Raw genomic sequence first — 68,526 nt, 5'->3', positions numbered from 1 at the left:
TGTTCACTTTGGAGTAATGCAGATCGCCTTGCAAAGTTTTTCCCCGAGACTTTCGTTTATTGGACAGCAGCCCCTCTGCGTGTCAGCTCCTCTGCAAGAGCTCGCGGGCCCGGGCCTCTCAGCTGTCCTCACCCTGAGCGGACAAGAGGGCCTCTGAGACCCGCAGCACTGTCCAGTGGGAAATAAAACCGCTCGGGAGAAGAACCTGGCCCCTAGAATTTCACACTCCAACAGGTCGCATGCCCTGCGCCTGGAAGGCAGCGACGGCCCGCGCAGGCACCAGGCTGGGGCCCAAGGAGCCAGCGGCGGCCACCTCATCAAAGGCCGGCCCGGCAGCGCAGTCAGGGGCGCAGGCCACGCCCCCGCGCAGTCGGCGCACCGCCCCGCGAGCAGGCCTGGCCAGGCCGCCGCGCTTCCGCAGGCCGCCGGGCCGCGACCGCCGCCCCCGCCCCCGCCCCCGCCCGCCGGGCCCCGCCTCTCGCAGCCGGAGTTCCAAGCGAACGCCAGGGCCTCCCGACTCGCGCCCGCAGAATTCCGGGGCGCCGCCGCCAAGCCAGAGAGGCCGGGGAGGGACAGGCAGGGACTGCGGGGCCGAAGCGGCCCCTCGGCTCCAGCAGGCAGGGCCCGATCGGGCCTGGGCTACTGAGTGAGCAGGGCCGCCTTCAGCACCCGCCTGGCGGGTCCCACCGTCCCGGGCCTCGGAGGCCGATCCTTCCGTCCTCTCGCGAACCGCCTCCTCCCGGGGCCCTCTTTTCCCTGGGCGCTCACCTCCCGACTCCGCGCCCCGCAGCCTGCGCTTCAGCTCCAGCTCGGGTTCCGGGGCCCCGGATCACAGCGACTCCCTCACAGCTGCGCTCCGCAGCGCAACCGAACTGCGGGCCCCGCCCTCGCGGCGTCCCGACCAACAGATGGGCGGTGCCGCACCGCCGGCAGGTTTCCATTGGGCGACGTTCTCGATGGGCGGGGCCCGGCCGCCGGGAGCTCGCTGGGGTAGGCTTCCACCCGCTCTCCTCCCCTTGCGCCGGTCCGGCCGAGACCTCTCAGAGGGGTTGGTGTTTTCGGTCCCAGCTGGGGCTTGTCTCTCTGTCCACCCCACCGCCCGGTCCAGGTGCCCCAGATGGTTCCGCTGGACGCAGGGAAGGCCTCCTCCCTCTTCTTGAAGGCGCCATGACAGTTCTAATGCCCCGAAAAGACAAAAGGAGCGAAAGACGTAGCCTCGGTCCGAGAGGAGCTCTCCCACCCCAGTCCCCGCCTGCATTATTTTGGAACGAGACTGTTGTGCAGGACGCCAGTTCTCTGGAAAGCTTTTAAAAATTACCTAACACTGAAATTAGTAGTTAACTCTTTGTGATTGCATAGCACTATTTGCTTAAACTTTGTGAGAGGTTTTCACAGATGTTACTTCATTTGATCCTCATAAGAACGAACTCATTAAAATTGTCATTCAATGGTAGTTGACAAATGCAAAAACCTGAATCAGAGTTATTAAGCTATTGACCGAAAGTTAAGTTGGTAAGAGCCAAGTCTAGAAGCCGAAACAGTAAACTTCCTCAAAGGAGACTACGTTGAGAAGATGTTTGGAAAGAATTTAGATTGGTTTCGAGTTAGTGGAAAGAAAAGATGATAAATTCTGGACGAGCTATTGATCTGTGAAAACTAAGCGCGGAGCCTTCAGGATGGAAGTTCACTCTGCCCTTCGACGTGTATGATGGAGGGAAGACGATGAATCAATCAACAGAACTTGGGAATGTCACAATCACCAAATTTTACTGTCCTTAAAGGGAATCTCTAATCCTGTTTCACTGGGAGAAAGGACATCTGGCAGAAACCCTCTCGTTTTCTCATCACCTCAAAATATTCATTTTTAAAACCAATCTTTCGGTCGGGCGCGGTGGCTCACGCCCAGCACTTTGGGAGGCCTAGGTGGGCGGATCACTTGAGGTCAGGAGTTCGAGACCAGCTTGGTCAACGTAGTGAAACTCCGTCTCTACTAAAAATACAAAAATTAGCCGGGCGAGGTAGCACATGTCTGTTCTCTCAAGCTACTTGGGAGGCTGAAGTGGGAAGATCACTTGAGTCCAGGAGGCAAGAGGTTGCGGTAAGCCAAGATGGCACCACTACGCTCCAGCCTGGGCAACAGAGTGTGAGAATCCGTCTCTCAAAAAAAAAAAAAATATATATATATATATATATATATGTACGTATATATGTATATATGTGTGTATATGTGTGTATATGTGTATGTGTGTGTGTGTATATATATGTGTGTGTGTATATATATATTGCCCTTCTTTCCTTGATTCTTTTATATTTGGAAGAGGGGGGCTCAAACACCCTTTTTAAAATCTGATGTAACTTATGGGCCTTCTCTTGTATTTTAAAAAATGCATTCACCCAACAAATTTAGGATACAATTTCAGGAAATTGAGGTTAAGAATCTTTGCTCTGGGCTGGGCGCGATGGCTCACACCTGTAATCCCAGCACTTTGGGAGACTGAGGCGGGCCGATCATTTGAGGTCAGGAGTTCAAAACCAGCCTGGCCAGCATGGTGAAACCTCGTCTCTACTAAAAATACAAAAATTAGCCAGGCGTGCTGGTGGGCTCCTGTAATCCCAGCTGCTCAGTAGGCTGAGGCAGGAGAATCACTTGAACCCAGGAGGCAGAGGTTGCTGTGAGCTGAGATCAGGCCACTGCACTCCAGCCTGGGTGACAAGAGCAACACTCCATCTAAAAAAAAAAAAATCTTGGTTCTAATCTCAAAGGAAAAGATTAACCTTTCCTCCCTGTGGGCTCAAAAGCAATTGGAACACCTGGTCCAGGGTAAACATTCATTAAATATCAGTTCATGTTATCATTAGAGTTTCCCATTCTCTTCTGCCTAGGGCCTTATCATTATCAACTGTCCCCTTTCAACTAGGTCCTTTCAAGTATGCATAGAGGACCCTTTGGCATCCTCTAGCTCTCATTTTTAACCCTTCATTACATTTTAAATGATCAAATACTGCCTGCATTTTCACCACCTCATGTATTTATTTTTTCCTACTTATAAAAATAATACATGCTCATTGCCAAAAAACAACCTGAAAATATTCCCAAAACTATTTTAGTATAATGTAATATTTATATAGTAGTTTCTATGTATTAGGCACTTTTAATTGCTTTATGACAACAGTAATATGAATACTAACAATTTCTGTAGAAAGTGAAATCTCTTATAATCCTACTTCCCCCAATAATTAAGACTTTGGTGTATTTTATTTTTATTTATTTATTTATTTATTTATTTTTGAGACTGAGTCTCGCTCCGTTGCCCAGGCTAGAGTTCAGTGTTGCGATATTGGCTCACTGCAACCTCCACCTCCCAAGTTACAGATATTCTCCTAGCCTCAGCCTCCCAAGTAGCTGGGACTACAGGCGCGTGCCACCATGCCTGGCTAATTTTTTGTATATTTAGTAGAGACGAGGTTTCACCGTGTTAGCCAGGATGGTCTCGATCTTCTGACCTCGTGATCCACCCACCTCGGCCTCCCAAAGTGCTGGGATTACAGGCATGAGCCACTGTGCCCGGCCTTTTATTTTTATTTTTCTAAGTATATATATGTATATAATTTTAAATGAAAACAAGTTTATACTACATAACCTTTTTCACTTTTTTCTATAGGGGTGCACATGGCACTATTTTAATTTTTTAACCACTACTTTAATTTTTTACTTTACTAGGTTGTTTGTTTGTTTGTTTGTTTGTTTTTGTTTTTGTTTTTGAGACGGAGTCTCGCTTTGTCACCAGGCTGGAGTGCAATGGCATGGTCTTGGCTCACTGCAACCTCCACCTCCTGGGTTCAAGAGATTTTCCTGCCTCAGCCTCCCAAGTAGCTGGGATTACAGGCAAGCGCCACCATGCCCAGCTAATTTTTGTATTTTTAGTAGAGATGGGTTTTCACCATGTTGACCAGGCTGGTCTTGAACTCCTGACCTCATGATCCGCCCACCTCGCCCTCCCAAAGTGCTGGGATTACAGGTGTGAGCCTGAGCCACCACACCCGGCCTTTTTTTTTTTTTTGAAGACAGGAGTCTCACTCTGTCACCCAGGCTGGAGTGCAGTGACTCAATCTCAGCTAACTGCCACCTCCACCTCCCAGGTTCAAGCGATTCTCATGCCTCAGCCTCCCAAGTAGGTGGGACTATAGGTGTGTGCCACCATGCCCAACTAATTTTTATATTTTAGTAGAGAAAGAGTTTTACCGTGTTGCCCGGGCTCGTCTCAAACTTCTGAACTCAGGCAATCCACCCGCCTCGGCCTCCCAAAGTGCTAGGATTACAGGCGTGAACCACTGTGCCCGACCCTTTACTGGTTAATTTTTAACCAGCAGAATATTCCACTGTCCAAATGTGCCAGCATTTACTTAGTAACTACCTGTGGACATTGGGATAACATTCGTTATTTATTATCATAAATAAAGCAGCAATGAACATTTAACTACATATATCTTTTTTTTTTCTTTTTTTTTTTTTTTTGAGATGGAGTCTCGCTCTGTCACCCAGGCTAGAGTTCAGTGGCATGATCTTGGTTCACTGCAACCTCTGCCTCCCAGGTTCAGGCGATTCTCCTACCTCAGCCTTCTGAGTAGCTGGGATTACAGGCATGTGCCACCATCCCCAGCTAATTTTTTGTGTTTTTAGTAGAGATGGGGTTTCTCCATGTTGGTCAGGCTGGTTTCAAACTCCGGACCTCGGATGATCCGCCCACCTTGGCCTCCCAAAGTGCTGGGATTACAGGCGTGAGCCACCGCACCCGGCCGATTTTTATACATTCTTAAAACTGGAATTGCTGAGTCAAAAGCTAAGAACATGCATATTAGAATGGACAAATTCCAGAACACTGACCACACCATATGCTGGTGAGGATGTGGAGCAACAGGAACTCTCATTAATTGCTGATAGGAATGCAAATAGAACAGCCACTTTGGAAGACAGTTTGACGGTTTCTTACAAAACTAAACATAATCTTACCATATGATCCAGCAGTTGCACTCCTTGGTATTTTATTTACCCAGAGGAGCTGAAAACTTATGTCCACACAAAAATCTGCACATGAATGTTTATGGCAGCTTTATTCATAATTGCCAAAAGTTAGATGCAACCAAGATGTCCTTCAGCAGATGAATGGATAAATTGCGGTACATCCAGACAATGGCATATTATTCAATGCTAAAAAGAAATGGCTGGGAGCAGTGGCTCACGCCTGTAATCCCAGCACTTTGGGAGGCCGAGGCGGGTGGATCACGAGGTCAGGAGATCCAGGCCATCCTGGCTAACACGGTGAAACCCCATCTCTACTAAAAATACAAAAAATTAGCCGGGCATTGTGGCGGGCATCTGTAGTCCCAGCAACTCAGGAGGCTGAGGCAGGAGAATGGCGTGAACCCGCGATGCGGAGCTTGCAGTGAGCTGAGATTGCACCACTGCACTCCAGTCTGGGCGACAGAAAGACTCCCTCTCAAAAAATAAATAAATAAAATAAGTAGTGAAAAAAAAAAAGGTACCTGGCTATGGCGGTTCATGCCTGTAATCCCAGCATTTTGGGAGGCCAAGGTGGGATGATCAGTTGAACCCAGGAGTTTGAGATCAGCCTGGGCAACATAGTGAGACCCTGTCTCTATAAAAGAATGTTTTTGGCTGAGTGCGGTGGCTCACGCCTGCAATCCCAGCACTTTGGGAGGCCGAGGGGGGCAGATCACAAGGTCAGGAGATCGAGACCATCCTGGCTAATATGGTGAAACCCCGTCTCTACTAAAATTACCAAAAAATTAGCCGGGCGTGGTGGCAGGCGCCTGTAGTCCCAGCTATGTGGGAGGCTGAGGCAGGAGAATGGCGTAAGCCAGGGAGGCGGAGCTTGCAGTGAGCCGAGATCGCACCACTGCACTCCAGCCTGGGTGACAGAGCGAGACTCCATCTCAAAAAAAAAAAAAAAAAAAAAAACAAATTTTTTTTTTCATAATTAGCCAGGCATGGTGACATGCTCCTACAGTTCCAGCTACTTAGTAGGTTGAGGCAGGAGGATCGCTTTAGCCTAGGAGGTCAAGGTTGTGGTGAGCCGTGATCGTGCCACTACACTCCAGCCTCCATAACAGAGCAAGAAACTCTGGTATAGAGAGAACAATGAATATAACTTTGGGTACATTAATAGGAAGAGGAATAGAAAGTAAAGATAGAGGAGAGAAATTAAGAAACAGAGAGAAATGAAATAAATCAATATTATGAAAAGGAAGGCCGGGCGCGGTGGCTCAAGCCTGTAATCCCAGCACTTTGGGAGGCCGAGGCGGGCGGATCACAAGGTCAGGAGATCGAGACCACAGTGAAACCCCGTCTCTACTAAAAATACAAAAAATTAGCCGGGCGCGGTGGCGGGCGCCTGTAGTCCCAGCTACTCAGGAGGCTGAGGCAGGAGAATGGCGGGAACCCGGGAGGCGGAGCTTGCAGTGAGCCGAGATCGCGCCACTGCACTCCAGCCTGGGCAACCGCGTGAGACTCCGTCTCAAAAAAAAAAAAAAAAAAAAAAAAAAAAAAAAAAAAAAAGAAAAGGAAGTGAGTAAAAAGTTTTAAGAAAGAGCTGTTCAGTAATCCCGAATGCTGAAGTGATCATGGAGACTTCAGAATGAAAAAGAGCTAGGCCCGGCGCGGTGGCTCACGCCTGTAATCCCAGCACTTTGGGAGGCCGAGGCAGGCGGATCATGAGGTCAGGAGATTGAGACCAGCCTGGCTAACACGGTGAAACCCTGTCTTTACTAAACAAATACAAAAAATTAGCTGGGTGTGGTGGCAGGCGCCTGTAATCCCAGCTACTCAGGAGGCTGAGGCAGGAGAATGGCGTGAACCCGAGAGGCGGAGCTTGCAGTGAGTCGATATTGCGCCACTGCACTCTAGCCTGGACAACAGAGCCAGACTCCGTCTCAAATAAATAAAGAAATAATGAATGAATGAATGAATGAAAAAGAGCTTTGCAGTAGAAACTTGTAATAAATTGAGAGTAAAATTCCAGTAGCCAGAGGATGAAATTAACGTTGTAGGAGATTGGGAAGACAATAGAATTTTTCCGATGTACAAAGAGCCCTTACAAGCCAGAAAGAAAAAGAATGATCAACGCAGTAAAGAAATAAACAAAAAAACTTGAATAGGCAAGAAATTGAAGAGGAAATACAACTGGGCAATAAACATATGAAAAGATGTTTAGCTTCACTTATAATTAAATAAATGCAAATTAAAACAGGATATCTTTTTTTAATTAATGTATCATCAAAGTTAAAAAGATTGATGTTACTCGGGTGGGCACAGTGGCTCACGCCTGTAATCCCAGCACTTTGGGAGGCCGAGACAGGCAGATCACGAGGTCAGGAGATTGAGACCATCCTGGCTAACACAGTGAAACCCCGTCTCTACTAAAAATACAAAAATTAGCTGAGCGTGGTGAAACACGCCTGTAGTCCCAGCTACTCTCGGGAGGCTGAGGCAGGAGAATCACTTAAACCTGGCAAACCTGGGAGGCGGAGGTTGCAGCGAGCCAAGATCGCGCCATTGCCCTTCAGCCTGGGCGACAGAGTTAGAGTCTGTCTCAAAAAAAACAAAAAAAGATTGGTATCACTCAGTGTTGGTAAGGATGCAGGGGAATAGGAACTCTAACATTATCTGGATGGTATATTTTTGAAAAGCAACTTGGCAATTTCTATTCAAATTTAAGATGTTCTTAGCCTTTTAAGTTTTTTTTTAATTTATTTTTGAGAATTCTCCATACTGTTGTCCATAATGGTAGTACCAATTTACATTCCCACCAATAGTGTATGAGAAGAGTTCTCTTTTCTCTTTTCCCCACATCCTCACCAATACTTGTTATCTTTTGTCTTTTTTATAACAGCCATTATAACAGGTGTGAGGTGATATCTTACTGTGATTTTGATTTGCATTTCCCTGATTATTAGAGCACTTTTTTCATATATCTGTTAGCCATTTGTATATCTTCTTTTGAGAAATGTCTATTCAGGTACTTTGTCCTCTTTTTTTTTTTTTTTTTTTTTTTTTTTTGAGACGGAGTTTCACCATTGTTGCCCAGGCCAGAGTGCAATGGTGCAGTCTTGGCTCACTGCAACCTCCGCCTACCGGGTTCAAGCAGTTCTCTTGCCTCAGCCTCCCAAGTAGCGGATTACAGGCACCTGCCACCATGCCCGGCTAATTTTGTATTTTTAGTAGAGATGGTTTTTCACCTTGTTGGTCAGGCTGGTCTCAAACTCCTGACCTCAGGTGACCTGCCCGCCTTGGTCTCCCAAAGTGCTGGGATTACAGGCATGAGCCACCATGCCCAGCCCTTTGCCCATTTTAAAAATTGGATTGTTTTCTTTCCTTTCCTTTTTTTTTTTTTTTTTTTTGAGACGGAGTCTCGCTCTGTCGCCAAGGCTGGAGTGCAATGTAATGATCTCGGCTCACTGCAACCTCTGCCTCCTGGGTTCAAGCGATTCTCCTGCCTCAGCCTCCTAAGTAGCTGGGATTACAGGCATGCACTGCCACATTAGGCAAATTTTTTTTTTTTTTTTTTTTTTTTTTAGACAGTCTCACTCTGTCACCCTGGCTGGAGTGCAGTGGTGTGATCTCAGCTCACTGCAAGCTCCACTCCCAGGTTCACACCATTCTCCTGCCTCAGCCTCCCAAGTAGCTGGGACTACAGGCACCTGCCACAATGCCCGGCTAATTTTTTTGTGTTTTTAGTAGAGACGGGGTTTCACTGTGTTAGCCAGAATGGTCTCAATCTACTGACTTCGTGATCTGTCCTCCTCGGCCTCCCAAAGTGCTGGGATTACAGGCATGAGCCACTGCGCCCAGTCACACCAGGCTAATTTTTGTATTTGTAGTAGAGACGGGGTTTCTCCATGTTGGTCAGGCTGGTCTCAAACTCCCCACCTCAGGTGATCCTCCCGCCTAAGCCTCCCAAAGTGCTGTGACTACAGGCCTGAGCCACTGCGCCCAGCCATATTTTTTGTATTTTTAGTAGAAACAGAGTTTCACCATGTTGGCTAGGCTGGTCTCAAACTCTTGACCTCAGGTGATGCACCCGCCTTGGCCTCTCAAAGTGCTGGGATTAGAGGTGTGAGCCACCATGCCCAGCCTGTTTTTCTTGCTATTGAGTTGTTTGAGTTTCTTATATATTTTGGATATTAACATTAGCCTTTTATCAGATACATAGTTTGCAAATATATTCTCCCATTCCATAGTCTGTCTCTTCACTCTGTCAATAGTTTCCATTGTTGTTGTTGTTTGATGCAATCTCACTTGTCTATTTTTAAGACTACTCATTTCTATTTGTTCTGATTCTAAGCTTCCCTGGTGACCTGCTAACCTAATTTCCCATGTGGACTATAACTTGCATTGTGACATACCAGTTGCAGACCTCTGTTAATTTACTGAAAGTCATTAAATTCACAATAAGTAAGTTCTTTTTTTTTTTCTTTAGAGACAGGGTCTTGCTCTGTTGCCCAGGCTGAAGTGCAGTGGTGTGATCATAGCTCATTCCAGCCTCAAACTCCTGGGCTCAGGCAATCCTTCCACCTCAGCCTCCCAAAAGTGCTAGGATTACAGGTTTGAGTTGCCGCACCCATACTGCAATAAAACTGTCTAGAATCTTTCAAGGTCTTAGTTCCCACAATCAGGGCAACAAACCTACTGGGTTTCTGCTCTAAGTTTGTTTGTTTGTTTGTTTCTCAGTGTGAGACTTGCAAGCCATGCCTTCAATCTGATCATTTCTCTAGGGATGTGGTGTGGATCCTTTCTTCCAAAAGAGCCTCTTTTCAAACTGAAGGCCAAATAAAAATAGCATTTACATTTCTGTATGACTTCAAACTAAATAAGAGAAGCCTACATTTCTTGACAATTGTGAATTATCTGAGGTGTTTTAAAACACACATTCCCAGGACCCTCCCTGGATCAGCTGAATATGAATCTTGGGGTCAGGGAGACTTGAGTTTCTACGTGTCTAAGAATTTTTCCAGGTGATTCTCATAAAGCTAGCCTGTCATTAGGCTGAAGGGTAGTAACCATCACCCTAGCTCACACCTTATCCTTGTCTTAGAATGATGCCTTGGGGCATTGCCTCATACCTTAGGCCTCTAAGCTTCATTTTAAAAGTTATTAAATGGGAACATTATTTGGCTGTATACCTGTAAGTCATATCATAAGGAACTGAGTCAACTTCTAAGATAAATAAATAGGGCCACTAAGAAATAAAAAGACAAACATAGTCCATTTAAATCTTAATTCACCTGAGATTATTTGAACACATAATTGTGTTCAATTATGTTCAAATCAAATTCATGTATTATTTATTTTGCACTTTTTTTGTTTGTTTATTTTTGAGATATTCTCACCCTGTTGCCCAGGCTGAAGAGCAGTGGCCCAATCTTGGCTCACTGCAACCTCTGCCTCCTAGTTCAAGCTATTCTTGTGCCTCAGCCTCCTGAGTAGCTTCAACTACAGGTGCATGCCATAATGCCTGGCTAATTTTTGTATTTTCAGTGGAGACTGGGTTTCACCATGTCAGCCAGGCTGGCCTCGAACTTCTGGCCTCAAGGGATCCACCCCTGTCGGCTTCCCAAAGTGCTGGGATTAGAGGTGTTAGCCACCTCGCCTGGCCGTTTGTTGTTGTTGTTGTTGTTGTTGTTGTTGTTGTTGTTGAGATGCATTCTTGTTCTGTCACGCAGGTTGGAGTGCAGTGACGCAATCTTGGCTCACTGCAACCTCCGCCTCCCAGGTTCAAGCAATTCTTCTGCCTCAGCCTCCCGAGTAGCTGGGATTACAGGCACCCACCAGCATGCCCGGCTAATTTTTGTATTTTTACAAAATTACAGGCATGAGCTACTGCACCGGGACTTAAATTAAAATTTATTCTGGATTTTCCTGGATAAATTTTAAAAGATTATCCTGGATTATCAGGGTTGACTCTAAATGTAATCACAAGTATCCATGTAAGAGGAAGGCAGAGGGAGGGTATGAATACAGAAAAGGAAATATGACCACAGAAGCAGGGTGGAGTGATGGCAACAAATGCAGGCAGCCTCTAGAAGCTAGAAAAGGCAAGGAGCCAGACATGGTGGCTCATGCCTGCAATCCCAGCACTTTGGGAGGCTGAGGCGGGTGGATCACATGAAGTCGGGAGTTCGAGACCAGTCTGACCAATATGGTGAAACCCCGTCTCTACTAAAAATACGAAAATTAGCTGGGTATGGTGGCAGGCACCTGTAATCCCAGCTACTTGGATAGCTGAGGCAGGAGAATCACTTGAACCCGGGAGGCAGAGGTTGCAGTGAGCTGAGATCACACGCCACTGTACTCAGCCTGGGCGACAGAGTAAGACTCCGTCTCAAAAAAAGAAAAGGCAAGGAAACAGATTCCCCCCTAGATCCCCCAGAAGGCACTAGTGCTGCCAACACCTTAACTTTACACCAGTGAAACTAATTTCAGATACCTGTCCTCTGAAATTGTAAAATAATAAACGTGTGGTGCTTTATGTCACCAAGTTTATGGTAATGCATTACAACAGTCATAGGAAACTAATACATATGGTTTCCCAAAGAACAAAGTTGATCTGTCTGACCTGCGTTTTAAAGGATAAATAGGAATTCAACAAGTAGTTAAGGAAGTGAAGAAAAGTCCAGGGAAGACTCTCCAGTATTGGAAGTCAGGAACTTGGACCATAAAACCTATGGTTTTCCACTAAAAGTTTTGTGAAGATGTCTCACCTTTTAGCAGTAATAGTTGAAAATTTCCAACGTGGCTGTGGGTTTCCTTTCTTTTGCCTTACCTCCGGTTTTGCAGTCTGAAATTTAATCTTTTTTTAAAAATAAAATTTATTGTCTAGGCACGGTGGCTCATGCCTGTAATCCCAGCACTTTGGGAGGCCAAGGCAGGTGAATCACTTGAGGTCAGAAATTTGAGACCAGCCTGGCCAACATGGTAAAACTCCATCTCTACTAAACATACAAAAATTAGCCAGGTGTGATGGCATGCGTCTATACTCCCAGCTGCTTGGGAGGCTGAAGTAGTAGAATCACTTGAACCCAGCAGGTGGAGATTGTAGTGAGCTGAGATCGTGCCACTGCCCTCCAGCCTGGGCGACAGAGTGAGACTCTGTCTCAAATAAACAAATAAACAAATAAATAAAATTCATTATGTCTTGGAGGGAAGAGAGGAGACTTTCTAGAGAGAACATTCTTCTTTTTTTCTTTTTTTTCCTCAGACCTCTCAGGGATGAAAAGGAGAACATTCTTCAGAAAATAAATGAGAAAACTAGAGAGATAATCAGATCTCCGACACTTGTTTATTGTTGGAGCAGGTTTGGAGAGAGAGTGACAAAGTCCTCGCTTAAAACAAGTAAAGAAATTCCTTGCCTGATTTGTTTGGGATTAAGAGAAACAAAATAATAAAAAGAGCTCTAAGTTTGGTATAACTAACAAGAGAATAAGTTAATTCACACAGAATGCAGCACAAAAACTCGGGGTATTACAGTTAAAAGACGGGGAGGCCAGGCACGGTGGCTCACTCCTGTAAACCTAACACTTTGCGAGGCTCAGGCAGGCAATTGCCTGAGCTCAGGAGTTCGAGACCAGCCTGGGCAACACGGTAAAAACCCCATCTCTACTAAAAATACAAAAATTAGCTGGGCATGGTGGCACGCACCTGTAGTCCCAGCTGCTTGGGAGCTGAGACAGAAGAATCACTTGAATCTGGGAGGCGGCGGTTGCAGTGAGCCAAGATTGCGCCATTGCACTCCAGCCTGGGTGACAGAGTGAGACTCCATCTCAAAAAATAAATAAATAAAATCAAATTTAAAAAAAAAACATACATGGATCTCCTAAAAACAAATAAAGATTTTTTTTTTTTTTTTTTTTTTGAGAAGGGAGTCTTGTTCTGTCACCCAGGCTGGAGTGCAGTGGTGCAATCTCGGCTCACTGCAAGCTCCACCTCCCAGGTTCACACCATTATCCTGCCTCAGCCTCCCCAGCAGCTGGGACTACAGGCGCCTGCCACCACGCTGGCTAATTTTTGTGTTTTTAGTAGAGATGGGGTTTCACTGTATTAGCCAGGATGGTCTCGATCTCCTGACCCTGTGATCCACCCACCTCGGCCTCCCAAAGTGCTGGGATTACAGGCGTGAGCCACCGCACCTGGCAGAACAAATAAGGATTTTAAGAGACAGTTCACTCTATATCCTTATTTAAAAGAAAAAAATGATCTCTCCCTGCCCCCTACCCCCCACTAGAGGGACACAATCCTGCTAAAGACACAATTATGATTATTATTACTATTATTATTATTATTATTATTATTATTATTTTGAGACAGGGTCTTGCTCTGTCACCCCGGTTGAAGTGCACTGGTGCAACCATACCTCACTGCAGCCTCAACCTCCCAGGCTCAAGCAATCCTCCTACCTCAGCCTCCCACAGTGCTGGGATTACAAGCATGAGCCACCAAACCCAGTCACAATATATTTTATTTTATTTTTTGAGACAGAGTCTCACTCTGTCACACAGGCTGGAGTGTAGTGGCACGATCTTGGCTCACTGCAACCTCTGCCTTCCGGGTTCAAGAGATTCTCCTGCCTCGGCCTCCGAAGTAGCTGGGATTATATGTGCTCACCATCATGCCTAGCTAATTTTTGTGTATTTTTAGTAGAGATGGTTTTCGCCACGTTGCCCAGGCTGGTCTCAAGCTCCTAAGCTCAGGCAATCAGCCCGTCTCAGCCTCCCAAAGTGTTAAGATTATAGGAGTGAGCCACCATACCCAACCCACAATTTATATTATTAATAAAAAGATAAACCCCAGCATATCAGTCTGAAAGATCTGAATTTTGGTTGATGGTCCTTTTGTGATTTTCTTTAGGATAAAGATAGGTATTTCTTTTGTATGTGTCTAGAGGGCCCATTCTAGTGATTTCCATGAGTATGGGCAGATTGCTTCAAGATTAATTCATGTCTTGCCTTCTAGAAATAGAAAAGTACAACTGTAAAACATAACACTTTTCTGACTTAAAAAAATAGTTTCGGCCGGGCGCGGTGGCTCAAGCCTGTAATCCCAGCACTTTGGGAGGCCGAGGCGGGTGGATCACGAGGTCAGGAGATCGAGACTATCCTGGCTAACATGGTGAAACCCCGTCTCTACTAAAAATACAAAAAACTAGCCGGGCGTGGTGGCGGCGCCTGTAGTCCCAGCTACTTGGGAGGCTGAGGAGGGAGAATGGCGTGAACCCGGGAGGCGGAGCTTGCAGTGAGCCGAGATCACCACTGCACTCCAGCCTGGGAGACACAGCGAGACTCCGTCTCAAAAAAAAAAAAAAAAAAATAGTTTCATTTATTGGGCACTTGTTCTGTGTTCCTTTAGGTGACAGTCAGTCAGGTGTGGCCACAAGAGGAGACACGGGAGAGGCACAATAAAACAGTTTATTACACTTACAGGTTTTAGAAAGAGGGTCATTATATGCCACACAAGGTCACAGGGGAAATGCCAAGTTTTGGTCAGGTGGCAGAAGACAGTAACAGGAAGAAAGTATAGACCGGAACTTTTTTTTTCTTTTTTTCTTTTTTTTTGAGACAGAGTTTCACTTTTGTAGCCCAAGCTGGAGTGCAATGGCACGATCTTGGCTCACTGCAACCTCCGCCTCCCAGGTTCAAGTGATTCTCCTGCCTCAGACCCCTAAGTAAATGGGATTACAGGCATGTGCTACCACACCTGTCTTATTTTTCTGTATTTAGTAGAGACAGGGTTTCACCATGTTTGTCAGGCTGGTCTCAAACTCCTGATCTCACGCGATCCACCTGCTTCAGCCTCCCACAGTGGTGTTGGGATTACAAAGATGAGCCACTGCGCCCAACCTAGGCCAGAACTTTTTTTTTTTTTGAGGCAGAGTCTCACTGTGCTGCCCAGGCTGGAGTGCAGTGGCACGATCTTGGCTCACTACAACCTCAGCCTCCCAGGTTCAAGCAATTCTCCTGCCTCAGCCTCCTAAAGAGCTGGGATTGGCCGGGTGCGGTGGCTCAAGCCTGTAATCCCAGCACTTTGGGAGGCCGAGATGGGCGGATCACGAGGTCAGGAGATCGAGACCATCCTGGCTAACACGGTGAAACCCCGTCTCTACTAAAAATACAAAAAACTAGCCGGGCGAGGTGGCGGGCGCCTGTAGTCCCAGCTACTCGGAGGCTGAGGCGGGAGAATGGCGTAAACCCGGGAGGCGGAGCTTGCAGTGAGCTGAGATCTGGCCACTGCACTCCAGCCTGGGCGACAGAGCGAGACTCCGTCTCAAAAAAAAAAAAAAAAAAAAAAAAAAAAAAAAAAAAAAAGAGCTGGGATTACAGGTACGCACCACCATGACTGGCTAATTTTTTGTATTTTTAGTAGAGACAGGGTTTGGCATGTTGGCCAGGCTGGTCTCGAACTCTTGACCTTGTGATCTGCCCACCTAGGCCTCCCAAAGTGCTAGGATTACAGGTGTGAGCCACTGCTCCAGGCCTAGGCCAGAACTTTTATTAGGGTTTCTAAGGGTAAGGCAAGGCAGGGCAAAGGGTTTAGGGTTGGCTAGTTTGAATAATTCCTGCAGGCTCTAAACTTTGAGGATGGTCCCTAATTGCCTGCCATGATTAAGGCAAAAGAATGTTGCTTCTTGGGATGTATGGGCCAGATAGGGAAGGTATAGCTCTGGACTGGTCAGTTTATGTATCAAAGGAATGTTTTGGCTGGGCATGGTGGCTCACACCTGTAATCCCAGCATTTTGGGAGGCCTAGGCAGGCGGATCACTTGAGGTCAGGAGTTTGAGACCAGCCTGGCCAACATAGTGAAACTCCAGTCTCTACTAAAATTATAAAAATTAGCCGGGTGGGCCAGGCGCGGTGGCTCAAGCCTATAATCCCAACACTTTGGGAGGCCGAGACGGGCGGATCACGAGGTCAGGAGATCGAGACCATCCTGGCTAACACAATGAAACCCCGTCTCTACTAAAAATACAAAAAAATTAGCCGGGCGAGGTGGCGGGCGCCTGTAGTCCCAGCTACTCGGGAGGCTGAGGCAGGAGAATGGCGTAAACCCGGGAGGCGGAGCTTGCAGTGAGCTGAGATAGCGCCACTGCACTCCAGCCTGGGCGACAGAGCGAGACTCCGTCTGAAAAAAAAAAAAAAAAAAAAAAAAAATTAGCTGGGTGTTGTGGCCCGTGCCTGTAGTCTCAGCTACTCAGGAGGCTGAGGCATGAGAATTGCTTGAACCCAGGAGGCAGAGGTTGCAGCGAGCCAAGATGGCACCACTGCACTCCAGCCTGGGTGACAGAGCAAGACTCCAAGTCAAAAAAAAAAAAAAAGTCCTTTCCTGTTTCTAATTGGTTAGCCCTAGGAAGGGCAGTCTCTCCCAGCCAGAAATGGTTTTATAAGATGTCAAAATATGGCCCGAGTGCAGTGGCTCACGCCTGTAATCCCAGCTCTTTGAGAGGCCGAGGCAGGCAGATCACCTGAGGTTAGGAGTTCAAGACCAGCCTGGCCAACATGGTGAAACCATGTCTGTACTAAAAAATACAAAAATTAGCCGGGCGTGTTAGTGGGCGCCTATAATTCCAGCTTCTCAGGAGGCTGAGGCAGGGAAAATTGCTTGAACCCAGAGGAGGAGGTTGCAGTGAGCCAAGATTGTGCCATTGCACTCCAGCCTCAGTGACAGAGCAAGACTCCATCTCAAAAAAAAAAAACACAAAAAAAGATATCAAAATATGGCCGGGCACGGTGGCTCACGCCTGTAATCCCAGCACTTCGGGAGGCCAAGGAGGGCAGATCACGAGGTCAGAAGAACCAGACTATCCTGGCTAATATGATGAAACCCTGTCTCTACTAAAAATGCACACACACACACACACACACACACACACACAAAAGATGGGCATGGTGGCACACGCTTGTAGTCACAGCTACTTGGGAGGCTGAGGCAGGAGAATCACTTGAACCTGGGAGGGTTGCAGTGAGCCGAGATCATGCCACTGCACTCCAGCCTAGATGACAGAGTGAGACTTTGTCTCAAAAAAAAAAAAAAAGTCAAATATATATTTGAGTACAGAATATATATATATATAAATTAATGAGTATAAAGGGAAATAAGAACTAGCCCAGAATCCCAGAAATAGACTCTCCCTCTTCTTTTTTAGTAACTTCAAAATATTTAAATTCCTTCTTTCTTAGCCCTAAATCTTGTCCCTGAGATTTTTTTTCCCTCTCTGGATCAATCTTTCACCTTTAATCACAACCTAGAAGGAATACAATATCAAAACTGCTGAGCTTTTAAAGGTATCATTTTATGAATAGTATAATATAAAGATGTATATGCATCACATGTATATGAAGAAAGGGTCAAAAACAGTTAGATCCAGGCACAGCAGTGTGCGCCTACTCAGGAGGCTGAGGCGGGAGGATTGCTTGAGCCCAGGAGTTTGAGGCCAGCCTGGGTAACATAGGAAGACAATATAAATTTATAATATGCAATATAAATATGAGCATATTGGCATATTTTGGATGATTTGGATTAACACTTTTTTGAGTGATCTTCAGTTCACATGCAAATTTACAATTGAACTGGTGTCACATTATACTCTAAAGTTAGAGCATTTAACCTTTTTTTTTTTTTTGAGATGGAGTCTTGCTCTGTCACCCAGGCTGGAGTGCAATGGCATGATCTCAGCTCACTGCAACCTCCGCCTCCCAGGTTCAAGCGATTCTCCTGCCTCAGCCTCCCGAGTAGCTGGGATTACAGGTGCCTGCCTCCACACCTGGCTAATTTTTGTATTTTTAGTAGAGACAGGGTTTCACCATATTGGCCAGGCTGGTGTCGAACTCCTCAGGTGATCCAGCTGCCTCGGCCTTCCAAAGTGCTGGGATTACAGGTGTGAGTCACCACGCCCATCCACATTTAACCTTTAAGGCAATGTTGCCGAGGCTGGCAACATTTCCAGAGATCTATAATTACATGCCTCAGGGTTCATAATTTCCTTTTTTTTTTTTTTTTTTTTGGAGGCGGAGTTTCGTACTGTCACCCAGACTGGAGTGCAATGGCACAATCTCGGCTCACTGTAACCTCTGCCTCACAGGTTCAACTGATTCTCCTGCCTCAGCCTCCCAAGTAGCTGGGATTACAGGCATATGCCACCATGCCCTGCTAATTTTGTAGTTTCAGTAGAAACGGGGTTTCTTTTTTTTTTTTCCGAGACAAAGTCTTGCTCTGTTGCCCAGGCTGGAGTGCAATGGCATGATCTTGGCTCACTGCAACCTCTGCCTCTTGGATTCAAGCGATACTCCTGCCCCAGCCTCCCAAGTAGCTGGGATTACAGGTGCGCACCACCATGCCCGGCTAATTTTTCTATTTTTAGTAGAGACAGGGTTTCACCATGTTGGTCAGGCTGATCTCGAACTCCTGACCTCGTGATCCACCCGCCTTGGCCTCCCAACATAGCAAGACTTCATTTCTTAGAAGAAGGAGGAGGAGGAAAAGGAGAAGAAAGAAGAGGCTGAGTAATTTTTGTTGTTGTTGTTTTGTTCATTTGTTTGTTTTTTGAGACAGGGTCACTCTGTCGCCCAGGCTGGGGTGCAGTGACACTGTCTCAGCTCACTGTAACCAAGACCGAGTGATTTTATATGCTCCCTCTACCCTGCTTTGGTCAGAGATCTCATCTAGGTTCCTGGCAACCTGCAAGCCTAATTAACATCTTTTCCACTCTCATGGCTCAACTCTAATATTTTCAATGTTTTTATATTTAGTTGTCACCCTAAACTGAACCACTGTTTTCCCCCCCAAAACTAGCATCCCCTCAAACTTCACCTTTTTCTCTTAATGGCTCCACCACATTTTGTTATGCAGAGTCAAAATCTTGGTGTTATTCATTAATTTAACAAATATTTAAATATTATTCAGCACATACAACTGTGCAAGGGATGCCAGAGAACACAATGGTAAGTTTAATGGAAACTCTGCCGTCATAAAGGCTTATATGCTATCAGGAAAGACAACTAAGTGTGCACCCAAACTAGTATAGTGACAGTAGAGAAGACTTCCTGGAGAAAGTGATGGTCAAGAGGGGTGTGGAGAGGTGTGCTCCATGGGTAAAAGTGTAAGATAAAGCATGGCTTTAGACGCACCCAAAGACATCGCCGAAGCAGAGTTGTAGGAGAAATGGAGAGTGAGAGAGGCATATGTGAATCTGGATGATTCGCATGAAGCGTCTTGTAAGTTATAAGGAATTTGGACTATCTGAAGAATATGAGGAAGTCATGATTAGTTTTATGTTTTTAAAGAATCTTTTTTTTTTTTTTTTTTGAGTCGGAGTTGCTCTGTCACCCAGGCTGGAGTGCAGTGGCACGATCTCTCCTCACTGCAACCTCTGCCTCCGGGGTTCAAGCGATTCTCCTGCCTTAGCCTCCTAAGTAGCTGGGATTACAGGAGCGCGCCACTACGCCTGGCTAACTTTTGTGTTTTTAGTAGAGACGGGTTTCACATGTTGGCCAAGCTGGTCTTGAACTTCTGGTCTCAAGTGATTCACCCCTGCTTGGCCTCCCAAAGTGCTGCGATTACAGGTGTGAGCCACCGTGCCCGGGCGAAAAGAATCAATATTGCCATAGTTTGGAGAATTTCTCCTTTTCTCTCCATCCCTTGAATCCAATTTATTACCAAATCTGTCTCGTTATTGTCTAATTTGTCCTTTCATCTGGATTCCCATTGCCACCCTGCCTGGTACCACCTTACACCCAGCTCTTCTCATCTCCTGCTTAGAGCGCTTCAACCAGTAGCAGTGCCCCAGGCCGGGTGCAGCGGCTCACGCCTGTAATCCCTGCACTTTGGAAGGCTGAGGCGGGTGGATCACGAGGTCAGGAGTTCGAGATCAGCCTGGCCAAGATGGTGAAACCCCGTCTCTACTAAAAATACAAAAATTAGCTAGGCGTGGAATCCTAGCTAGTTGGGAGGCTGAGGCAGGAGAATCGCTTGAACCCGGGAGGCGGAGGTTGGAGTGAGCGGAGATAGCGCCATTGCACTGCAGCCTGGGCAACAACAGCGAAACTCCATCTTAAGAAAAGCCGGCCGGGCGCGGTGGCTCAAGCCTGTAATCCCAGCACTTTGGGAGGCCGAGACGGGCGGATCACGAGGTCGGGAGATCGAGACCATCCTGGTTAACACGGTGAAACCCCGTCTCTACTAAAAAATACAAAAAACTAGCCGGGCGAGGTGGCGGGCGCCTGTAGTCCCAGCTACTCGGGAGGCTGAGGCAGGAGAATGGCGTGAACCCGGGAGGCGGAGCTTGCAGTGAGCTGAGATCCGGCCACTGCACTCCAGCCTGGGTGACAGAGCGAGACGCCATCTCAAAAAAAAAAAAAAAAAAAAAAAAAGAAAAGCCAACAGTGCCCCAGACTCTCTCTCTCTCCAATGTACACTGCGTACAAAGACTAGACCAACGATGCCAAAGGTTACACCAGGATGACAATGAAGCCCAAGTCATTCATCTTGGCGCTTCTTTTTATCAAGCTAGCTAGCTAATATTACAACTTAGAATCATTCTCCGAGGCCAGCCAGCTTCCTCAAAAATCTCCCCAAATGCAGTTCACATTCTTCCCTCACTCCTCCAAACCTTATAACATTATTCCCTTTTCCCGTGGCATAATGCAATCCAGAAGCATCCTGAGAGTCTACATCCTTTCAATCCTCCAAGACACAGCTTCTCCTCCCATCCTTTGAGCTTTATCTCACCCAGAATAGGCTGTACCAAACATTTCTACATTGTATTAACTCGAATTATGTCACAGATCGAGGTCTTCGCTTTCCTTTGTCAGAAAAGACTCACATTCTTCTCATATAGGCCTCGCAGGGCCTGGCCAAGTGCTTCCTAAGCTCAGAACAAATACTAGTCAACTTTAATTGAACCAAATCGGGCGGGGTTTGCGGAGTCTGAGGGTGCGACGTTGGGGACAGGGGGATGAAAACACTGGAGGACGGGCCGGAAGCGTCGAGTCCAACACAAAAGAGGCGTCAGACAAAACGCCAAGAGGCTGGGGACTGGGAACGAAGAAGTACACGGAAAGTACACCCGCCACCTGCTCGAGGCAGCTGAGTAGTATCGCGGCCGTTGGTGGGCGTGGTCGCGCCAGTCTCGCGGGAGCGGCCGTTGGGCGGGCCGTTGTCCCTGCGGGCGGGGCGAGTTGCTAAGGAAATGACTGCCCGCAGCGCCTGGCCCCGCCGAGCCGGCCGGGCGGGGTCTGGAGCGGCGCCGTTTCCGCTTCCGCTCCCTCTCAGCTCCCGTCCCGTTACCGCCTCCTGGCCGGCCTCGCGCCTTTCACCGGCACCTTGCGTCGGTCGCGCCGCGGGGCCTGCTCCTGCCGCGCGCACCCCCGGGGCTTCGGCTCCGGCACGGGTCGCGCCCAGCTTTCCTGCCCCTGAGGCCGCCGGCCAGCCGTCGCCATGGGTGCCTATCTCTCCCAGCCCAACACGGTGAAGTGCTCCGGGGACGGGGTCGGCGCCCCGCGCCTGCCGCTGCCCTACGGCTTCTCCGCCATGCAAGGCTGGCGCGTCTCCATGGAGGTGAGGCAGGGGCCCATAGGCTGGCCGCTGCGGGGCGGGAATCTGACGGAGAAAGGGAGCGGGGGATGGGGTCCTCCCCTGGGAAGGGTCCCAATCGGGAGCCTGCGGCCGCAGCGGCCGTCTGCGAGGCGGCAGAGACCGCGGGGTCGGGGCCGAGAGGGAGCTCCCGATGCTTGGGGACCGTATGCCGGTGGCCAGTGGCGGTAAGGGCTCGGCCATGTGGGAAGAGGCACCTTCCGCCCACTGGCCGCCCTCTCCCCGAGCTTTGGCGCCATCCTCTCGTGCCAACCTAGCCCTCCAGGCTCATCAAGGGTGTGAGGTTTAGTGTGGGAGTAAATACGGAAAGAGGGACTATTTGTTCATTTGTTTTTCGAGGGAGAGGTGAATAGATGTGAATAACTTTTTAAATTTTAATATTTAAAATATGTGATGTGGGAAGCTTCTTTTGGCTAGGGGTTTGACAGTGAAAGGAAACCCGGGCAGAGTCTGTTTCACATTCTGGTTGCCTGGCCTTGGGCTCTTGTATGTTAATTTCAGAGGCTGGACCCGACCTCCAGGGGTTGTCACTCATTTACACTCTTTTCAGGGCCTTTTACTAACTTTGGAAAACTTGAATTATGTCGGTCCCCAGATTTTCCTTCTTATTATGCTTGGTTTTCTTTCTCTCTTAGGATTTCTCTAAAACTTAATCAGTAATTGTCGTTTGCCTATAATTGTTGTATAGTTTCTTTGATTTTAAGTCATTTCATCAATTTTTTTCATCACAACCTACCTACAAAGAGCTTTTCTAGAAAATTTTACTCTGAACAAAAGGGGAAAAGAAAACTCTGGGGGGAAGAGTAGTATTAGGTAAAACTTAATGTGAAACTACAAAAGAGAAGAGGGAAAACTGTGGTAGGGAGGAAAGGGAGGAAGACAGGTTAACTGTGTCTTTGTGAAGAGCATTCTGAAGTCTAGGCAAAAGGGCCAGGGAAATATTCTGTCTGGGATTGAGGGTTCATCCACCTACCGGGTGGGCTTCAGGTAACAGCGAAATACTGTCTCCCTTGGGAATCGTTTCAAATCCCTCGCTCCTCCCTGTGGTTAGCTCTGGAATGACAGTATGAACTTAAATGTTTTGTTTTCCAATTCAAATTTGATACTCGTAACTGACCTTAATAACAATTTTATAATTAGGTATAAAATTTCAAGATTGGAGTGGATCCTATAGTTCATCTTATCTGCTTTGGCTCCCACTTTTTTTTTTTTTTTGAGACGGAGTTTCGCTCTTGTTGCCCAGGCTGAAATGCAATGGCGCGATCTCGGCTCACCACAACCTCCGCCTCCCAAGTTCAAGCGATTCTCCTGCCTCAGCCTCCCCAGTAGTTGGGATTACAGGCATGTGCCACCACGCCCGGCTTATTTTGTATTTTTAGTAGAGATAGGATTTCTTCATGTGGCTGGTCTTGAACTGACTCGGGCTGACTCAGGTGATCCGCCCGCCTTGGCCTCCCAAAGTACTGGGATTACAGGCGTGAGCCACCACACCCGGTGGCTCCCACATTTTATAGCTAAGAAATTGAGGTGCAGAAAGGTTAGGACACTGCTTTGGTGGAAAGAATCTGTAGGATCAGATTGTTGAAGACACTAGACATTGTTAAGCATCTATGTCAAACTGAAGCATAGCATTCATATTTCACCACCATACACAGTATAACTATTTGGTAGATGTAATTGTCTATTAGAAATATCTAGGTCGGGCACAGTGGCTCACATCTGTAATCTCAGCAGTTTGGGAGGCCGAGGCAGGCAGATCACCTGAGCTCAGGACAACATGGCGAAACCTTGTGTCTACAAAAAATACAAAAAAATACAAAAAAAAACCTTGTGTCTACAAAAAATACAAAAAAATTAGCAGGGTGTGGTGGTGCCCACCTGTAGTCCCAGTTACTTGGGAGGCTGAGATGGAAAATCACCTTGAGCCCAAGAGGCAGAGGCTTCATTGAGCCGAGATCGCCCCGCTGCACTCCAATCTGGGCGACAGAGCGAGATGCTGTCTCAAAACATGAATGAATAGGCCAGGCGCAGTGGCTTATGCCTGTAATCCTAGCACTTTGGGAGGCTGAGATGGGCGGATTGCCTGAGCTCAGGAGTTCGAGACCAGCCTGGACAACATGACGAAACCCCGTCTTTACTAAAAATACAAAAAATTAGCCAAATGTGGTGGTGCGTGCCTATAATCCTAGCTACTTGGAAGGCTGAGGCAGGAGAATCGCTTGAACCCTGGAGGCGGAGGTTGCAGTGAGCCAAGATCGTGCCACTGTACTCCAGCCTGGGCGACAGAGTGAGACTCTGTCTCAAAAAAAAAAAAAAAAGAAAAAAGAAAAAAAATGAGTAAATAAATCTGGATATAGTTTCAGAAGGAAAGTAGGTAGTTGAGAAGTTCCATTTCCGTGGCATTCTGTTAATGTTGTGAGATTTGAGGTGAATATTCCATCTCGCAGTAAAATGTTTCTTCCAGGTTTCTCATTTAATATTTTTCACTTCTCTGCTGTTTTTCCATTTATTTGGTGCCCTTTTTCTAGTTTTCTTTATGGATTGAGTTGCTTGGCTACTCAGTGTTTCATGTTGGTTTGCCCAGTGATTTCATACTATTTGCTGCTTCTCTGTAGGGCATTTCCCTTTATTTTTGGTTTCTCCTCAATTAGAAAATGATTTTTTTGTCAGGGACATTTTAGTGTATAGAGATCTTACTAGACTATTCCTTACATCCTAATCTTCCTCCTGAGAGATAACTGCTTAGGGTATTAAAATCTTGCTAATGTGCTGTTTCTGAAGTTGCCCTTGTTTGAATAAATATGCCTAACCAATAATTAAATATGCCTAATCAAATCCTCTTGAAGAGTATTGTTTGGGATCCTATTCTGCTTCATTGATACTTTTCCTTCTGGCTTTTGTTCTCCTTAAAGTATAGCGTAGTTTCTTTGCTATTGCAAGAAAATAACTGAGTTCTAGCCTCTTCCCTGAACCTTATCTTTCCAGAAAATATAAAGTACTCCCATTCCTCTGAAGCTTTAGGGCTTAATCCAACAATTAATAAAGTTTATGTACCCTATTTGCTTGGTCCTAATGCTTCATTTGAGGTGAGGTTATCATACTACTAAAGGTCGTTGAAATCCTGACTGATGGGTAGATTCAGCCATAGGGAGGACTCTTGAGACAAAAATGGCAACCATCAATAGCTGGCATTTTTACTTTCTGCCTCTTTCCAACTTCTCTTCCTGTGTGACCAGGGTGGTGGTGGTGGTGTTTTGAGATGGAGTTTCTATCTTGTTGTCCAGGCTGGAGTACAATGGTTTGATCTTGGCTCACTGCAACCTCCGCCTCCCAGGTTCAAGCGATTCTCCTGCCTCAGCCTCCTGAGTAGCTGGGATTACAGGCATGTGCCACCATGCCTGGCTAATTTTGTATTTTTAGTAGAGAAGGGGTTTCTCCACATTGGTCAGGCTGGTCTCGAACTTCTGACCTCAGGTGATCCACCCGCCTCTACCTCCCAAAGCGCTGGGATTATAGGTGTGAGCCACCACGCCCAGCAGCCAGGGTGTTTTGAGAAGAGGTAATCAAAATACCACAGGCCAGGCGAAGCGGCTCACGCCTGTAATCCCAGCACTTTGGGAGGCCAAGGGGGACAGATCACCCGAGGTCAGTTCGAGACCAGCCTAGCCAACATGGTGAAACCCCATCTCTACTAAAAATACAAAAATTAGCCAGAGGCCAGAGAATCGCTTGAACAGGAAGGCCAGTGAGCTGAGATTGCACCGCTGCACTCCAGCCAGGGTGACAGACTCTGTCTCAAAAAAAAAAAACAACAAACAAACCACAGATGATGTTCCCCTCCCTCCTTCTTTCTCCATGAAAAAAGTGGCTGAGGTATGTACTTTGGGATTAAGAGGTAGGGACTGGGCACAGTGGCTCATACCTGTAATCCCAGCACTTTGGGAGGCTTAGGGGGGCATATCACAAGGTCAAGAGACCAAGATCATTCTGGCCAATATGGTGAAACCCTGTCTCTGAAATACAAGAATTAGCCGGGCATGGTGGCGCGTGCCTATAATCCCAGCCACTCAGGAGGCTGAGGCAGGAGAATCGCTTGAACCCAGGAGGCAGAGGTTGCAGTGAGCTGAGATCGCGCCACCGTACTCCAGCCTGGGCGACAGGGCAAGACTCCATTTCAAAAAAAAAAAAAAGAGGTAGATTGTGGAGGGGTGCCTGAGAAATATACGAGGTAAGGCCCTTGAGTTTTTGGTGGCTAAATAAGAAATCAAATCTGAAAATAGATTCGGTTGATGTAGTCTTTTTTTTTTTTTTTTTTTCCGAGACAGAGTCTCGCACAGCCCAGGCTGGAGTGTAATGGCATGATCTCGGCTCACTGCAACCTCCGCCTCCTGAGTTCAAGCAATTCTCCTGCCTCAGCTTCCCGAGTAGCTGGGATTGCAGGCGCCTGCCACCATGCCCAGCTAATTTTTTGTGTTTTTAACAGAGACAGGGTTTCACTATGTTGGCCGGGCTGGTCTCCAACTCCTGACCTTGTGATCCGCCCGCCTCGGCCTCCCAAAGTGCTGGCATTACAGGCGTGAGCCACCATGCCTGGCCTATCAGTTGATGTAGTCTTAAAGGGACAAGAGTACATTTAACATTTGGTTGTGAGGTTCTCTGGAAGTGACAAAACTGCTTTCTATGGAGAGTTAGGAATTTTTTTTTTTTTTTTTTTTTTTTTTTGGCTCTATCTTGGCTCACTGAAACCTCCGCCTCCTGGGTTCAAGCGATTCTCCTGCCTCAGCCTCCCAAGTAGCTGGGATTACAGGCGTTTGCCACCAGGCCAGCTAATTTTTTTTGTATTTTTAGTGGAGATGGGATTTCACTATGTTGGCCAGACTCCTGACCTCGTGATCCTCCCGCCTCGGCCTCCCAAAGTGCTGGGATTACAGACTTGAGCCACCATGCCTGGCCGGGAATTTTCTGTCCTATGAATCATATTTTCCTTTTATTAAAGGCAGTGTCAATATCTATAGTATAATTTTGAGTAGGCCAGCTGTTTATTGCTGTGTAGAAGCTGCCTTATTAATGGTCAAAAGGGGTCACCTAGAATTGACTATAGAGATAGTATTGAGCAGAAAATTCTTAAAATACCTGCATATTAGTTTCAGTCATTAAATTAATGGAAAAAATACAAAAAGAAACATCACAAGTATGCTATGGGGTTCTACCTTAGGGCATTGAAGGTTGAAAAGCATTTATTTTCTTATCCTCAGATTAGCATCTCATATCAATAGCTTAAAGCACTTTTTACTTACTAAACCAGGTCAGAATTTCTCTTTTTTTTTTTTTTTTTTTTTTTTTTGAGACGGAGTCTCCCTGTCACCCAGGCTGGAGTGCAGTGGTGCGATCTCGGCTCCCTGGCCTTCCTGTTCAAGTGATTCTCTGGCCTCAGCCTTCTGAGTAGCTGAGATTACAGGCATGTGCCAGGACGCCTGGCTAATTTTTTGTATTTTTAGTAGAGACGGGGTTTCTCCATGTTGGTCAGGCTGGTCTCGAACTCCTGACCTCAGGTAATCCGCCCGCCTCCGCCTCTGAAAGTGCTGGGATTACAGGCACGAGCTACTGCGCCTGGCCAGAATTTCTTTGTCTAGAATGTAGTTAAGCAACTTTGGTAAAAACGCATTTTTTGCATTTGATTAGCATGCCGTACCCATTCACAGTTCAAAGCTAGTATAGGATTATATCACATGTATGCCCATGAGCATGGAGAAACTCTTTTCTTTTCTTTTTTTGAGATGGAGTTTTGCTCTTGTTGCCCAGGCTGGAGTGCAGTGGTGTGATCTCGGCTCACTGCAGCTTCCGCCTCCTGGGTTCTAGCAGTTCTGCCCCAGCCTCCCAAGTAGCTGGGATTACAGACACGCGCCACCATGCCTGGCTAATTTTTTTGTATTTTTAGTAGAGAAGGGGTTTTGCCATGCTGGCCAGTCTGGGCTTAAACTCCTGGCCTCAAGTGATCTGCCTGCCTCAGCCTCCCAAAGTGCTGGGATTACAGACATGAGCCACCGTGACCAGCCTTTTTATTTTTAAAATTATTTATTTTGAGACAGGGTCTCACTCTTGCCCATGCTTGAGTGGTAAGGAGTACAGGATTTCTTGTGCCAGTTCCTTCACATCCTCGCTACCCTTATCTACCTTTACAGTGACTTGATCATAGCTCACCGCATAGCCTCCTGGGCTCAAGGGGTCTTCCAGCCTCAGCCTACTATAGGCGCATGCCACCATGACTGGCTAATTTTTTATTTTTTAAAATTTTTTGTAGAGATGGGGCCTTGCAATGTTGCCCAGGTTGAGGACTTATTTATTTATTTATTTATTTATTTATTTATTTATTTGAGATGGAGTCTTGCTCTGTTGCCCAGACTCGAGTGCAGTGGCCTGATCTCCGCTCTCTGCAAGCTCCACCCCCCAGGTTCATGCCATTCTCCTGCCTCAGCCTCCCAAGTAGCTGGGACTACAGGCGCCCACCACCACGCCCGGCTAATTTTTTTGTATTTTTAGTAGAGATGGGGTTTCACCGTGTTAGCCAGGATGGTCTCAATCTCCTGACCTTGTGATCCACCCGTCTCGGCCTCCCAAAGTGTTGGGATTACAGGCGTGAGCCACCACACCTGGCCTATTTATGTTTGTTTGTTTATTTATTTATTTATTTATTTGAGACGGAGTCTCACACTGTCGCCCAGACTGGAGTGCAGTGGCACGATGTTGGCTCACTGCAAGCTCCGCCTCCTGGGTTCACACCATTCTCCTGCCTCAGCCTCCCGTGTAGCTGGGACTACAGGTGCCCACCACAACACCCAGCTAATTTTTTATTTTTTATTTTTAGTAGAGGCAGGGTTTCACCGTGTTAGCCAGGATGATCTCGATCCCCTGACCTCATGGTCTGCCCGCCTTGGCCTCCCAAAGTGCTGGGATTACAGACGTGAGCCACCGCGCCCGGCCTATGTTTATTTATTTTTTTTTTTAGGGTCAGGGTCTCCCTCTATTGCTCACATTGGAGTGCAGTGGCACAATCATAGCTCACTCGCAGTCTTGACCTCCTGGATTCAAGCAATCCTACCTCAGCTTGCTGAGTAACTAGGACTACAGGCACATGCTGCCAGGCCCAGCTAATTTTTTATTTTAGTAGAGACAGGGTCTCACTATGTTGCGCAGGCTGGTCTTGAACTCCCAGGCTCAAATGATTCTCCTGCCTTGACTCCCAAAGTGCTGGGATTACAGGTGTGAGCCACCATGCCTGGTCCAGAAATTATTTTATATTTTATTCCATTCCCTTATAAGTTCTCGAGCAACTGGAAAATACAATCAGAACTTATTCCTCAAGATTTCAAGGATATTTTACACAAGTTCTGTTGTCTGATTCCTTAGTTGTTACTATTGTTTCCCCACCTCCAATCTTCTATTGGGTTATTAGTCTTAGAATTGGACTTTGAGAGGTAAGGGTAAGGGGTTGAATTTAAGCACAGAAATTTATACAGGTCTGATCAGTAGTTCTTGACATTGTACTGTCTGGAAACAAATCTTTAGAACTGAACTTAAGATGTTTAATGACATTTTGTAGACAGAGTATGATTTCAGTATAGTTGTTTTGTTTCTTTCTAGATCTAGTTCAGAGATGAAGTATATCAACTTTTTTTTCCTTTTTGACCCAATGCTAGCAGAAAAACAACACCTTTTAGTCATATTTAGTATTTGAAAATGTATATACAGATTCCTTTTTAATTTTTACAGGTTCCTTTTTAATCAGCTTTATTGAGATATATAGTTCATACACTGTATGGTATATGAACTCACTTTAAGAGTATAATTCAGTGGGTTTAAGGATATTATTCATTCATTTTAAGGGTGTAATTCAGTGGTTTTTAGTATATTCTCTTTTTTTTCTTTTTTTCTTCTTTCAAGACAGGGTCTTGCTCTGTAAACCAGGCTGGAGTGCATTGACACAATCTTAACTCACTGCAACCTCCCCCTCCCAGGTTCACGTGATTCTCCTGCCTCTGCCTCACAAATAGCTGGAACTTCAGGCGCATGTCACCACACCCAGCTAATTTTTATATTTTCAGTAGAAACAGGGTTTCACCATGTTGCCCAGGCTGGTCTTGAACTCCTGGCCTCAAGTGATCCACCTGCCTCAGCCTCCCAAAGTGCTGGAATTACAGGCATGAGCCACTGTGCCTGGCTCTTTTGTAGTATATTCAAACAGAGTTATACATCTATCACCACAATCAGTTTTAGAACCCCAAAAAGAAACCCTGTACTCTTTACCAGTAACTCCGTACCTCCCTTCCACTAGCCTCTGGCATCCACTAATTTACATGACTTCTATGAATTTGCCTATTCTGAACATTTTATAAATGGAATTCTAAATACATTTCCTTTTATATCTGGATGCTTTTACTAAGCATATGTATTTTTGAAATTGACTTTGAAGCCTGTTGACCCCTGAGGAGTAAATTACTCCCCACCCCAAGCATTCCCTCTACCCTCAGCTTTACCTATAAGAATGAGGTTTTTTTTTGTTTTTTGTTTTTTTTAATCACACATACATTGTTGTAGTAGATTTAAGAATAAATATTTTGGCCGGGCGCGGTGGCTCAAGCCTGTAATCCCAGCACTTTGGGAGGCCGAGACGGGCGGATCACGAGGTTAGGAGATCGAGACCATCCTGGCTAACACGGTGAAACCCCGTCTCTACTAAAAAATACAAAAAACTAGCCGGGCGTGGTGGCGGCGCCTGTAGTCCCAGCTACTCGGGAGGCTGAGGCAGGAGAATGGCGTGAACACGGAAGGCGGAGCTTGCAGTGAGCTGAGATCCGGCCACCGCACTCCAGCCTGGGCGGCAGAGCAAGACTCCGTCTCAAAAAAAAAAAAAAAAAAAAAAAAAAAAAAAAAAAAAGAATAAATATTTTGCTGACCCAGGGTTCTTTTGCTTATTTCTAGATCATTGCCTTGCAGATTTCATTTTACAGAGCTAAAGAGAATCAGAATTCTCTTTAAAACTCCAGTCTCATATCCAGTTATCACTCACCATCTCTTTGTTTCCAGCAATAGCCAGGCCTGGCCTAGAGGGACTTGATCTCCACTTTTGGTTTTTAGACTTTCTTTGGCTTTTACCACCTGCTGTGTATACTTGACCTCATACTGCTGGACTCCTTTGGATGGATACCAGCAAGATGGTTCAGGCTCCAGTGGGCACTTTTTAAAATTCTCTCCTTCTGTTCAGATAGACATAGAGCTCAGGCAGATCACCAAGTCTGTTGCCTGTGTAACCAGGAAAGAGATGCTAGTTTTCTTTTAGGCACTCCCATTTGCTACAGTTGTTTCTGTTGGAACCTTCCTCACTTAGTTGATGGAATGGAAACAAAAGACCCAGTACTCCATCCCAAATTAATGACTTAACAATTCTTGAATTTTCTCTTATCTCCTAGTTAACTCTTTTTCTTATCCCCAGGAGGTTGATTTTAATTATTGTTATTTATCCATTTATTTTCATAGAGACAGGGTCTTACTGTGTTGTCCAGGCTGGTGGTCTTGAACCCTTGGCCTCAAGGAATCTTTTCACCTCAGCCTCCCAAAGTGCTGGGATTACAGGCATGAGCCACCATACCCGGCCTGATATTTTTTAATTGATATATCATAGTTGTACCTAAGCATAATTTTTTTATTTTTATTTATTTATTTATTTTGGAGACAAGATCTCCCTCTATCGCCCAGGCTGGAGTGCAGTGGCGTGATCTTGGCTCACTGCAGCCTCCACCTTCTGGGTTAAAGCGATTCTCATGCCTCAGCCTCCCGAGAAACCTGGGACTACAGGCAGCAACCATCATGCATGGCTAATTTTTTTGTGTGTATTTTAGTAGAGACGAGTTTCACCATGTTGCCCAGGGCAGTCTCGAACTCCTGAGCTCAGGCAATCCGCCCGCCTCAGCCTCCCAAAGTGCTGGGATTACAGATGTATGCCACCGCACCCAGCCAAGCATAATATTTTTAAGGGTCATCAATGTTGTATCATGAATCAATCAGTATTTCATTCTTTTTTATGGTTGAATAATATTCCGTGGTATGGATATATCACATTTTGTTCATTCATTAGTTGATAGACATTTTGGATTTCCACTGTTTTTTTTTTTTTTTTTTTTTTTTTTCTATTATAAATAGTGATACTATGTACAAATTTTTGTGTGGAAATATATCCTCATATCTTTTGGTTATATACCAAAGAGTGGAATTGCTGGGTCATATGATAACTACATGTTTAACATTTTGAGAAACTGCTAAACTCTTTTCCAAAGTGGCTGTACCATCTTACATTCTTGCCAGCAATATATGAGGATGCCAGTTCCTTCACATCTTCACTACACTTATCCACTTTTTTTATAATAACTAATAGTGGGTGTGAAGTGGTGTCTCCTTGTCATTTTGATTTGTATTTCTCTGATGGCTAAATGGCTAATGATGTTTGAACTTTTTGTTTGAGACAGAGTCTCACTCTGTCCAGGTTCAAGCGATTCTCCTGCCTCAGCCTCCCTAGCAGCTGGGATTATCGGCACATGCCACCACGCCCAGCTAATTTTTTGTATTTTTAGTAGAGACAGGGCATTAACCATGTTGTTCAGGCTGGTCTTGAGCTCCTGACCTCAAAGGATCCGCCTCCCTGGGCCTCCCAAAGTGCTGGGATTACAGGCTAGAGCCACCATGCCAGGCTTTATGTTTGAACATCTTTTATGTGTTTATTGGCCATTTGTGTATCTTCTTTGGAGAAATGTCTATTCAAAGCCTTTGTTCATTTTTAATTGGATTTTTTTGTTGTTTTTTTATATGTTAAGAGTTCTTTACTCTTAACATATAAAAATGTTTTGGATACAAGTTTGTTAGATATATGATTTGTAAATATTTTCTCCAATTTTTGTGGACTTTTTGATTTGTTTTTTTGTTTTATTTATTTATTTATTTTTGGTCGGGGGACAGTCTGGATCTGACCCCCCAGGCTGGAATGGAGTGGCGCGATCGTGGCTCACTGCAACCTCTGCCTCCTGGGTTCAAGTGATCCTCCTGCCTCAGCCTCTTGAGTAGCTGGGACCCAGGTGTGTGCCACCATGCCCAGCTAATTTTTGTATTTTTAGTAGAGACCAGGTTTCACCGTGTTGGCCAGGCTGGTCTCGAACTACTAACCTCAAGTGATCAGCCTGCCTCAGCCTCCCAAAGTGCTGGGATTACAGTCATGAGCCACTGCACCCTGCCTCTTTTTGTTTTGTTTTGTTTTGTTTTGTTTTGTGACGGAGTCTCACTCTGTTGCCAGGTTGGAGTGCAGTGGTGCAATCCCGGCTCATTGCAACCTCCGCCTCCCGGGTTCAAGTGATTCTCCTGCCTCAGCCTCCCAAGTAGCTGGGACTACAGGCATGCCATGACGCGCAGCTAATTTTTGTATTTTTAGTAGAGACAGGGTTTCACCATGTTGGCCAGGCTGGTCTTGAACTCCTGACCTTGTGATCTGCCCGATTGGGCCTCCCACAGTGCTAGGATTACAGATGTGAGCCACTGCACCTGGCCTCTTTTTGCTTTCTTGACGGTGTCTTTTGAAACAAAAGTTTTTGCTTTTGATAAAGTCCAATTTGTCTATTTTGTTTGTTTTTATTAAGAAGCTTTGTCTAACCCAAAGTCACAACAATTTTCTCTTAGGTTTTCTTCTGAGAGTTGTATAGTTTTAGCTGTTACATTTAAGTCTGTGATCCATTTTGAGTGAATTTTTATGAATGGTGTGAGGGAGTGATCCAACTTCATTCTGTTGTGTGTGGATATCAAGTTGTCCCAGCACTATTTGTTTAAACCACTGTTCTTTTCCCCCATTGAATTATCTTGGCATCATTGTCAGAGATAAATTGACCGTAAATATGAAGGTTTTATTTCTGAACTCTCAAGTCCATTTCATTGGTCTACATGTCCCTATGCCAGTGATACACTATCTTGGTTACTGTAGCTTTTTAGTACGTTTTGAAATGTCTTTAAAATTTGTTATTTTTCATATAAATTTTAGGATTAATTTGTCAATCTCTGCACAAAAGGCACCTGGGTTTTGATGGGGGTTATGCAGCATCTGTAGATCAATTGGGGGAGTATTACAGGCGTGAGCCGCCACGCCCAGCCGACTCAGTTTTTCATAGATGTACTCTATCAGGTTTAGGAAGTTCCCTTTTATTCCTAGGTTGTTGAGTCTATTTTATATATATATTTTTAGAGACAGTCTTGCTCTGTCACTCAGGCTGTAGCACAGTGGCTCAATCATAGCTCACTGCAGCCTTGAACTCCTAGGTTCAAGAGATCCACCTGCCTCCGCCTTCTTAGTAGCTAGGGTTACATGCATACACCACCATACTGGGCTAATTTTTAAAAATTTTTTATAGAGACAGGGTCTTAACTGTGTTGCCCAGACTGGCATTCTGACATTGAGTCTTTTTATCATTGATAAGCACTGGATTTTGTCAAGTGCCTCTTTTAATATCTATCGAGATGATCATAGGGTTTTGTTCTTTAGTCTACTGATACACTATATTACATTAAGTGATTTTTTTGAATGTTAAACTAACCTTGCATTTTTTTGGTATATAAATCTTACTTGATCATTGTGTATTACCCTTTTATATGGTGCTGGATTTAGTTTGCTACTATTTTGTTGAGGATTTTTGTGTCTATATTCATAAGAGATAATTGGTCGGTAGTTTGTCGTGATGTCTCCGTCTGGTTTTGGAATCAGGGTAATACTGGCCTCGTAGAATGAATTGGGAAGTGTTGCCTTCTTTTCGATGTGATGGAAGAGTTGTGAATCATTGGTATTAATTTTTCTGTAAATGTTTGGTAGAATTCACCAATAAAGCCATCTGAGCCTGGGCTCTTCTTTGTGGAAAGTTTTCGGCTTTTTTTTTTTTTTTTTTTCTTTAAAAATTTTCCTTGTGGCTGGGTGCGGTGGCTTACGCCTGTAATCCCAGCACTTTGGGAGGCCGAGGTGGGCGGATCACCTGAGGTCGGGAGTTTGAGACCAGCCTGACCAATATGGAGAAACCCTGTCTCTACTAAAAATACAAAATTAGCCGGGCATGGTGGTGCATGCCTGTAATCCCAGCTACTCAGGAGGCTGAGGAGGGAGAATCACTTGACCGGGAAGGCAGAGGTTGCAGTGAGCCTAGATCATGCCATTGTACTCCAGCCTGGGCAACAAGAATGAAACTCTGTTTCAAGAAGAAAAAAAAAAAAATTTCATTGTGATAAAATACACGTAACATAAAAATTACCATCTTAATCATTTCTTTTTCTTTTTTTTTTTTTTTTTTGAGACAATCTTGCTCTTGTCACCTATGCTGGAGTGCAGTGGTACAATCCTGGCTCACTGCAACCTCCGCCTCCTGGGCTCAAGAGATTCTTCTGCCTCAGCCTCCTGAGTAGCTGGGATTATAGGCGTGCACCACCATGCCCAGTTAATTTTTGTATTTTTAGTAGAGACGGGGTTTCTCCGTGTTGACCAGGCTGGTCTCTAACTCCTCACCTCAAGTGATCCGCCCGCCTCGGCCTCCCAAAGTACTGGGATTACAGGCATGAGCCACCACGCCCAGCCTGAATGATTTTTTAATGTACAGTTGAGTAGTATTTAGTACATTCACATTGTTGTGCACCCAGTTTCCAGAACTCTTCGTCCTACAAAACCGAAACTCTATACCCGTTAAATAAGTCCCCATTCTCTTTTCCTCAGCTCATGGTAAACAGCATTCTACTTTCAGTCCCTATGAATTTGATTACTTTAGATACTTCATACTGTAAGTGGAATCATACAGTATTTGTCTTTTAGTGACTGCCTAATTTTTTTTATTTTTTTGAGACAGGGTCTTGCTGTGTCGTCCAAGCTGGAGTACAGCGGTGCCATCTCGGCTCACTGCAACCTCCGCCTCCAGGGTTCAAGTGATTCTCCTGCCTTGGCCTCCCAAGTAGCTGGGATTACAGGTGCTTGCCACAACACCCAGCTGATTTTTGTATTTTTAGGTAGAGATGGGGTTTCACCATGTTGGCCAGGCTGGTCTTGAGCTCCTGACCTCAAATTATCTGCCTGCCTTGGCCTCCCAAAGTGCTGGGATTACAGGCGTGAGCCACCGTGTCTGGCCTCCATGTTGTTTTTCACAACACCTCTATCGTTTACTTTTCCACCAGCAGTACACAAGAATTTCAGTTTCTCCACGTTCTTGCTAACAGTTGTTATTATCTGTTTTTTTTTTTTAATGGTTTCTTTCTTTCTTTCTTTTTTTTTTTGAGACAGGGTCTTATTCTTGCTTGTGCTGGAGTGCAGTGGTGCTCTGTGATAGCTCACTGCAGCCTCAACCTCTGGGCTCAAGCAGTCCTGCCACCTCAGCCTCCACATAGATGGGACTGCAGGTGTGCACCATCATACATGGCTAATTTTAAAACCCCATCTCTGCGCAAAATAAAAAATTAGGCCGGGCGTGGTGGCTCAAGCCTGTAATCCCAGCACTTTCGGAGGCCGAGGCAGGTGGATCACGAGATCAGGAGATAAAGACCATCCTGGCTAACACGGTGAAACCCTGTCTCTACTAAAAATACAAAATTAGTCGGGCATGGTGGCAGGCGCCTGTAGTCCCAGCTACTCAGGAGTCTGAGGCAGGAGAATGGCATGAACCCAGGAGGCTGAGCTTGCAGTGAGTTGAGATTGCGCCACTTCACTCCAGCCTGGACGACAGAGTGAGACTCCGTCTCCAAATAAGTAAATAAGCTAGGTGTGGTGGCACGCACCTGTAGTTCCAGCTACTCGGGAGGCTGAGGCAGGAGAATTGCTTGAACCCGGGAGGTGGAGGTTGCGGGGAGCCAAGATTGCGCCACTGCACTCCAGCCTGGCGACAGTAATAATAATAATTTTACTGTGGGCTGGCGTGGTGGCTCATGCCTAAATCCCAGCACTTTGGGAGGCTGAGGCAGGAGGATCACCTGAGGTCAGGAGTTTGAGGCCAGCCTGGGCAACATGGTGGAACCCCGTGTCTACTAAAAATATAAAAATTAGCCAGGCGTGGTGGCATGTACCTGTAATCCCAGCTACTTGGGAGGCTGAGGCATGAGAATCACTTGAACCTGGGTTGCGGAGGTTGTAGTGAGCTGAGATCACGCCACTGTACTCCAGCCTGGGTGACAGAAGGAGGCTCACTCTCTCTCAAAAAAAAAAAAAAAAAAACAAAAAAAAAAACAAAAACCCAACAAAACAAAGTAATCCAGGAACAACAACATGATGAAGGAAAATCCAGCAGGACTCAGTGATTGGTGGTGGAAGACAGCCAGGAAGTTAAGCTTGACTCTGGGATTAAGTGTTGCCTGGGAGAGTTAAGATTCCATTTACAGAAATAAGAACCTATAGGGGAACCTCTGATTTTTTTTGCAGACTACTGATTTCCTGATTACATGTGTTAAGTTTGAGGTATAGAAAGAAAGAACATCCTGGCCGGGTGCATGGCTCACGCCTGTAATCCCAGCACTTTGGGAGGCCAAGGTGGGCGGATCACAAGGTCCAGGAGATTGAGACTATCCTGGCCAACATGGTGAAACCCCATCTCTACTAAAAATACAAGAATTAGCTGGGCGTGGTGGCGTGTGCCTGTTATCCCAGCACAGAGAGAGAGAGAGAAAGAAAAGAAAAGGAAAAGAGAGAGAGAGAGAACATCCTATAGAAACAGGCAGTCAGAGGTATAGAACTACACAGAATCCAAGAGATCTTTCAAGAAAAGTGACATGCAGCAAGATAAACTATCAAGGGGGTAAACTTACAACCTATAGAATGGGAGAAAATATTCACAAAGTATACATCCAACAAAGGTCTAATATACAAAATCTATAAGGAACCTAACAAGCAAAAAGCAAACAACCCCATTAAAAAGTGGGCGAAGGACATGAACAGATACTTCTCAAAAGATGTACATGTGGCCCACAAACATGAAAAAATGCTCATCTCTAATCATCAGACAAATGCAAATCAGAGCCACAAAGAGATACCATCTCACACCAGTCAGAACAGCTTTTGTTAAAATGTCAAAAAATGAGAGACATTGGTAAGGCTGCAGAGGAAAGCAGACACTTGTGCACTGTTTTTGAGGGTATAAATTAATTTAGTCTAGGCACTGTCAGTTTGGAGATTTCTCAAAGAACTAGAAGTCGAACTACCATTAGACCCAGCAATCTGATTGCTGGGTATACACCCAAAGGAAAATAAATCATTTTTCCAAAAGAACATATGTACGTGTATGTTCATTGCGGCACTATTCACAATAGCAAAAACTGAATCAACCCAGGTGCCCATCAGTGGTGGACTGGATAAAGAAAATATGGTATATAGCTACCATGGAATACTATGCACCCATTAAAAAGAATGAAACCATGTCTTTGCAACAACATGAATGTGGCTGGAGGGCATTATCCTAAGTGAACTAACACAGAAACAGAAAACCAAATACTGCATGTTCTCACTTGTAAGTGGGAGCTGAACATCAAGTACACATGGATATAAAGATGGCAACAATAGACACTGGGGTCTGTTAGAGGTGGTGGTGCAGGGGGTAGGGAGTGGGGGTGGCAGAGGAACAGCTGAAAAACCACCTATTTGATACTATACCTACCACCTGGGAAAGGGGTTCAGTCATACCCCAAACCTCAGCATCACACAGTATATACCTTTGTAACAAACTTACACATGTACTCCCTGATTCTAAAATAAACATTGAAAAAGAAAAGGAAACTGACATGATTTGTGCTGTTAAATCCCACATAATGGCTAGGGGAAATGAAGTCTGCAGAATGGCTATTTGGGGATGTTGCTGAGATGAGGTCTCACTATGTTGCCCAGGCTGGTCTTGAACTCCTGACCTCAAACAATCCTCCTGCCTTGACCTCCCAAAATGTTGAGATTACATGCATGAGCCACTGCCAAAATGGCTATTTGGATTTCTGTTAAGGTTATTACATTCTCTGTGAAGTAAGATCTTGAAGGAGAAGGATTTGAGATCAGGAGTTTAAGAGAAATTGTCAATCTAGGAAGAGAGGAGAATTTCTGTGTTTGGCCAGGCACGGTGGCTCATGCCTATAATCCCAGCATTTTGGGAGGCCGAGGTGGGCAGATCACTTGAGCTCAGGAGTTTGAGACAAGCCTGGGCAACATGGTGAAACCCCATCTCTACTGAAAATACAAAAATTGGCTGGGCATGGTGGCAGGTGCATACTGTAATTTCAGCTACTCGGGAGACTGAAGCAGGGGAATTGCTTGAACCTGGGAGGTGGAGGTTACAGTGAGCCTAGATCGCGCCACTGCACTCCAGCCTGGGAGACTCCATCTCAAAAAAAAAAAAAAAAAGAAAACAAGATGCTGAATTGAAGTAGTGACCATAGTCAATGTGATCCCATAACTTTTTTTTCTTTTTTTTTTTTTTTTTTTTTTTGAGACAGAGTCTCGCTGTGTCGCCCAGGCTGGAGTGCAGTGGCGCGATCTCGGCTCACTGCAAGCTCCGCCTCCCGGGTTCACGCCATTCTCCTGCCTCAGCCTCCCGAGTAGCTGGGACTACAGGCGCCCACAACCGCGCCCGGCTAATTTTTTTTTGTATTTTTAGTAGAGATGGGGTTTCACCGTGGTCTCGATCTCCTGACCTTGTGATCCGCCCGCCTCGGCCTCCCAAAGTGCTGGGATTACAGGCGTGAGCCACCGCGCCCGGCCCCATAACTTTTTTTTCTTTCAGAGACGGGGTCTCCCTCTGTCACCCAGGCTGGAGTGCTGTGGTGCATCATAACTTTCTGCAGCCTTGACCTCCTGGGCTCAGGTGGTCCTCTTGCCTCAGTGTTCCGAGTAGTTAGGATTGACTGCAGGTGCATGCTGCTATGCCTGGCTAATTTTAAAATTTTTTTGTAGAGGCGGGGTCTTGCTGCGTTGCCTAGGCTGGTCTCCAACTCCTGATCTCAATCATTCCCTCCTGCCTACCTTCCCAAAGCGCTGGGATTACAGGTGTGAGCCAGCGCACCCAGCCAATCTCATAACATTTTATGACTAGCAAACTTAGTAGTCCTGATTCAGGCATAAATCAGTTGGTGGGGTTATACAAGGTTGGGTGAGTTTTTCTAGATTGCTGAGAGACCATGTTGAAATACTTGGCTCTGTCTCAGTAAGGGATAGAGAGAAGCAAAGGTATGGGTAAAGGTTATGAGCAAAGATATAAAAGGAGAAAATTAAAGTGTTTTGAGAAGGTGAAGCAGTTCCAAATCATAATATAGATCCCAGGCTTCACCAAGAAGTGAAGGAGATGGTAATTGTGCAGTAGTTCTCAGGAGTGAGACCTCAAGGTGTAAGATGAATCTTTATTGTGCATGGTCCTCTTTGAGAGGAACAAAAAAGAAAAATGTGAAATGGGTGCTAAATATCAGAGCAGAATATACATGTATGTGTGTGTATGTATGTATGTGTGTATGTGTATATATTTACGTAGCAAATTCCAGTTTACAAAGGGCTTTTATGTGTTTTGCATCATTATCAACAGTTCTGTGATGATGTGGGTGTGGTAGATGTTATTCCACATCACAGAGGATAAAATTGAGGCACACCGTAAGGTAGCTGACCAGAGATCATGCAGTATATGGTAGAATGGCAACTTGAGGCCAATTCTTAGGTGTGTTTGTTGTCCTTATTCAGAATGGAACAATGTGGTTTATTGTACAAAAATTTAAAAATGAATGTCGAAAAGTAGAAATTATTACCCAAATCTCACCCTCTGTGGTGGTTTGCTATGTGATCTTCCAGACTCACATATACATGTAAATACTTTAACTTTTTGCTTTTAACTACTTAAGATATTATGAACTCATTTCCAAATTAACATATATTTGCTTTTAACAGCTACATGTATTCCACTGGAGATACGTACCATTTGTAATCTATTCCTGGAAATTTAGATGGTTACAACTGTTTTTTATTTTTTATTTTTTTATTTTTTTTTTTTGAGACGGAGTCTCACTCTGTCACCCAGGCTGGAGTGCAGTAGTGTTATCTTCACTCACTGCAACCTCCACCTTCTGGGTTTAAGTGATTCTCCTGCCTCAGCCTTCTGAGTAGCTGGGACTACAGGCACACACCACCACGCCCAGCTAATTTTTGTATTTTTAGTAGAGATGGGGTTTCATCATGTTGGCCAGGATGGTATCAATCTCTTGACTTAGTGATCCACCTGCCTTAGTGATCCGCCCTCCTCCGCCTTCCAAAGTGCTGGGATTACAGGCGTGAGCCACCGTGCCCGACCTCAACTGTTTTTTATTATAAATAATGCTGTATACAGCCTGTCCAACACTTTGGGAGGCCAAGGCAGGCGAATCGCAAGGTCAAAAGTTCGAGACCAGCCTGACCAACATGGTGAAACCCCATTTCCACTAAAAATACGAAAGTTAGCAAGGCGTGGTGGCACACACCTGTAATCTCAGCTATTCAGCAGGCAGAGGCAGGAGAATCACTTGAACCCAGGAGGCGGAGGTTGCAGTGAGCCAAGATTGCACCACTGCACTCCAGCCTGGGTGACAGAGCGAGACTCCATCTCAGAAACAAAGAAGAAAAAAAAATCCTTTATTCTGGTTTTCCCGTAGTTTCCACAGATCCAAAAGGGTCAGGTTTATTTCCAGCAGCCAAATATTCTGCCATTTGGACTGAGATATCTCCTAGGTTGAGGTTATTATAGAGGTAGTAACCTGATTCTTCCTTTTCTCCTTCCCCTTTCCTCCTTTGCCTCCCTCCTTTCTTTCTCTGTATTTTATCATTCCATTTTCCTTTCTTATTTCTAGGCCATATAGGCCAGCCAGGGAAAAGTTAGTAAGGTGTGACATTGATCCCTATGACTTGAGGAATATTCTTTGACCCTGAGACATGCCAATTATGCTGTCCTTTTCCTAGGATGCTCACAACTGTATTCCTGAGCTGGACAGTGAGACAGCCATGTTTTCTGTCTACGATGGACATGGAGGTAACTTTAACAAATCATATTGGTAACATTCTAGGACCCCAGTTCCAGACGTTCCAGGGCAAGAACAGTCCCCTTGTTCATTTACTTTCCAGGGTCTGGCCCTCAATATCATTTCCTGCCTGGTGCTGTTTTTCTGTATTCTGTCATTCTTTTTTCCCAGTAGGTACTGTATTGGTTTATAATCTCACCAGGACTTGTTTTAATCCAAAGAGTCTCTTTCTCTTTTTCTATTTTTATTTTTTAAAATTTTTAGGCAGGGCGCAGTAGCTCATGCCTGTAATCTCAGCCCAGTGGATCATGAAGTCAGGAGTTCGAGACCAGCCTGACCAATATGGTGAAACCCCATCTCTTCTAAAAATACAAAAATTAGCTGGGCATGGTGGCTTGTGCCTGTAGTCCCAGCTGCTCAGAAGGCTGAGGCAGGAGAATTGCTTGAACCTGGGAGGTGGAGGTTGCAGTGAGCCAAGACTATGCCACTGCACTCCAGCCTGGGCAACAGAGCAAGACCCTGTCTTTAAAAAAAAAAAAAAAAAAAAGAGGCCGGGCGCGGTGGCTCAAGCCTGTAATCCCAGCACTTTGGGAGGCCGAGGCGGGTGGATCACGAGGTCAGGAGATGGAGACTATCCTGGCTAACATGGTGAAACCCCGTCTCTACTAAAAATACAAAAAACTAGCCGGGCGTGGTGGCGGCGCCTGTAGTCCCAGCTACTTGGGAGGCTGAGGCAGGAGAATGGCGTGAACCCGGGAGGTGGAGCTTGCAGTGAGCCGAGATCACGCCTCTGCACTCCAGCCTGGGAGACACAGCGAGACTCCATCTCAAAAAAAAAAAAAGAAAAAGAAAAAGAAAAAGAAAATTGTATCCAGATGAGCTGATTCTTTATCTTTTTTTCACTGGAGAACTAAGTATACATGTGAGAAAAGACGAGTTATGTTAATATACCGAGAGAATTGATGGTGAAATCCATTTTTTTGGACCAGAACTTCCCCAAACAATGTCCTTCAAATAGGGTTCAGGGGTGCTAAGATATTTATCCCCTCAACCCTTGGGGTTCACTCCACTATGGCATATAAATATTGTATCACTTTCTATGTGTGGGGAGCAGTGCTCCAGGTGACTTTCCTTCCTTTCCTTCTAGGGGAGGAAGTTGCCTTGTACTGTGCCAAATATCTTCCTGATATCATCAAAGATCAGAAGGCCTACAAGGAAGGCAAGCTACAGAAGGTCTGTCAGCTTACACTGCCCATTCCTCACTTGTGTAGGCTTTTCCCTTGTTCTCTAGCCCTTGGGCTTTTCCTTTCTTTTTGTCCTCTAGCTGCTGCTGCTTATTTACTCTTGAAGAATTCTGTTCCTAAAACGAGCTTATTGGCCACCTTTTAGACTTACCTTACTATTCCTAGGCCTCTGAACTGTTTTTATCTGTGAGTGTCTCTTACTGTGGTAGCTCACACTCTTAATTTGTATTCCATCCTTGTGCTCAGGATTGTACATAGGGAGTTCATTTTGTACTAGTCTTAGACTATTTTGCTTATATTTAGGCTTTAGAAGATGCCTTCTTGGCTATTGATGCCAAACTGACCACTGAGGAAGTCATTAAAGAGCTGGCACAGATTGCAGGGCGACCCACTGAGGATGAAGATGAAAAGGAAAAAGTAGCTGATGAAGATGATGGTGAGTGTGGCATCCCTTGTTTGAGGGGAAATCAGCATTTTAAGAAATATTCTTTAATATTTCTTATCAATTCTAAGATAGGATGGCTTTCTAGGGACCTGGGGAGTCCTTATGTTAAAGAAACCTATGGTGTTCTCTTGCATTGTATGTGGTTATGAAAAGGAGAGAGAGAATTATCTTTGTTGAGTGGCATCTGAGCTGTAAACATTGTATATACATTATCTTTTGTCATTGTGATGGGATCTTCCTGGTTCCTGCTGGTATTTATGTGCTTTTTTTTTTCCCCCTCAAGACTGGAGCAGTTATTAGCCCCAATAGCCAGTCATTAAGCCTAAATCCTAATTCTACAATAGCACTGTGGGCTTCCTGGATCCTCAGCCAGAATAGAGTTTTTACAACTTAACAATAACAAATGAGACGTCAGAGGGGAAGTATAGTAACTAGTGTTGTTTTGATTAAGAAGGGGATGAAACACAAAAACCAAAGAAGTCTGTGGAGGAGGAGGAGCTAGGGCATGTTCTTCTGAGACTTGATGAGCAAGAGGAACCTTAGGAGTGGGAGGTTGTGGGGAAGTTAGAGGCTGTAAGGGCTGTTGAGATAGTGAGATGAACGGATCCCATGAGGAGTCTGGCATGGGGGCTCTGATTTAGCCTCTTCCCTGCAGTGGACAATGAGGAGGCTGCACTGCTGCATGAAGAGGCTACCATGACTATTGAAGAGCTGCTGACACGCTACGGGCAGAACTGTCACAAGGGCCCTCCCCACAGCAAATCTGGAGCTGGGACAGGCGAGGAACCAGGGTCCCAGGGCCTCAATGGGGAGGCAGGACCTGAGGACTCAACTAGGGAAACTCCTTCACAGGAAAATGGCCCCACAGCCAAGGCCTACACAGGCTTTTCCTCCAACTCGGAACGTGGGACTGAGGCAGGCCAAGTTGGTGAGCCTGGCATTCCCACTGGAGAGGCTGGGCCTTCCTGCTCTTCAGCCTCTGACAAGCTGCCTCGAGTTGCTAAGTCCAAGTTCTTTGAGGACAGTGAGGATGAGTCAGATGAGGCGGAGGAGGAAGAGGAAGACAGTGAGGTAAGGGCCTGTGAGGGCAGGCAGATGCTGAAGTTGCAGAGAGGTCCTGTTTGGTTGCCGTCTGTAGTTTTCAACTCTCCTCCTGTTTTGACATCATCCCCTAAGACCCACTGTATTCTAAGCTTTAGCCTTGAATTCACTGAGCTCCGTCATCACAGGTACCATTTGCTTTCTTACCTCTTCCTTTGTTGATACTATAACAAGCAGATCTAGTTCTGGCCTTTCAGAGTCTGTCTCCTAGAGAGAGAACAAGAATATAGTTGTTACCTTGGCTAGTTAGCTGTTTTCTTCTCTGGACAATTTTTCTTTTTTTTTTTTTTTTGAGACGGAGTCTCGCTCTGTTGCCCAGGCTGGAGTGCAGTGGCCGGGTCTCAGCTCACTGCAAGCTCCGCCTCCCGGGTTCACGCCATTCTCCTGCCTCAGCCTCTGGAGTAGCTGGGACTACAGGCGCCCGCCACCTCGCCCAGCTAGTTTTTTTTTTTTTTTGTATTTTTAGTAGAGATGGGGTTTCACCATGTTAGCCAGGATGGTCTCGATCTCCTGACCTTGTGATCCGCCCGTCTCGGCCTCCCAAAGTGCTGGGATTACAGGCTTGAGCCACCGCGCCCGGCCTCTGGACAATTTTTCTGGCCACAGTGCCTGAAAGATACTTTTGGCTGGCAGCCCTTGCCTTGTCCTGGGCTTTTTGCTAGTGATTGCTAAGCCCAGTTCAGGATGTCAGTTATACTCATGCTAGCCCTTTCCATCCCCCCAATTTTCATGACCATATACTTGTATCTTTCAGTGTTTTGAGGACCTGTGTTCAGTCAGGGCCTCTTGATTCTGAGTCTGAGCTGGGGGGAGGGAAGGGATCATCCCAGTCTCAGCAGTCTGGGATCCTCCTCCTGGCAGGAATGCAGTGAGGAAGAGGATGGCTACAGCAGTGAGGAGGCAGAGAATGAGGAAGATGAGGATGACACCGAGGAGGCTGAAGAGGACGATGAAGAAGAAGAAGAAGAGATGATGGTGCCAGGGATGGAAGGCAAAGAGGAGGTGTGTGGGGAATGGGAGCAATGAGTCTTGAAAGGCCACAAGGCAGGTGTGAATCCCCTAATTTTGATTTTGAGACAGGGGAAGGGGATCCCCCTGATACTTTAGGATGGAAGTGATAGTAATAGGGATTTATTCCGCAAGGGGGATGAGATGGTAAGCCTTTGGGGTCTAATTATCTAAAAACACAGGAGAGGGAGTGTGCTGCTGTCTCTAGAAAGATGAAATCTGTGCCTCTCCTATTTGTTAAAGCTTTCTTGGGGGTCCCAGTGAAAGCAAGCATAGGTGAATGGTCAGGAGCACATCAGTGAGGAACTCATGTTCAGAAGCTCCCATGATGCTCCCTTTCTTCCTCTTTAGCCTGGCTCTGACAGTGGTACAACAGCGGTGGTGGCCCTCATAAGAGGGAAGCAGTTGATTGTAGCCAACGCAGGAGACTCTCGCTGTGTGGTATCTGAGGCTGGCAAAGCTTTAGACATGTCCTATGATCACAAACCAGAGGATGAAGTAGAACTAGCACGCATCAAGAATGCTGGTGGCAAGGTCACCATGGATGGGCGAGTCAACGGGGGCCTCAACCTCTCCAGAGCCATTGGTAAGGGCCAAGAAACCGGGAAAGACTTCTAGGGTCTTGCTCTCTGTCCCAGACTACCTAGTAGCAAACTTTAATCTTCCTAGTGCTTGTGCCTTTCAAAGCACTTCAATATCTACTACCTCTGTTCTTATATTCCTGTGAAATAGCTAAGATGGGTATAGGTATCATTATATATAGGTATCTTTTTTTTTTTTTTTTTTTTTTTTTTTGAGACGGAGTTTTTACTCTTGTTGCCCAGGCTGGAGTGCAATGGCATGATCTCAGCTCACTGCAACCACCACCTCCCAGGTTCAAGCAATTCTCCTGCCTCAGCCTCCTGAGCGGCTGGGATTACAGACATGCACCACCACACCTGGCTAATTTTGTATTTTTTTTAGTAGAGACGGGATTTCTTGGTCAGGCTGGTCTCGACCTCCTGACCTCAGGCACGCCTCAGCCTCCTAAAGGGCTGAGATTACGGTATGAGCCACTGCGCCTGGCTATGTAGGTATTATTATATCCATCTTATGTAACATTTGAATGATGAACAAGACCGGTGAGTGACTTTCTTAAGGTTCAGCAGTCTGGTGGCAGGGTTGAAACTAGAAAAACTAGGACTCAGTTCTCCATTCCACTAGATTGTGGAACTTTGTAAAGAAGGGAAATGAATGGCAAGGTTTGACCTGCCACAAACACAAGTCTGTGGGAAAAGTATCCAAACTGCTCATCAACCAACCATTCCTTTACTCCAGGGGACCACTTCTATAAGAGAAACAAGAACCTGCCACCTGAGGAACAGATGATTTCAGCCCTTCCTGACATCAAGGTGCTGACTCTCACTGACGACCATGAATTCATGGTCATTGCCTGTGATGGCATCTGGTGAGCACTGGCAGAATGCCCTAAATTCCCCTTTCTGCAGCATTTCTTCTCTTATAGGGCTTAGGGCACCTCTAGGATTAGAACCTAGGCAGACCTAGACCTCTTGGTGAGTGAAGAGCACCCAGACTAAGGCAGAGCTGAGAATTTCTGTAGTTATTTACACTGGCCTGGGCCACCACCTCTGTCCATACTCCTCTACTCTGCCTTGGTGAGACTGGAAGATTCTGACTGTTGTTCTCGACCCCAGGAATGTGATGAGCAGCCAGGAAGTTGTAGACTTCATTCAATCAAAGATCAGCCAGCGTGATGAAAATGGGGAGCTTCGGTTATTGTCATCCATTGTGGAAGAGGTGAGTACCAAGGTGGAGAAGAGAGGGTGTTTGGTCTGCATAGCCAGGGTTTACTCTTTTCATCTGAGCTAAGTCGGCAATCTGGGAGCAGTACCATTAATTGCTGACAGACGCTAAACCCCGACTACAAAGTTCCACCTTCTCTCATTTCTCTGACTTAGCATTATGCCTTATGGACTAGCAAGTGGGCTGTTTTGTGATACCTCTTGCCCATTTCTCTCCTTCTATCACCCTGACTCAGCAGGCCAGCCCTCTTGTGGGACTCTAGGTTCCCAGCAAGGTGTTCAAACCCTGTGGCTGAGCTACCCCCATCCCTTTTGTAGCTGCTGGATCAGTGCCTGGCACCAGACACTTCTGGGGATGGTACAGGGTGTGACAACATGACCTGCATCATCATCTGCTTCAAGCCCCGAAACACAGCAGAGCTCCAGCCAGAGAGTGGCAAGCGGAAACTAGAGGAAGTGCTCTCTACTGAGGGGGCTGAAGAAAATGGCAACAGCGACAAGAAGAAGAAGGCCAAGCGGGACTAGCAGTCATCCAGACCCCTGCCCACCTAGACTGTTTTCTGAGCCCTCCGGACCTGAGACTGAGTTTTGTCTTTTTCCTTTAGCCTTAGCAGTGGGTATGAGGTGTGCAGGGGGAGCTGGGTGGCTTCACTCCGCCCATTCCAAAGAGGGCTCTCCCTCCACACAGCAGCCGGAGCCTCTGCTGTCCTCCCCAGCCGCCTCTTTGCTCCTCGGGCTCATCACCAGTTCTGTGCCTGTGCTCTGTTGTGTTGGAGGGAAGGACTGGCGGTTCTGGTTTTTACTCTGTGAACACTTTATTTAAGGACATTCTTTTTTATCGGCGGCTCCATGGCCCCTCGGCCGCTTGCACCCGCTCTCTGTTGTACACTTTCAGTCAACACTTTTTCAGACTAAAGGCCAAAACCTAATCGTGCGCATCGTGTCCTTTTTTTTCTGCTGCTGTGGCCCCAGACTTGGCCCCATCGGTAACATCTGGCGAGCCCCCATGTGAGTGCGTGCGTGTGTGTCCCGCGTGTGTGTAGGGGAGCCCCGAGCGAGCTGCTGGAAGGTCGGCCCGGCGGGCGTCGCGGCTACCCCTCGCCCCCTCCTCGAGCCAGAAATGCTCTCCTAGTTTCCTCAGGGAGGGGTCGGGACCGGTCTGGCGGGCCTGAAACCTGGAGTCGTGCTGGAGGCTTCCTGCGCGGCTCCCCGGCCGGCTCTCCCCGGCCTCCGATTGGCTCGCTCGCCGTCTCGTCACAATCACTTCCCGGTCACGCCATTGAGGCTCCCGCCGCCGCCGCCGCCGCCGCTGCCGCCGCCGCTTCCCATGGACTACGCGTCCCGTGCGGCTCTGCGGCGGCGGAAGCGGAAGCGAGTACGGAGGTACCAGCTGGTCTCCGTAGGGGGGTAGGGGGCTCCATGAATGGAAGCGGCGGCGGCGGCGGGAGCGGCCTGAGCTGGGTGCCGGGGCCAGGGCCGGGGGCTGCCCAGGGCCCGCGCCGCTGCATGGGGGCGGCCCGCGGGCCCTGAGAGGAAGGGCAGACGGGCGGGCCGAGATAGGAGGGGCGGGGTCGGGCGGCCGCAGGCCGGAGGCGCGTCGGGCTGGAGCCGGTCACGATGCCCCGAAGGAAGCAAAGCCACCCGCAGCCCGTGAAATGCGAGGGGGTCAAAGGTCAGGGGTCAGGGGCCTTGAGGGGAGAGGAGCGCGGGTGGGGGCAGTGGAGCGTGGGCTCAGGTCAGGGTGGAGGGGGACTCCTGAGGGATGAAGTGGGCGATCCAGACTCCTAGCTTCCCACCGAGGCACTAAGGTAATCAGAGTGGGTCAGCGAGTACGGGAAGTGTAGTCCACGAGGGCTGGCTCTTGAGGGAGAATCCACAAGCCCCCTCCCCTCTTCAGTGGATACTGAAGACTCCCTCGACGAAGGACCCGGGGCCCTGGTATTGGAGAGTGATTTGCTACTAGGCCAGGATCTGGAGTTTGAGGAGGAAGAGGAAGAGGAGGAAGGCGACGGCAACAGTGACCAGCTCATGGGCTTCGAGAGAGACTCAGAAGGTGGGTTTTCGGGACTTGGTTAAGGATTAGTGGCCGCTGGAGACCCCAGCCCTTCGGGAGGCAGATTAGAGCACCATTTCCTGCCACAACCGAGGGCTGGTTGAGCTTACATTTGAGCTAGATGACTTCATTTGTTTAATGGTCCAATCACTTCCATCACTTTGTTGAGGTGAAGTTCTGAGGCCCGGTCAAAGGTGATATGAATAGGAGGGTGGGTGAATCACATGGAGCAACTGATTAAAAGTAAATGCCCTGTCCCTCTTCCTAGCCCATTCCTTATGTGTATTTACTTTTAAGAGCGGTTCAGGGAAGCAAACTCTCTGTAAATCATTCAACCCAGTACTGACGTCTAATTTAACTCCCTTTCACCTGCAGCGTAAGCTCCTTTTGTATTGAGAGGTTTTAGTTTCTGTCTTTATCCTTTAGTTTCTGTCTTTATCCTTCCATGCCCCTCTTCCCTGTGATCTTAGCAGCACCCTACCCTAATTTGCTGCACTAACCCATCCATTTATGCAAGATGTTTTTTGAAAGTCATTGAGGGGACCCATGTAAATATCAATCTGTTCTTTAGGCCGGCAAGTGGTATTACATGCATTACTTTCATTGTCTCCACTTCCCTCCAAATTTTGCCTCAGAGATAGATTTTATATCAGCTCTTTACTAAAAGGGGCCTTAGCAATAGAGTTTAGGAAAAGGTCTTGGGGTTCTCTGCCTTCTGTATTTTTACTTTCTTATCTCAAGAATTACATTATTGATTCATTTCAGTCTGTGGTCCACTGTGAACCCTTGATCCTTGCCCATTCAGTGAAACTAGATACAGATCAATTCTACCATCACTAGATTAGTCCAGTCTAAGAGGTAGACAATTCATGTTGAATTTTCAGGAATTACTGCAGGGCAGAACTTGATTCCTAGGAGGGAACTAAAGGGATCATCAAAGCTAAGGGTGGAGCCAAGCAAGTGGGGAGACCATAACTGAAAAGGGGAGAGTTTGGAGCCTGATCCTACCCCATGCTGATGTCTCTTCTCATGTCTATTTCACCAGGAGACTCTCTGGGGGCCAGGCCTGGGCTTCCCTACGGGCTGAGCGACGATGAGTCTGGGGGCGGCCGGGCACTAAGTGCGGAGAGTGAAGTTGAGGAGCCAGCCAGGGGTCCAGGGGAGGCCAGGGGTGAGAGGCCAGGCCCAGCCTGCCAGCTGTGTGGGGGGCCGACAGGTGAGGGGCCGTGTTGTGGGGCAGGAGGGCCGGGTGGGGGGCCCCTGCTGCCCCCACGGCTACTGTACTCATGCCGCCTCTGCACCTTCGTGTCCCACTACTCGAGCCACCTGAAGCGGCACATGCAGACACACAGCGGAGAGAAGCCGTTCCGCTGTGGCCGCTGCCCCTACGCCTCAGCCCAGCTCGTCAACCTGACACGACATACCCGCACCCACACTGGCGAGAAGCCCTACCGCTGTCCCCACTGCCCCTTTGCCTGCAGCAGCCTGGGCAACCTGAGGCGGCATCAGCGTACCCACGCAGGGCCCCCCACTCCTCCCTGCCCGACCTGTGGCTTCCGCTGCTGTGCTCCACGACCAGCCCGGCCTCCCAGTCCCACAGAGCAGGAAGGGGCGGTGCCCCGGCGACCTGAAGGTAAGCGAGACCAGGGACCAAAGACCTTGGGACATGGGTGGCTGGCACTAGGAATGCTTGGATTGGATTCATAGCCCAGGTCTTTGTCCCCACAGATGCTCTGCTCCTTCCAGATTTGAGCCTCCATGTGCCACCAGGTGGTGCCAGTTTCCTGCCAGACTGTGGGCAGTTGCGGGGTGAAGGGGAGGGCCTCTGTGGAACTGGATCAGAACCACTGCCAGAGCTGCTATTTCCTTGGACCTGCCGGGGCTGTGGACAAGAGCTGGAGGAGGGTGAGGGCAGTCGGCTGGGAGCTGCCATGTGTGGGCGCTGCATGCGAGGAGAGGCTGGAGGGGGTGCCAGTGGGGGGCCCCAGGGCCCCAGTGACAAAGGCTTTGCCTGTAGCCTCTGCCCCTTTGCCACTCACTATCCCAACCACCTGGCCCGGCACATGAAGACACACAGTGGCGAGAAGCCCTTCCGCTGCGCCCGCTGTCCTTATGCCTCTGCTCATCTGGATAACCTGAAACGGCATCAGCGCGTCCATACAGGAGAGAAGCCCTACAAGTGCCCCCTCTGCCCTTATGCCTGTGGCAATCTGGCCAACCTCAAGCGTCATGGTCGCATCCACTCTGGTGACAAACCTTTTCGGTGTAGCCTTTGCAACTACAGCTGCAACCAGAGCATGAACCTCAAACGTCACATGCTGCGGCACACAGGCGAGAAGCCCTTCCGCTGTACCACCTGCGCCTATACCACGGGCCACTGGGACAACTACAAGCGCCACCAAAAGGTGCATGGCCACGGTGGGGCAGGAGGGCCTGGTCTCTCCGCCTCTGAGGGCTGGGCCCCACCTCATAGCCCACCTTCTGTTTTGAGCTCTCGGGGCCCACCAGCCCTGGGGACTGCTGGCAGCCGGGCTGTCCATACAGACTCACCCTGAACTAGGTCCTTCTTCCCCATGTTTTATACAGACGGACCAGAAGCCACCTTTTTCTCCCCCGCTGGCCAGGGGCTCCACACAGACTAACCTAGGCACTATAAGGACCAGCCCAACCCCATGGGCGGGGGGCCATATGGACCAGGGGGCCTTGCCTTGACTGATGCACTTCACCAGCTCAGTGAGAAGGGCCCTGTATTCACCTCCACTGCTCCCAGGGGCTGTGGACAAACTGGCTGGGGGACTGCCCAGCCTCCCACCTGTTTATTTAACTTATTTCAGTGCTTTATAATAAAGGAAACACTAACAAAGCCATGTCTATACTGAATTGGCAATGGCAGGCAATTTGGCCTTACCCTTAGCATAGTAGTCCATGCTGTGATAGGGGAAGCAGGGGCAGTGAGAGGGAACCAGAGGTAGGCAGCAATCAGGCTGAGTTTAATGATGGGGAACTGGGCCAGACCAAACACAGACCTCTGCCCATCCCCTTGGCCTTTGGCCCATGGCCCCAAGAAGCCAGAAGCGGCCCAGAGGGAGTTGTGGTTCCTCCCCAAGGCAGGTAGCCATGGTCCCTTAGACTTTGTGCAAAATACTAAATGCTAATTTGGCATCGAGGGCCAGCTCTGAAAAGAGAAGGGGCAATCCTCTGTGCAGCCAGCCCAGGGGACGAGGAAAGGTACATTACAAGGCCCCTGGCCAAGAGAAAAGGGGAAAGTAGGAAGGGAGAAGGAAAAGACCCCTCCCTCCCCAGCTTGGGGGACACAGGCACAGGGCAAGTTTCTGTAAATTCCACGGGTAGAGGGCAGACATCCAAGCAGTGGAGATTACAGATCCTCATCTCCAATGCCCTCAAAGGCGAAATTGCCGTGGACATCACTGGCACTGGCATCTGTGCTGGGACTGCCAATTCCCCGCAAGCTCACAGCACTCAGCTTACTCTGTAACAAAGGCAGGGTAGGGTCAGAGATCTGGAGCATGCAAGATCCCCCAACAAACAGCAACCTCACCAACCCTGGAACTCACTGAGAGTTTGACCATAGACTCCCGGGTGGCATCAGGTGACTCCTGGGGAAGAAGAGGCAGAGATGTCAGAAACTCACTAGGAGAGGCGAGGCAGGGCTGAGAGCCAGGGTTCTGACGAGGAGGTAATACTTACAAGCAGTGGTGGGGACTTCACTGCTTGCTGGCTGTCTGAGCGTCTCAGAGTGCCCCCCACCCGCCGGCGCAGCATCTGGGGACAGATATAAGGTGCCAGTGAGGGCAGGATCACTCCCCCTCTCTCTCGAGAAGCCTCACATCTAGGACAAAAGGCCCCCAGCCACCCGCTCACTGCTCAGTCCACACTTGCTGCCTACCTTCCTGATACTGCCGCCTGATTTCTTCACCATCAGTTCATCCACCATGGACTGCAAGCAGATGCTCATCATGATAGCCTGAGGGCAAGAAGAGTGTCCAGCTTGACAAGAGTGGTCAGTCTGAGCCCAGCAGCACTAATGGCTCCCATATTGAGTACTGGAAACCCTACACTTTTATCTAAGGTGCTTCAGAGGAGGCCTGAGGCTAGGTTCACACCTGGGGGCTAGTGATGGTGACCCACTGTAGCCGGTCCTTGCTCATGAGGTATTCAAAAGCCAGTTCCAGGCGCACCTCGCCCCGGCCCCGGCCCGGGCTGCTCGTGCTTCCACTGGGCAATGGCACCTGGGAGAGGAAGGGGAATTAGGCTGAGTTCACTCTGACCAACCTGTCTGGCTCCCTGACCCACTGCAGCCCATACCTAAGCTCAAGGCTTGCCAGGCCTCCAACCCAGGCCTCCCCCTCCTACCCCGACTCACAGAGGAGGTGACCCGCCAGCATCGCATGCGGGTGACCCGGAAGGAGCCTTCTCGGAGTTGCTGGCCAGGCAGGCGGAGCTGCAGGCTGAGCTCACTGTTGCCCGCGCTCACCACCACGGGACAGTCCTTTTCCGGGAAGTCAGCCACACAGGCATCAAAGCGCAGGTAGCCATAGTGCCGCAGTGTCTGGGCCAGTCTCAGGAACTGAAAATGGTCATCACGTGGGGGTAGATTAGGAGGGGGAATGGGACAGCGCAGAAAAAGCAACCCCTTGGAGGGAGACAGAGGCGGGGCTCACCTCCTTCTTGGAGACCTTCTCTTGCAGAGATTTGAGTTGCCGGTGCTGTTCCTTGGTGACCAAGATCCACCCACGCTCAATATCTGATACCGTCTATAGTAGAGACAAGGGGCAGGCAGTAGGAGGTCCCAGTCAGCAATCCAAGGAAAGCGTCTACCATTACCTCTGTCCAGCCTGACCCCGAGCCCCACACTTGAGCGACCTTTTGCAGTAAGTCCTTGATCTTGTCAGCTTAATAAAAATAGGGAGAGTAGATATTGTGCCAGCAGCACTGACAGTATTCTAGGAACTTCCCCACAAACTGGGAACAAAAACACGATAGCAGTTTTCTTGGAAGAGTGAGTCACCAGTTACTTTCTTCAGGGGAAGGGTTCTGAGGCAGCTCCAAGCTCACCTGAGCATAAAGCAGGTTCAGGCCAACCCGGTTCTCCATGACATCGTCATCATAGGCAGAGTCCCAATAACTGTGAGGCCAAGGGGTGGAAAGAGGTAATGGGGCTAAGCTGGGGTAAGGCAAGAGGTAGAATGGAAAATGGGCAAAATAGGAGCAATCTGAACTATCAGAGGCTAATGGTATAATGGGAGGAAGCTTGGGAGGCCTGGCAGAAACACCCAGCACTACACCCCCTTGTCCAGATTATTCTGTCTCAATGTATGGCCCAATAATCCAATCCAGCACAGCACCCTCCCACCCCACCCCTTCCAGGCCCAGCCCTGACCTCTTCCTCAGCACAATCTTATACTCTTGACTCCGAAGGCTAGTAACAGACACATAAGGCAGCTCAAACTCTTGCAACTTCCGTACAACTATGAGTTTAAAAAAAAATGTAGTGAGATTTAAAGGAAGGGAAATCAAGAAAGAAGTGCCCTGAGGTAATGTTCATTCTGGGGGTGGGGGTGGGGAGTTAGAGGGGTTGCAAACTCACTACTGGAAGTACAAGGAAGCACTCAAGTCCAGAGAAACTCACAAGAAAAGGCTCCATCCTCTTTTTCTCGAACTAAGAATAGGCTAAAGTATCCAATCAAGTCATCTGGAAGATCTAGTTTTGCGGCTACAGCCTGGGGATAGGGATAGAAGTATAGCTCATCATACTGGCTGGTTCCAATCATTCTCCAAGCCCAGGACCCTGGCATGCAGGGGAAGAAGGGGCAGTGCTGAACAAGCGCCTCACCTCCAGGACATCCTCAGTCTGATCTGAAGTTAGCACGTTGATAAGAACTTTCTGCCCGTTGCTGAGCAGCACTTCCAAGGACACTTCCTCTGTGGGGACCTGCTGTGTCTCCTGTTGTGAGCACACATGGGGATGGGAGGCACTGTCTTGTCCCTTGCCTTGACCTATGCCCAACTCTATTTCTAGGTCCCTTGTGTATCTTTATTCTCAGCTGCTTAAATACAGGCTGGGATTTCTTTGATTTCATAGGAACAGAAGAAGTTTCATTCCATTAAAAAAGATGACTCCTCTGTTATTAAGATGACATGGCCTGGCCTGGTGTGGTGGCTCATGCCTGCAATCCCAGCACTTTGGGAGGCTGAGGCGGGTGGATCACCTGAGGTCAGGAGTTCGAGACCAGCCTGGCCAACATGGCAAAACCCCGTCTCCACTAAAAATACAAAAATTAGCTGGACATGGTGGCAGGCGCCTGTAATTCCAGCTACATGGGAGGCTGAGGCAGGAGAATCACTTGAACCTGGGAGGCAGAGGTTGCAGTGAGCTGAGATTACACCACTACTCTCCAGCCTGTGCAACAGACCGAGACTCTGTCTCAAAAAAATAAAAGACATGACCATCCAGTAAGGTCCTTTCCTTAAATCTTGGTCCCACCCAAAGTCCTTACCTGTTGTGCCCGACGCAGGAAACTGTTGAAGGTCTCGCTGCTCCCAAGCAATGGGTCTTGCCGAACTATAAGGACAAGAGAATGATATTACAGGAACTTAGGACTCACTCTTGGCTCCCCAGTCCTCCTCTCAGTAGGTTCCCCCGACCCCATTTCCTGGGCTGATGGTGGCCTGCCACATCCCCCAGCTGGCCTCACCTCACTCACTGTTTGCATAAATTCTTCACCTGCCCCACCCTTGGCTGCCATCTAGGTGAGTCCAGTCTATAGAACTAGGGAAATAACAATGATGTTAATCTAAAGCACATCAGATACAAATTAAGTTCTCTCCACTGATCTTAAGACTAGTGTTATACTACTATTTCTCATAGATGTTAGTGCCCAAATTGTTCTGCTAGTATATAGAGTTACATATCCTCAGACTATTTACTTTGCTAATTGCATAACAGATCAAACAAGAGGCTTCCCAGATCTAGAAATTAAATCAGGCCCTTCTACAGAACCAGCTGTTTTTAAGTCTCTCCCCATAGTCCTCAATATAGTCAACCTAGTTTCCTGCAACCACTCACCAGCTTGCATGTACTTCTCTAACTGCTCTCTCCTCTGTTCTACCTCAGCAGGAGTCAGAGAGAAAAGCTTCTTTGGGGGGAATGCAGGAAGTACATTGGCCCCATACTCCTTCCGAAGCTATTTAGAGAAAGAGATACAACCCTTCACATAAACACAGAAAATGAGATGTGGCAATCTACATATACTCATAATGTTCTCTTGGGTGTCCCTCCCTTCCCTCAGTCCCTGCTCCCCTGTCTACCCTGGTCATCTGAGAAACAATTCCTTTGACAGAGGTAGCATCTCAAGGGAGCTGTCCTAGATATAAGCTGTTCTCTATCTTATTGTGTACAAGTCAGCCCCTCCACAGTATGGGGAGGATTTGTACTGGGCCGGGACCTATTGGGAGCCCACTGACCACCTAGCAAGACTGTTCACTGAACCGTCACAGGAAGGAAAGGGCTTTATAAAGTGCAGAGTTAATAGCTAAGTCTGTTCACAAAGTATCTTAGGACTTAAAGGGACTCTGCAGATCAAAGAATCCATCTTTCAGGTGTAGAAACCGAGGCCCAAAGAAATCAGGTAACAGCTGGGTACCGTGGCTCATGCCTGTAATCCCAGCATCTTGGGAGGCCAGGGTGGGTGGATCACCTGAGGTCAGGAGTTTGAGACCAACCTGGTCAACATAGTAAAACCCTGTCTCTACTAAAAATACAAAAATTAGCCGGGTGTGGCGGCAGGCGCCTGTAATCCCAGCTTCTTGGGAGGCTAAGGCAGGAGAATTGCTTGAACCCAGGAGGCAGAGCCGAGATTGTGAGCCGAGATCGTGCCACTGCACTCCAGCCTGGGCAACAAGAGGGAAACTCCGTCTCAAAAAAATAAAAATAAAAAATAAAAAATAAATCAGGTAACTTCCTCAGGGTTGCATAACTAATTATCAGTAGAACTCTACTGAGTTAAATAGAGTTTATGATCTGGTAAGAAAGGAGAAGAAACATTGCATCACAGATACATAACGATAATTGGCACAGCTAAACACACTGAAATGAGCCGAAGAACACAAAAGGAAATCGGTGAATCGTTTGTATAAGCAGGGAAAATAACTTCAAGTTGCCGCTCAGATGACAGAAGGAATGTGCTTTGACAGCCTGGGTGGAGGTAGTCGGGGGGAAGGGTTGGTTTGCCCATGCAGGGGTAAAGGCTACTAGGGCAGTAAGACAGGACAGAGAACCAGGATATAAGGACAGGAACGGGCAGTTGTTGCGCGGACATTAAGCTTCTTAGGGAGTTCCCGGAAATGTTAAACAAGATAAACCAGGACCCTTCCCTGTGGCAGTGATTAAAGGGGAACTACAGTCTACGGGAACAAGAAGAGCAGGTAAAGGGAGACACTGATGCCCACGTGTAGGGAAGGGCTTGAAGCTGTCTCAAGGCAGGGGTGCTAGTCCCACCTGCTCGTGCAGCCCCAGGAGCTGGCTGTAGCGCACCCGACAGTGCAGGACTCCATTCACGTGAATGTTATAGGCCTGAGGACACAAAAGTAGTCAAGCATTTTAGGGTTGCGGTCTGAGCAACCCCCTTGAGAACCCTGGCCGGAAGTTGCCTGGCAACTCCGCCGGAGTAACGCGCTAATCTCCCAAGGGTTAGTTCGCTTGTTTTCCCCAGGGCCAGGTCCCAAAGCTGAAGAGCCAGTCCGGGGGAAATTCGAACGCTTGTGTTGCAGTCTCCCTGCCCAAGAGGCCAGTGACGCCCACCAGGGCAGCTGGGGCCTACCTCCGGGAGGCGACCCGGCCTAAGGGCCTACCCTACAGGAGCTCGGGCGACCAATCACACACACGAGATGAGCTCCCAGGGAGGCCGTCGGGAGTCGGCGGCCCAGGACCAGGCCCGAAGGGTGGCGGTCAGGCCTCGGAGGCCGCTCCGAGAAGGCTCGAGCCCGTTATCCCCGCCCCTGCCCGGCCCGGCTCCGGCCGCTCCTCACCACGTAAGCGGAGCCGCCGCTGTCCCCGCTGCGGGACTCGGTTTCGGGAATGGAAAAGTGCATGTTCCCTACGGCACGGCCCAGCCGGGCTCCGGACTGTGAGGGCCGAAGCGGCTCTGCACGCTCCCCCTCCGCTGCTCAGCGAGTCCCCGCAGCCTCACTCGCCATTTTGGGAGCCCTGCGATCCGATGTGGGAAGGCGGTGGGACGTCGGTTCTGGGACGCAGTAGCCCGGGCATGCTGGGAACTGTAGTCTAAAGGGCAAGAGCCGCCTCTCGGGACAAGGAGCCCAAAGTGGAGTTGACCCTCATTGCAACCCGTAGTGCGGGGCGGGGCCCCGGGGCCCGTCAGAAATTGTAGCCCGATTAGGGCTGCGCGTCCTCCTTCGGCGGCTCAGCCTCCAGCCCAGGTGGCGCTGTGGACCCAGCGGCCACGGAGCGAGGCAGCGGGGCGGCTCCGTGACCAGGCGGGCGGAGCCTAGGACTGAGGGCGATGGCTGCTGTGGCCGTGGCTGTTCGCGAGGGTGAGTGAAGAGCCAGGCCTGCCTACCGGTACGCAGGCCGACGAGCCCCGGACAGCTAGTGCCGGGCCCTGAGCGCCTTTGGGCCCCGCCGCTCCGTTCCAGCGCCACGCTGGGCGCCGGTCTACACAGTCTCTAGCGCAGTCCCGCGCCGTGCACCGGCTGGTTCCTGTGAGGAGGATCGGTGACCCCTCCTTTCCTTTGATCCACCGCGCAGTGCGTCCCCACGCGGATCTTTGGCTCGCCTCGCGCCTGCCGGCGGAGCCATGGTCATGCTAACCCAGCAGCCGGCTGCGCCGAGTGCTAGTGCCCCCAAGCCCTCCCGGAGTCTGTCTGGCTCACTTTGTGCCCTGTTTTCTGATGCAGACTCGGGATCCGGGATGAAGGCGGAGCTTCGCCCTGGGCCTGGGGTAAGTGTGGCTTCCCTCCCAAGCCGCCTGCCAAGCGCTACGCAGGAGGCTGTGCCAGCTTTATTCCGCCCCAGCTCCCATCCCGTGTCAGTTTATTTCTCAGTAAAGCCAGGAGATTTTACAGAGGTCTTGCAACTCTAGCAATATATGATTCTGTCCCTGGAGGAGAAATGTCAGTCTCTGTGGATGTAAACTTGTAACAGGTAGCTTGTGGAAGTTAGGGAGAACTAGGGATTTAACCATGTATTCGTAAGCATCCAATAGTGTTTGTTCCCCTTTGGAATTGTTGGGGAAGAGCAGTATCCTATGTCTGTGTCTCAGGCAGTGGGGAGGGAAATGACCAAAGAAGAGAAGCTGCAGCTTCGGAAGGAAAAGAAACAGCAGAAGAAGAAACGGAAGGAAGAAAAGGGGGCAGAACCAGAAACTGGCTCTGCTGTATCTGCAGCCCAATGTCAAGGTGCGGGGTCTTTTTTAAAGGGCTGGGGTGTGGAGCTGGTAGAGGGATGTGGTGGGAGAGAGAAGGGAGAGACAGGACAAAGTTGATTTGAGCAAGTGTGTAAAGCAAAGAGGTTTATAAGGAGAGAAGCGAGTTTTAGCTGGGACACGGATATTGCCTGCCTGCAGCTTGGGCACCTGTTTTTTTTTTTTTTTTTTAATGCTTTTAGTAGGCCCAACCAGAGGACTGCCAGAATCGGGCATTCAGTTGGGCACTCCTGGGGAGAAAGTTCCAGCTGGTCGGAGTAAGGCTGAACTTCGAGCTGAGCGTCGAGCCAAGCAGGAGGCTGAGCGGGCCCTGAAACAGGCAAGAAAAGGGGAACAAGGAGGACCACCTCCTAAGGCCAGCCCCAGCACAGCTGGAGAGACCCCCTCAGGTATCTTCCCTTCATTTTAAGACCTCCCTTACTCCTAATTCTAACACCAGCTCAGGCTGCCCTGTAGTAAAACAGCTCTCACCTCTCATTCTCACCTTGGAACCCAGAGTTCTGAATTCTTCCCATCATCCTATCCCTATTTCCTTTTCTACTCTATTCTCCCTTGTTTTCCCCACCTCATCCTGTTTTTCTTGATGCCCCTTATACCCTAAGAGCAAATTACATATTTCAAGACCTACAGTGTCCTGAAAACATGATCATTATCTTTCAGGAGTGAAGCGTCTCCCTGAGTACCCTCAGGTTGATGACCTGCTTCTGAGAAGGCTTGTTAAAAAACCAGAGCGTCAACAGGTAGGAAGTGGGTTTGGTGCCTGGGTAGAAAGAGACTAGGGAAATGGACTGGAGGGAGGAAAGGTGCTTGGGTCAGAAAGTGAGAAGGATGGGTGCTTGGGTCAGAGTAGTCTTACTGTTCACTTCCTTTCCAGCTTTATCTCATCATTTTTAAACTCTGGGCCATTGGTCCTGTTTCCTTGTTTTGTCAAGGTTCCTACACGAAAGGATTATGGATCCAAAGTCAGTCTCTTCTCTCACCTACCCCAGTACAGCAGACAAAACTCTCTGACCCAGTTTATGAGGTAGGATCCTATGAGATTGTCATAACTTTTGAGTCTGAGAAGTTTTAGTAAGTCAGTATTGAAAGTGTCTAGTAAGGTGGGCTCTGCAGGAAGAAGTATGAACCCAAGGCAGAACTGTAGAAGAAGTGGGGAAATCTGCTAGTGAAGGAAGTTCCTTTTCATTAGGGGCAGGTGGGCAGGGCAGTAGATGCTCAAGCTCCCTTTTGAAGTATGTGACACCGCCATCCCATCAGCATCCCATCCTCTGTGATCCACCCAGCCATGGTGCGACTCGGCCTGCAGTACTCCCAGGGCCTGGTCAGTGGCTCCAATGCCCGGTGTATTGCCCTGCTTCGTGCCTTGCAGCAGGTATGTCCTATCCTGTTCTCTCTTACAATCCAACCCCACCTCCCCCAACACTACCCCAGCTTCTCTGTCACCCAAGGTCACCTCTGGGGGACAGAGGGAATACTCCCACCTTCAGAACATTTTCCTCAGTGAGGCTTATCCCCAGCCCCCGTTCAGAGATCTTTATTAAGGGGCGTTTTGCAGATCACCTTGTGTACCCTATAGGTGATTCAGGATTACACAACACCACCCAATGAAGAACTCTCCAGGGATCTAGTGAATAAACTAAAACCCTACATGAGGTAGGAATAACACTATAAGTCCACTCCCACCTCACCCAATCTTTGTCTTGTACTCTTTTTCGTGCTTTTCTATCTCTGTTTTCATTTTCTGTTCTGTTTTCTTTTTAAAGACTTTTTTTTAAATGTGAAACCTTTGTTAAGTTGTGAAGAGTTGCACAGATGTAAGGTATTGCTGTTGTATTACAGCTTCCTGACTCAGTGCCGTCCCCTGTCAGCGAGCATGCACAACGCCATCAAGTTCCTTAACAAGGAAATCACCAGTGTGGGCAGTTCCAAGCGGGAAGAGGAGGTGATGAGTATGAGAAATAAGGAAGGCATGCACCTGTGGGTAGAATTAAGAAACATGTTCAAAACCCCCGGGAAGGCCAACATAAGCCTTTTTTTTTTTTTTTGCCCTAGTCAAGGGTTAAGGAAGGGTTTGGGCATTCTGACTTGTGCCATCTCTGGGCCTTCTATGGGCCTGTCATCATACACATATTCAAGCACCTGGCATGATCATCAGTGGGATAAAAGTGTCCATTTCTTGTTCACTAAGGATTGTGCTCCATTTAGGCCAAGTCAGAACTTCAAGCAGCCATTGACCGGTATGTGAAAGAGAAGATTGTGCTTGCAGCTCAGGCAATTTCACGCTTTGCTTACCAGAAGATCAGTAATGGAGATGTGATCCTGGTATATGGATGGTATGGTCCAGACCCTGTGACTGAGCAAACTGGGGAGTTGGAATGATCTGAAGAAGGGACTACCCATTTGCCTTTGGGAATAAGTTGGGAATAAGTTAGTCATCAGTTACTGACATTTATAACTGAATCCTCCTCTTCATTCCCTCTAGCTCATCTCTGGTATCACGAATTCTTCAGGAGGCTTGGACAGAGGGCCGGCGATTTCGGGTGGTAGTGGTGGACAGCCGGCCACGGCTGGAAGGAAGGCACACGCTACATTCTCTAGTCCGTGCTGGTGTCCCAGCCTCCTACCTGCTGATTCCTGCAGCCTCCTATGTGCTCCCAGAGGTGAGTACAGAGGAAAAGGACTCCAAAGTTGGAGGTAAAAAAGTGTAGTTGTATAGACGTAATCTCACCTTCTCAAAGTTAGTTTTGTTTTTGTTTTGAGATAAGGATGGAGTGCAGTGGCATGATCACAGCTCACTGCAGTCTTGACCTCCTGGGCTTAGGTGATCTTCCCACCTCCGCCTCTGAGTAGCTGGGACTACTGGTGTGCACCACCACGCCCAGCTAGTTTTTATTCTTCTTGTAGGGATGGGATATTGCTATGTTGCCCAGGCTGGAACTCCTGGGCTCAAGCAATTCCCCTGTCTCGGCCTCCCAAAGTACTGGGATTATAGGCATGAGCCACTGTGCCTAGCCACAATTATTTAAGAGTATTAGAATTATATAGTCCTGGCTTGGCGCCTTGGCTCACGCCTGCAATCTCAGCACTTTGGGGGTCCAATGCAGGAGGATCACTTGAGCCCAGGAGTTCAAGACCAGCCTGCTCAACATAATGAGACCCTGTCTCCACACACACATACACACACAAACATACAAAATTAGCTGGGCATGGTGCATGCGCATGTAGTTCCAGCTACTTAGGAGGCTGAGATGGGAGGATTGCTTGAGCCCGGGAACTGCAGTGAGCTGTGATTGCACCACTGCACTCCAGCCTGGGCGACAGAGTGAAACCCTGTGTCAAGACAAAAAATTACATAGCCCTGTTTATATTTAATTGGAAAAACACTGACAGTATGTTACAGCAGTCTAGCTATTGCAAACACATTACATTAAACTAGCAACCAGGAAGAGGGAACAAGACAAAAGTAACTTCAAAGTTTAGTTTTCCTGTGGGAGATTTGATGGGTCAGTGGTCAGGTGTTTTCACAGAGGAAGAGCCATCATTAAGATGTTTTCACAGAAGAAAAGCCATGATTAAGATTTATTACTTGCCAGGCCCAGTGGGTCACGCCTGTAATCCTATCTCTTTGGGAGTCCGAGGCAGGCAAATCATCTGAGGCTGGGAGTTTGAGACCAGCCTGACCAACGTGGAGAAACCCCGTCTCTACTAAAAAAACAAAAAATCAGCTGGGAGTGGTGGTGTGTGCCTGTAATCCCAGCTACTGTGGAGGCTGAGGCAGGAGAATCACTTGAACCCAGGAGGCGGAGGTTGTGGTGAGCCGAGATCGTGCCACTGCACTCCAGCTTGGGCAACAAGAGTGAAACTTGGTCTCAAAAAACAAAAAGATTTATTACTTGTCTCTTTGTTTTTGTTTCCTTCCCTTCTTTTCACAGGTGTTGAGATTTTTTTTTTTTTTTTTGTGATGGCATCTTGCTCTGTCGCCCAGGCTGGAGTGCAGTGGCGCGATCTAGGCTCACTGCAAGCTCCGCCTCCCGGGTTTATGCCATTCTCCCACCTCAGCCTCCCGAGTAACTGGGACTACAGGCGCCTGCCACCTCGCCCAGCTAGTTTTTTGTATTTTTTTAGTAGAGACGGGGTTTCACCGTGTTAGCCAGGATGGTCTCGATCTCCTGACCTCATGATCCACCGTCTCAGCCTCCCAAAGTGCTGGGATTACAGGCTTGAGCCACCGCGCCCGGCCATGTTGAGATTTATTACTTGTCTTAATGTTGCTGTCCTGTAAGTAGGGGACTTTATTCTGCATTGATACAACAATGACATTTTTTCTCTTCCCCTTCTCCTGTGAAACAAACAGGTTTCCAAGGTGCTATTGGGAGCTCATGCACTCTTGGCCAACGGGTCTGTGATGTCACGGGTAGGGACAGCACAGTTAGCCCTGGTGGCTCGAGCCCATAATGTACCAGTGCTGGTTTGCTGTGAAACATACAAGTTCTGTGAGCGTGTGCAGACTGATGCCTTTGTCTCTAATGAGCTAGGTAAGTAGGGCAAAAGAGAAGCCTCCAGCTACCTGTGAAGACTTGAGAGTGAGAGAGGGGCAGATAAACTAGAAATTCTTTTCTAAAAGAACGTAATGGGTACACCTTCCATTGCAGATGACCCTGATGATCTGCAGTGTAAACGGGGAGAACATGTCGCACTGGCTAACTGGCAGAACCACGCGTCCCTACGGTTGTTGAATCTAGTCTATGATGTGACTCCCCCAGAGCTTGTGGATCTGGTGATCACAGAGCTGGGGATGATCCCTTGCAGTTCTGTACCTGTTGTTCTACGAGTCAAGAGCAGTGACCAGTGAGGGGGAAAACACAGGGTTAATAAATGCCATAGTCCCTACCTTCAGCAACTCTGCTGCCTTTGTTTCTCTTTTAGCATCTCCACCACTTAAGTTAGGAGTCCAGACTCCACAACCCCTTTTATCACCTGCTACTAACCTCAGACCTTTGTGAAGACCTGCTCAGGTAACTAGCTCCATGCCAGTGCATTGGGGCTAACCTGAAGGTCCGTATAAAGAACCAAAACTACCCAAATCAATCATTCACTGAGCATCTACATGCCAGATAGTAAACTAGGTATGAGGAGGAATATGAGAACAAATAGTCCTGGGCTGGGTGCAGTGACTCATTCCTGTAATCTCAGCATTTTGGGAGGCTAAGGCAGGGGGATTGTTTGAACCCAGAGGTTTGAGACCAGCCTGGGCAACATAGCAATCCTGTCTCTGCAAAAAATAAAAATTAGCTGGGCATGGTTGTGCTCATCTGTTGTCCCAGCTACTCAGGAGGCTGAAGCAGGAGGATTGCTTGAGCCCAAGAGGTAGAGGCTGCAGTAAGCCATAATCGTACCACTGAACTCCAGCCTGGGTGACAGAGTGAGACCCTGTCTCAAAAGAGTCCTAACCTTATAAATTAGCATTGGTTGAATACTTACTGTGTGTCAGAAACTGTTCTGAACCCATTCCTACCCCTTTAGGAAGATTAACGCAACTCTATGAAGGCTGGGTGCGGTGGCTCATGCCTGTAATCCCAGCACTTTGGGAGGCCGAGGCAGGCAGATCACCTAAGGTCAGAAGTTCGAGACAGCCTGGCCAACACAATGAAACTCTGATGTCTCTACTATAAATACAAAAATTACCTGGGTGTGGTGGCACATGCCTGTAATCCCAGCTACTCCAGAGGCTGAGGCAGGAGAATCTCTTGAACCCAGGAGATGGAGATTGCAGTGAGCCGAGATCGCACCATTGCACTCTAGCCTGGGCAACAAAGCAACGCTCCATCTCTAAAAATAAAAATAATAATACAACTCTAAGAAGTAAATGCAATTTTACAGATGAGATAATGGAAGCATCAAAGGTGAAGTTGCTTGCCCAAGGCAACACAGCTCAGGCACAGAAAGGTTAAGTTACTTACCCAAGGCAGACAGATTTAAGTTACTTGCCCTAGGTAACAGAGCTAGTCAGTAGCTAAACGAGGATGTGACCTCAGGCAGTCTGGATCTAGAGATTGTGCCCTTAACTTTTGTGCTATATTACCCTAAGGAGTACTTACCATGGTATACGAAGATAATATCTACAGTATGAGGTAACCCAGTAGTAGTATGAACAAAAGATTGGTGAAAACTTCACAAGTCACATCTAACCTAGTCCTTGAAAGATAAGTAATTGCCCAGTTGGGGAAGAAAAAAAAGAAGAAACAGCTTGAACACAAAGAATAGGCCTTAAAGTGAGTGGCCAATGTAAAAGTGTCACATAGAAAGGTGAGGCTAGAACTGAGGCTTACTGTTGAGTGATCAAACTGCAAAGGTAAGTTGGGGCCAGACTGTGAGTCCAACCACTGGTTAGCTTAAAATGGAGAGTTATCTATTGAGTATATATGTGTGTTATTGATTTTTTTTTTTTTTTTTGAGACAGAGTCACTCCCAGGCTGGAGTGCAATGGCACTATCTCGGTTCACTGCAATCTCCGCCTCCTGCGTTCAAACGATTCTCCTGCCTTAGCCTCCCAAATAGCCGGGATCACAGGTGCCCACCACCACACCCAGCTAATTTTTGTATTTTTAGTAGAGACGGAGTTTCACCACATTGGTCAGGCTGGTCTTGAACTCCTGACCTCAAGCAATCCACCCGCCTTGGCCTCCCAAAGTGCTGGGATTACAGGCGTGAGCCATTGCACCCAACCGTTTTTTTGTTTGTTTTGTTTTTTGTTTTTTTTTTTGAGACAGAGTCTCGCTCTGTCACCCAGGCTGGAGTGCAGTGGCGTGATCTCAGCTCACTGCAAGCTCTGCCTCCCAGGTTCACGCCATTCTCCTACCTCAGCCTCCTGAGTAGCTGGGACTACAGGTGCCTGCCACCACGCCTGGCTAATTTTTTGTATTTTTAGTAGAGATGAGGTTTCACCATGTTAGCCAGGATGGTCCTGATCTCCTGACCTCGTGATCCGCCCACCTCAGCCTCCCAAAGTGCTGGGATTACAGGCGTGAGCCACCACGCCCGGCACCCAACTTTTTTATCAGATTTTTTTTTTTTTTAATACTCTAAGTTCTAGGGTGCATGTGCACAATGGGCAGGTTTGTTATGTAGGTATACATGTGCTTTGTTGGTTTTATCAAAAATTTTTCAGCAGCGTAAAAGTAGAACTATACAAAGACTCTCCATGACCAGATGCAACAGTTACCAAATTTGCCACATTCACATTCTCTTTTTGTTGTTTATCCTTTTTTTTTTTTTTTTTTTTTTTGAGACAGAGTTTCACTCTTGTTGCCCAGGCTGGAGTGCAATGGCGGGATCTCAGCTCACTTCAATCTCTGCCTCCCAGGTTCAAGCGATTCTCCTGCCTCAGCCTTTCAAGTAGCTAGGATTACAGGCATGTGCCACCATACCCGGCTAATTTCATACTTTTAGTAGAGACTGGGTTTCTCCATGTTGGTCAGGCTGGTCTTGAACTCCCGACCTCAGGTGATTCGCCCGCCTCAGCCTCGCAAAGTGCTGGGATTACAGGTGTGAGCCACCGTGTTGTTTTTCCTTGATTAAGTTACTTTAGATCAAATCCAAGCATTATATCATTTCACTCCTATAACTTCAATGTCTCTTAAGAAATATGGAAATTGGCCGGGTGCAGTGGCTCACGCCTGTAATCCCAGCACTTTGGGAGACTGAGGCGGGCGGATCACGAGGTCAGGAGATTGAGACCATCCTGGCTAACATGGTGAAACCCCATCTCTACTAAACAACATACAAAAAATTAGCCAGGCGTGGTGGTGGGCGCCTGTAGTCCCAGCTACTTGGGAGGCTGAGGCAGGAGAATGGTGTGAACCCGGGAGGTGGAGCTTGCAGTGAGCTGAGATCGCACCACTGCACTCCAGCCTGGGCAACAGAGCGAGACTCCGTCTCAGAAAAAAAAAAAGAGAAAATATGGAAATTTACCATAATATCACTTATTAAATTACACTTTCTGAGTATTGAATCCATAATCAAATTTCCTTGGCTGAAAAATGACTTACAGTTTGACTCAAGATCCAAACAAATCCACACATTACATTTGGTGACATCTCTTAAAAAGCAGTCTCTTCTCCCCTTTTCATATTGACATTGGCTTGTAGAAGCCATGTTGTCATAGGAAAGGTTCTGCATTCTAGATTTGACTGTTTGCTTTCTTATGTTGTCATTTAACTCGTTCCCTATGTCCTGTATTTTTTTCTTTTTTTTATTTGAAACGGAGGCTTGCTCTGTTGCCCAGGCTGGAGTGCAATGGCGTGATTTCGGCTTAGTGCAACCTCCGCCTCCTGGGTTCAAGTGATTCTCCTGCTTCAGCCTCCCAAGTAGCTGGGACTACAGGTGTGCATCACCACACCTGGCTAATTTTCTTCTGTATTTTTAGTAGAGACGGGGTTTCGCCACATTGGCCAGGCTGGTCTTGAACTCCTGACCTCAGATTATCCACCCACCTTGGCCTCTCAAAGTGCTGGGATTACAGGCATGAGCCACTGCGCCTGACCCCTAAATTCTGTATTCCTATTCAACTTTTTGGGCAACAATGTTTAATAAATGGTTCTGTGTGCTTTATATTGCTTCACATCAGGAGGCAAACAATGACTGGTGGTTTAGGCCGGGCGCGGTGGCTCAAGCCTGTAATCCCAGCACTTTGGGAGGCCGAGGCG

The 68,526-nt window shown here is 47.6% G+C and overlaps 5 protein-coding genes across 11 annotated transcripts in view; 3 read left to right on the top strand and 2 right to left on the bottom strand.

Annotated features, from left to right (window-relative positions):
• The window catches only part of LOC105479747 (nuclear receptor binding protein 1), a 13,938-nt gene extending 13,020 nt beyond the window's left edge, over positions 1–918 (bottom strand). For both annotated transcript variants that reach the window (XM_011737941.3, XM_011737942.3), the window contains exon 1: positions 769–918. The gene's annotated coding sequence lies outside the window, so the exon portion shown is untranslated. The remainder of the gene's footprint in view (positions 1–768) is intronic.
• A 20,390-nt stretch (positions 919–21,308) lies between these two features.
• Positions 21,309–48,237, top strand: LOC105479748 (protein phosphatase, Mg2+/Mn2+ dependent 1G). Its single transcript, XM_011737943.2, has 10 exons — positions 21,309–21,620; positions 41,650–41,719; positions 42,856–42,941; positions 43,256–43,388; positions 44,053–44,468; positions 45,360–45,500; positions 45,858–46,092; positions 46,824–46,953; positions 47,201–47,303; positions 47,627–48,237. The coding sequence occupies exons 1-10, from the start codon at positions 21,501–21,503 to the stop codon at positions 47,831–47,833; spliced, it is 1,641 nt and encodes a 546-aa protein (XP_011736245.2). The 5' UTR covers positions 21,309–21,500; the 3' UTR covers positions 47,834–48,237.
• A 479-nt stretch (positions 48,238–48,716) lies between these two features.
• Positions 48,717–54,850, top strand: LOC105479749 (zinc finger protein 513). 2 transcript variants are annotated; one of them, XM_011737945.2, is made up of 4 exons: positions 48,717–48,980; positions 49,206–49,361; positions 50,407–50,994; positions 51,090–54,850. In XM_011737945.2, the coding sequence occupies exons 1-4, from the start codon at positions 48,926–48,928 to the stop codon at positions 51,914–51,916; spliced, it is 1,626 nt and encodes a 541-aa protein (XP_011736247.1). In that variant the 5' UTR covers positions 48,717–48,925; the 3' UTR covers positions 51,917–54,850. The 2 variants fall into 2 exon arrangements, with proteins under 2 accessions (XP_011736247.1, XP_011736250.1); XM_011737948.3 differs by lacking the exon at positions 48,717–48,980 and adding an exon at positions 48,983–49,116.
• Positions 52,331–58,690, bottom strand: LOC105479750 (sorting nexin 17). Its single transcript, XM_011737949.2, has 15 exons — positions 58,410–58,690; positions 57,880–57,954; positions 56,449–56,566; positions 55,880–55,944; positions 55,216–55,326; positions 55,012–55,102; positions 54,763–54,850; positions 54,438–54,507; positions 54,044–54,136; positions 53,746–53,949; positions 53,486–53,611; positions 53,269–53,346; positions 53,070–53,144; positions 52,937–52,978; positions 52,331–52,851 (listed from the first exon to the last, which is right to left on the bottom strand). Exons 1-15 carry the CDS (start codon positions 58,470–58,472, stop codon positions 52,738–52,740), a joined length of 1,413 nt encoding a protein of 470 aa, XP_011736251.1. The 5' UTR covers positions 58,473–58,690; the 3' UTR covers positions 52,331–52,737.
• Positions 58,691–58,760: 70 nt separating this feature from the next.
• On the top strand, positions 58,761–64,717 carry LOC105479751 (eukaryotic translation initiation factor 2B subunit delta). 5 transcript variants are annotated; one of them, XM_011737952.2, is made up of 13 exons: positions 58,761–58,931; positions 59,295–59,338; positions 59,660–59,795; positions 60,007–60,210; positions 60,482–60,561; positions 60,754–60,845; positions 61,079–61,193; positions 61,398–61,474; positions 61,661–61,763; positions 62,027–62,154; positions 62,304–62,481; positions 64,176–64,356; positions 64,474–64,717. In XM_011737952.2, the coding sequence occupies exons 1-13, from the start codon at positions 58,901–58,903 to the stop codon at positions 64,671–64,673; spliced, it is 1,569 nt and encodes a 522-aa protein (XP_011736254.1). In that variant the 5' UTR covers positions 58,761–58,900; the 3' UTR covers positions 64,674–64,717. The 5 variants fall into 5 exon arrangements, with proteins under 5 accessions (XP_011736254.1, XP_011736253.1, XP_024647997.1 ...); XM_011737951.2 differs by having other exon boundaries at positions 60,004–60,210; XM_024792229.2 differs by having other exon boundaries at positions 58,876–58,931; positions 60,004–60,210; positions 61,105–61,193.
• The last annotated feature ends 3,809 nt before the right edge of the window (positions 64,718–68,526 follow it).

This window comes from Macaca nemestrina, chromosome 13, assembly GCF_043159975.1.
Source record: "Macaca nemestrina isolate mMacNem1 chromosome 13, mMacNem.hap1, whole genome shotgun sequence".
In the NCBI taxonomy this organism is placed as follows: Eukaryota; Metazoa; Chordata; class Mammalia; order Primates; family Cercopithecidae; genus Macaca; species Macaca nemestrina.
Note: the sequence above shows the minus strand (reverse complement) of the source record. Positions and strands in the feature narration are given on the sequence as shown.

Excerpts from the sequence above, each read along its gene's own strand:
- LOC105479748 (XM_011737943.2), top strand. The coding sequence starts at position 21,501 with ATGGGTGCCTATCTCTCCCAGCCCAACACGGTGAAGTGCTCCGGGGAC. Across the intron at positions 21,621-41,649 it reads GCTGGCGCGTCTCCATGGAG|GATGCTCACAACTGTATTCC; the intron begins GTGAGGCAGGGG and ends TCCTTTTCCTAG. Across the intron at positions 46,093-46,823 it reads CAACCTCTCCAGAGCCATTG|GGGACCACTTCTATAAGAGA; the intron begins GTAAGGGCCAAG and ends CCTTTACTCCAG.
- LOC105479749 (XM_011737945.2), top strand. The coding sequence starts at position 48,926 with ATGCCCCGAAGGAAGCAAAGCCACCCGCAGCCCGTGAAATGCGAGGGG. Across the intron at positions 49,362-50,406 it reads CTTCGAGAGAGACTCAGAAG|GAGACTCTCTGGGGGCCAGG; the intron begins GTGGGTTTTCGG and ends CTATTTCACCAG. Across the intron at positions 50,995-51,089 it reads GGTGCCCCGGCGACCTGAAG|ATGCTCTGCTCCTTCCAGAT; the intron begins GTAAGCGAGACC and ends TTGTCCCCACAG.
- LOC105479750 (XM_011737949.2), bottom strand. The coding sequence starts at position 58,472 with ATGCACTTTTCCATTCCCGAAACCGAGTCCCGCAGCGGGGACAGCGGC. Across the intron at positions 56,567-57,879 it reads TCCTGGGGCTGCACGAGCAG|CTTCGGAAGGAGTATGGGGC; the intron begins GTGGGACTAGCA and ends TTCTCTAAATAG. Across the intron at positions 52,979-53,069 it reads TGAAGTCCCCACCACTGCTT|GAGTCACCTGATGCCACCCG; the intron begins GTAAGTATTACC and ends CTTCTTCCCCAG.
- LOC105479751 (XM_024792228.2), top strand. The coding sequence starts at position 59,195 with ATGGTCATGCTAACCCAGCAGCCGGCTGCGCCGAGTGCTAGTGCCCCC. Across the intron at positions 60,211-60,481 it reads AGCTGGAGAGACCCCCTCAG|GAGTGAAGCGTCTCCCTGAG; the intron begins GTATCTTCCCTT and ends ATTATCTTTCAG. Across the intron at positions 60,846-61,078 it reads TCTCTGACCCAGTTTATGAG|CATCCCATCCTCTGTGATCC; the intron begins GTAGGATCCTAT and ends CCATCCCATCAG.